Genomic DNA, 72,089 nt, shown 5'->3' on the forward strand with positions numbered 1-72,089 from the left:
ATGAGTTTACTAATGTTTACAGAACTGCGCAGCAGGAAAATGGAAGACTGGGGGGAGGTGAAAATCAAAAGCTGGCCCGAAGGGCATGGGGAGCCCCTGAAGGGAAGGTGTGCCTGTGGGCTTTCAGGACTCCATTATATGAAATGTCCAGAATAGGAAGCTGTAAAGAGACAGGAAGTGGATTAGTGGTTCTTTAGGGGTGGGGGTTGCCTAGGTTACAGAGTTTCTTTGCGTGGGAGGTGGGATGATGAAAATGCTCTAATATTGATTGTGGTGATGGTCACACAACACTGAATATACTGAAAATCATTGAATTGTACACTTTAAATTGTATGACGTGAATTATATTTAAATAAAATTGTTATATTAGGGAAAAAAACCTACAAGGGATAAAGTGTGAGGGGCAGGCATTAACCTTGGGGTAGGGAGAATGGATGCTAGTCTATCACTGTGTACTCTGATTTTAATGTCTCAGGATACTTGAAATAGCTACCCAAAATGTCATCTGCTTTGCCTAAGACAGTGCTTAAAATTCCTCTCCTGGTGGTTTTTTTAAAAGTCAAATCTTTAGTTCCTAAGAATTCCCTGTTTAAATGCCAGTACTTTAGTAAAAGATGATATTTTAATTAATCAGTTACTATTTTTATAGATACTAGTAGGCTGTTGATAGAAATTAAAGCTTTGGGTAAGAGAAACAGAATGGGGTATTAGAGTATGGGTAAGGGTTGAGAGTGGCCAGTACCAGAAAGTGAGGTACTGAATAAGGATGTGAGACTCTTCAGAAGAAAACTTCATTTACATCAGAGTATTCCTAAAGTTGGTGCTATTATTTATGACTACATTACTTAAACCCTATACTCTTTTGATAAAATTAAGATTTTTTGCTCTTTACCAAAAAAACTGAAAGAATGAGAATTGCTCAGGCTCAAGGTTGCAGGTGAGACATTTGCTTAACATTTTTTTTCAAATATATTTTAAAAATATTTATTTATTTCATTTATTTATTTGTTTTTTTGGCTGCGTTGGGTCTTAGTTGTGGCGTGTGGGCTTCTCTCTAGTTGTGGCATGTGGGCTCCAGAGCACATGGGCTCTGTAGTTGTGGCATGCGGGCTTAGCTGCCCCGTGGCAATTCCCTGACCAGGGATTGAACCAGCATCCCCTGCATTGGAAGGCGGATTCTTAACCACTGGATCACTGGGGAAGTCCCATGATTACCACCTCTAATGTGTTCTTTTAAGTAAATTACTTCCTAATTCATTGCCACAAAGTGATTTATGATAATGATTTGGAGAGGTTCTTAACTGGGAGTGGCATCTAGAACATGCTAGCCATCAGCTATAAATAGACTTGTAAAACTAAGAGAGTGCATCACTGAGAATACCCTGTACTTTTTTTTGACACCCAGCCTATATATCCAGTATAAACAGTTTTTTAAGTTCAAATCAGAAAAATTCCTTTCTTTTTAAACATTTCCTCTTTCCTTTGTTCTGTATACTCATTCTAGAAAATTCAGACAACTTAGAAAATTATGATGAAAGTAAAATTTACGTGAAATCTTGTCATTAGTAAAAATACTGTAATATTTGATAAAGATCCTTTTAGATATCTCTCTATGTATGTACATAATTTTATATAAATGGATTTATATATACTATATATTGTGGAAAAAGAAGACTTGGAATTGTATTTGGTTATGAATCTGTTAGAGGCATTTCTTGTCTTTATTTATAATTTGCAAGCTTGCCAAGAAAAAACTAGATCCAAGATCTGTGATTTTTCTAACTAGGGAATCTATACAGCATATATGGTTATTGGCTAAATTAATATAAAGCTAGTAAGATCATCTTAATAGCTTATTTGATTAACGCTGGTACAATTTATAAACTAACAAAAATCTGTTATAGACATATTTGTGACTCTCTTTAGTTCTCTAAATCATATTGTAAAATTTTGCTGTTAGCCCAAGTCTTGGAGTGAAGGGGCTACATTCCAGAATGGTAAAGATAGACTCTGTAGCATAACAGTTTGACATACACACACACACAAAATCCTTTTCTCTTTACATGATCTGTCAAGAAAATTGTTATAGCAGAGAAAGTCTGAACACAGAGAACAGAACATAGTCAAATTTAATCTTACCTAAGTCCTTCACCTTAGCCTGAATAGCCAGATAAAAAGGATCTGTATTTAGCTTTCTGAGTAGTAAATATTCTTATCCTTCAACTTTCTTACAGAGAAAGGCAATTTATAGCATAGTGTCTAAATAAACATAGTGCCTATGTAATTGATATTTACCCAAGCCTTAGAAGGATGAGGAATTCTGCTCTAGAAGAGCAGACCCCCTGAAAGCACTTTGTCTCATGATGCCACTATTCCCTGTGTTGTATAAAACGGTCCACAGGAACTTTTATTCATTCTGTATTAAAAAAAATCTGGTATGGTGCCATCTATGATATATGCTCTTTGTCAAGTGCATGCTTAGATGACATGTGCAAACGCACACACGGAACCTTTTGTGATTTTGATTGGAATTGCATTGAATCTGTAGATTGATTTGAGAAGAACTCACATTTTATTAGGTGACTCGTCCAACTCACAGAATAAGTATATAATTCCATGTATTTAAGTGTGTTTTAGTGTTTTTCAATAAAGTTTTATTAAAATATGTCTTGCATATTTTGGGTAATTTTATCCCTAGGCACTTTATATGTTTTTTGATACTGTTATGAACAATATCCTTTGTAAAGTTAAAATTTCTAATCATTTTTGGTATATAAAAATGTAGTTGATTTTTCTATTTTTTTTGTTTGTTTTTACAATATCTTTTATTGGTAATGATGGACTTGAGGTAATCAACAGTTCAGCTACAGTCTATAAAGGGTTTTTGTAAAAATGCATTCATTTTCTGATAATAAATAAATCCAGACTCTGTACAGTTTAGAAAAACTATGATGGTGGCAAATAGCAAAATAGAAAGATAATAAATCTTGGGTTCAAAATGAAATGATTAAATCAAAGAAGAGTGTTAAACATATTTTTGGAGTCCCCTCATTGGGGAGTCATGTAACGGACACCATTCCCTCTCAAGGCTCTCGAGTGGGCACTAGAATAATGTCGACTTTAAAGCCTTCTCCTCTAATGTCCCCTCTGGTTCAATTTTTGATTATGAAACAAATCCTTTTGGCATGAGATGAAAAAATAAAAGTGCAGATTCATTCAGGTGGAATTAGTTCAGTTAGATCTTTTGGTGTCCTAACAATTCAAACTGAAATTAAGGGCTTCCTACAGCATTCCTATAAGCTTCTGAAAACACAGCCAAAGGGCACTCAGAAAGATGAAACATTTTTCCTATTTCTGTAAATATTCAAGGGACTGAAAAATCAACACCTAGAAAAAAACAAGGCATAAATTCATCAGCACCAAGTAGAAAAGATCTTCAAATGTTGCAGGTCTGTTATGTGTCCTGATATCCTTGTGTTGATGAATAGGTTCACAATCTCCCCTCTAGGAAAAGTCCACTGCCTAAAGGTTAACACCTTTAGGCAAAAGGTAAAGCTCAGCAAATGACTTCATTTTACATTTTGATTCATCCATACTTTTTAGAAAAAAGGAATTTCAAGGTTTTGGCACTCCTTTAAACACATTTTCTTTGGAGGACGTATGGTTTCAGGTTAGAGTGTCTTCCTTCCCTACTTCATTATTTGTTCAGGTGGGAAGTACCAACTTTATTACGAGTAGTTTCAGCTACCATTTCAAAAGTTGCACTTAGTCACACTACAACAGCTTACATTTAAATGAGACTCTAGTAGTAGTTAAAACTGTTCAAAGGTGGCCATTACAAAATCCTGGTAGTCTTTCTTGCCTATCAGATATGATTAAATTGTTGGTGGCTAGAACTCAAGTCACATACAGTCAACCACATTATTGGATCCACGACCTACATCTTGAATTTGCCTAGTTAGGCACACACAGCTACACCTGCTCCAGCTCTGCAGTGAGACACAGATCCAACAAGCTCCCACCTGTTCAGCACTGGATCAAATGCATCTACTGTATTTAAGTATGCATTGCCATTATGACGACCAACTGCAAAGATTTTGCCCATCACTGTTGTGATCCCCACTCCACCCCCGGGAGTGGTAAGGGCTGCTACATAATCCCACTTGTTGCTTCGAGGATCATACCGCTCAACTGAACTCAGAGGAGAATTATCATCAAAACCACCAACAACATGTAAGCAACCATGGAGCTCACTAACTCCATTGCCTGCTCTTCGCTGACCCATCTCTTTAACTTCTATCCATTTATCGAGATGTGGATCACACCTCTCCACACTAGATAGAGAAGCTACTCCATCCTAGCCACCTACTGCATAAACATGGTTCACAAGAGTCACAGAGTCAACTCCTCCACGGGGAGTATTCACTGGTGCCACTGTACTCCACTGATCAGATTCTATGTCATATCTCTCAACATCGTTGAAGCAAGTGTTGTCATTTAACCTTCCAATTGCATAAATCGGGCCTCCCAAGGAGGCCAAGGCAATTCCTCACCTCTTTGTGTTCACTGATGCCTTCATCATCCATTTAATAGTGAGACAATCAAACATCTCCATACTACCTAAATGTTCACTTCCATCATGTCCACCCACTGCATACACTTTACCTTCCACTGAGATTACACCCACATGTCGCCTCCGACTGTTCGTTTCTGGTCCAAAGAACCAGCTGTTTTTGTTGATAGAATAGCATTCGATACTGCGAAAGGGGTCGCCTGATCCACCTTGACCACCTACATAAAATAGCACACCAGCAGTATGTTTCCTTGGGGTAGTCCGAAAGGAGTATTCAAAGTCAGGTACTGCCCTGCTACTCAAGTGAAGGTGGTAATTTCTTGCTTCATCCAATAAATCTCTACATTTTAGGTTTTCTTTGACAATCTGTTCTTTTGCCACAGCACCCATAAGAAAATCAACTGGCAACAGCGGCAAATGAACAAAGTCTTCACACTCCACCACTTCAGGAAAATGCTCACAGGCATACTGATCCACCATGTCCATTAAGTCTGTACGACTGTGACTTTCTGCAAAGACTCTTACTGCCAGACAACTGGAGGGATGAAAATGTAACTTCATGTATTCACAACAAGCTCTAGCCACCAGTTCAACCTTCAATGTGATATCACAGAGTTCTCCATTTTCATAAAACTGAAGAAGAGAACCATGAAAATCTTTCCAAGCTTCATTTGTTTCAAAGATAAAGGAGTCTTCTCTATCACCATCACCAGGTGAAGATCTGTTCTTTATTTGCTGGTGCTGTTGCCTTTTCCCCTTTGTGAAGCGATTCCTAGCTTGTTTTGCATTCATAGATTCTGAAGCCATTTGTAACACTCTTCTTTTAATACAGCTCTCTTCTCAAACATCCCATTTATTCTTTTGTAAAGGATGGGGAAAAGGCAGAACGTAGATGCAGTTCACTAAACTTCAGACATTTTCCAAAACCTACTTAACTGCCATTGTCCAGTTAGCTCAGTCCTCGGCTTGTCCCTCCGCTCGGTTCCTCCTGGCCTCGCCAAGGCTGCAGCCGCGCTACCAGGTTCCCGCAGCCCTGAGCGGCGCTGTACCAGCCCCACGCGAGCACCCGACGGACGCGCGCTCTTTTGCGCCTTTGTATATTTTTGTATCCAGCAATCTATAGTATTTTTAAAAGTATTGCCATCTGTTGTTCTCTTTTCTCTTCTGGAACTGCCATTATTTGCGTATTAGGTCTCCTGGATCTATCCTCTAAGTCTTGTATTTTCCATCATGATTTCTGTTTGTATTTAAGCTCTTTGCTTTGAGATAGTCCTTCTGCTTAATTTTCCAGCCACAATTCAGATCTGGACAGTAAACATTCTCTCCTTTAATTCATCTGCAAATTGTTTTCCTGGAAGATCATAGCTTTTCATTCCATAAATTCTTTATTTTTACCTGTTCTCATATATCCTTAAATGTCAGCTCAGTAATCTTTAGGATTTACCTTCTTATTTACCCTTTTTATTGCTAAATTTCTTCTTGCATATCTGTGCTTCCATTTAGGATTAGTTTCCTTTTATTCGAAGAATTCCCTTTAGTATTCCTTTAATTCAGGTCTGCCAGTGGCAAGTTCTCTCAGTTTTTGTTTGTCTGAAAATGTATTTAATTTTTCTTCTTCTTCTTTTTTTTTTTGTCTTTATTTTTGAAGGACATTTTTTTATTGAGTATAGAATTCTAGCTTGGCAGTTATTATCTTGCAACACTTTGAATGTGTCGTTCCATTATCTTTTGCTTTCATCACTTTGTTGAGAAGCCAACTGTTAGCCTTACTGTTGTTCCTTTGCACAGCTTGCAGGATCTTAGATCCCCAACCAGGGATTGAACCCAGGCGCCCTGCAGTGGAAGCAAGGAGTCCTAACCACTGGGCCACCAGGGAATTCCCATTCTTTTTCTTTTTTATCTCTGTGAGCTTCAGTCTAGATGATTTTTCTGACCTGTCTTCTAGTTCACTAATTATCTTTTTATTTGTATGCAGTGTGCTGTTAAGCCCTGTTGAGTTCTTAAATGTGATTATTTTTCAGTTCTAGAATTTCCATTTCATATTTCATACAGTTTCCTCTACGGAATTTCTCCATCTTGTCATTTAATTTCTCAAACCTATTCATTATGGTTATTTTAAAGTTCAAGTCTGATAATTCCAGTATCTGGCTCTTCTGTGGATCTGTTTCTCTTCTCTGATATCTCTTCAGTTTTTGTCGTTTGATCTTGTCTGGAATACTAGTAATTTGTTGTTCAATACTGAAAATGGTTTATGAAAAATTAAAGAGATAATTTGAAGCCCTGAATGGTGTAGCCTTCTTCTTGCAAGGGTTTGTTTTTGCTTCTGACAGTCAGTTAGGGTAAGCTTAGACTATCTTAATCAAGCCAGGGATTTTGTAATGAGAAGTTGAGCTTTAGTATTTATAGGAGCTGGTCTCTCCTTAGGTGTAGGCCTTTGAGGGTTTCAACTAAAAGTAAAGCGCGCTTGCCAGGGTTCCTCTATCTTGTTAGGTCCTGAACCTCCAGTTTTTTTCCCCCCACAAGCTCTGTAAGACTACAGGAAAACCAGTTTAGTTTTTCAGCCATTTAGCTACTGCTTTTTGCTCAGCTTCTCAAACTGTCATTACTACTTTTGAATCAGTAATGCCTTAAGGGGAAAAGAGGCACTGAATGTCAGGCTTATCTCTTAGAACTTCTTTTCTGTCTGAGATTTTAGCCCCTCAAGTCCTTGCTGCCTTGGTACCTCTCTGATATCTACAAATAGATTTTTTAATTTTAAATTTTGTTCATATTTTCCAGTTGTCTTTTTGCTGTAGGCTTGGTCTGCAAGAAACTCCACCATTACTGAGAGCAGAACTCCCTACAGAATAACTTTAAAAATAAGACAATCGAAGCAAAGCAGTGATACTCAGAGCCTACCTTAAGTTATTTGCCTTTATGTAAATATTGTGTCAGTGTCAGCAAAGATGATTTTCTATTTACCTTTGAGACGCCTTGACTTTCAAGGGCATCAAGTGAATTTTTCTTTAATAATCTCTCCTTTTGTTGGTCTTATTTCTGCTATATATGTTTTCTTTATTCTCTCCCCCACTACTTCCTTCATAATTCGAGAGTCTTCTAATTTGACTTAGACAAGATGTGTCTAAATTGTCCCATTAAATTGTCTCTGCAGGTGATAAAATGATGGCTCACTCTCTCCCTTTAGCTCTAGAGAATAAGGCAATCATCAATGAGACTGAGTGAAAACATTCCTTAGCTTGATTTCCCAATACTAAATCTCAAGTAATCTTTTTAGTTTTTATATAGTTGTAATAATAGCTTGATAGTGTATCTTTGTAACAAATTTTCATGTGACTAACAAGCCTACAACAATTTCCTATTCTCTAGAAGTGTCTAAAAATAATAAAATGTATTACATGATCTTGCCCCATCTAGCCAAGGCTAACAGACCCACAGGAGAAATTCTAACCCAAACTGGGCCAGTCAGATCATCACTGCCAGAAATTTGATATTTGTGACAATTAAATATAGGGATAGAGTTTTTAGATCTGAGTAATATGATACACAGCCTCTAAGATGGGGCCTCCATTGTACCCCTTCTTCTAGTATTCATGTCCTGTGTTCTCCCCTTGACAGTAGGCTGGGCCTAGTGAGTCACTTCTAACAGACTACAGCAAAAATAATAAGATGTTGTTTCTGAGGTTAGGTTGGAAAAAGACTGTGGGTTCTGTTTTGAGGGCTCTCTTTTTCTCTCTTGCTCACTTGCTCTGAGGGAAGCCAATTGCCAGGTTGTGCTGCCCTTTGAAGAGGCCCATGTGTCAAGGAACTGCATGCAGGAGGTCTCCAGCTAACAGGCAGCAAGGAACTGAGGCCCTCGATTGAACAACTGTCCAGATACTAAATTCTGCCAACAACCATGGGAGTGAGCTTGGAATAGAATTCTCCCTCAGTTGAGTCTTCAGATTAGACTGCAGCCCCGGCCAACAGCATGACTGAAACCTCACGAGAGATCTTTTCTAGTAGAAGCCATCTTGGCTGCACCCATATTCCTGACCCTCACTTCATCTCTTCAACTGCTTGCTGCTCTAATCTTTCCATTACGGCATTACAACTGATCAGCTTCCTTGGTTCTCACCATGTTTTCTTGTGTTTCCTTCATCAAGGGTTTCCCCATGAGTTCCAGTATGTAACTCATTTGGTATGCTTTCTTGTATATTGTCACTGGGCTGGGTCATTCCTTCTGTGATATGCTGCAGCAAGGATTTCTATGAATGCCACCCAGAATCCTGGGTTTGTCCTTCCTCTGTAGGTCAGACCTTGGATATCTTGGCCTTCAACATCCTGGACACTTAAAGGAACATTTAGCTGTTGTTTCCCTAAATAATGCCTAACATGGGAGCCAATCTGCCTAGCAGGCCTTGCCTGGGTCCCTGATATATTCTCTTTGAACTATCTGGGTACCTCACCTGATCTCTTCAAGCTCCTTTTTCCAGGGTTAGCTTCTCTTTGCCGTACTATCTTGGACCCTTCTGATTCATTATGCCTGTTACTCGATAAGAACTAGTTGTCTACAGTATTATCATTAGCCTTCCAACCCTCTTCTCTACCCCACCCCATTTATCAGATGGAAGCCATGCCCTATGTCTCAGTCATTTTTTATCCAGACTCTACCCAGGTAGATTGTAGCTCAGGTTCAAATCACACTCACTTCCCACCATGGGTGCACTATTTATGATTACAGTTGAATACATTCAGCTGGTTTATGTATGCAACTATATTTTTATGACATTTTATGGTATAGAACTTTGGGTTTGTTTTTGTTCATTCCTCTGCATATAATTTTTGTGTGTATACTTTCACATGTTCATATGTATATTTTTTTTGTGAAGGGTTTTGAAGAACCTTCAAGCACTACCTAAACTTGCTTCAGAGTAGAGGAGGGATGGTCCAGTAAGTTTTCTCATTTTTCACCTTAGGTTGTCAGTTGCATTAGATTGCTAAAGCATATGACCTTTCATTCAATTGCCAAATTCAGTAGCTATAGTCTACTTACATAGGGCAAAAGATTATAATCTTAAGCACATTACTGCTAATATCTATCAAAAACACTGAAAAAAAAGAATAATTAGGGGCTTCCCTGGTGGTGCAGTGGTTGAGAATCCGCCTGCCAATGCAGGGGACACGGGTTCGAGCCCTGGTCTGGGAAGATCCCACATGCCGCAGAGCAACTAAGCCCATGCACCACAACTACTGAGCCTGTGCTCTAGAGCCCACAAGTCACAACTACTGAGCCCACATGCCACAACTACTGAAGCCCGTGAGCCTACAGCCCGTGCTCTGCAACAAGAGAAGCCACCGCGATGAGAAGCCCGTGCACCACAACGAAGAGTAGGCCTCGCTTGCTGCAACTAAAGAAAGCCTGCATGCAGCAACAAAGACCCAACACAGCCAAAAAGAAATTTTAAAAAACAAACAAATAAAAACAAACTGTATATTTTCTCTCCAGATGTGTGGGTAAGCCCTGTATCAGATATCTATTGCTGTGTAACAAACTACCCCAAAACTTATTGACTTAAAACAACAATTATTATTTTTTATGATTATGTGGGTTATGGACAGTTCTGTTCCATGTGGTGTCATCTGGCTAACTCATGTAATTGCATTCAGCTAGGATTTCAGCTGGCGCTGGAATGCCTAGGACAGTCACATTCCCATGTTTGGGGTCTTTGTGCTCGCTGTTGGATGGGGTGTCCTGGTTTTTTTCCACATGACCTCTCTGAATGAAAATAAGCTGCCAGACTTCTTAAGGGCTTGACCTAGATCTGGTGTAGCTTCTCTTCTGTCACATCCTATTAGTCAAAGCAGTCATAAGGCCAACTGAGTTTTAAGGAGAGAGGAATAGACTCCACCTCTTTTTTTTTTTTTTTTTAATTTTCATTTATTTTTGGCTGTGTTGGGTCTTCGTTTCTGTGCGAGGGCTTTCTCTAGTTGCGGCAAGTGGGAGCCACTCTTCATCGCCGTGTGCGGGCCTCTCACTATCGCGGCCTCTCTTGTTGCAGAGCACAGGCTCCAGACGCGCAGACTCAGTAGTTGTGGCTCACGGGCCTAGTTGCTCCGCAGCATGTGGGATCTTCCCAGACTGGGGCTTGAACCCATGTACCCTGCACTGGCAGGCAGATTCTCAACCACTGCACCACCAGGGAAGCCCCTAGACTCCACCTCTTGATGGGAGACATAGCATGTACCTACAGGGATGAGAGAAATAGTTAGTGGCTATCTTTGGCAATGGTCTACCATGAGTGTATTCACACAGAATTTTGCATACAACATCAGGGAGTTCACCAACCCATGAGAATCCTTTATGAAGTACCTATGTTTTGTTTGTTTGTTTGTTTTTAAAATATTTATTTATTTATTTGGCTGTGATGGGTCTTAGTTGTGACACACGGGGTCTTCATTGCCGCGTGCAGAATCTTTAGTTGCGGCATGCGAACTCTTAGTTGAGGCATGTGGGATCTAGTTCCTTGACCAGGGATTGAACTCAGGCCCCCTGCATTGGGAGCACGGAGTCTTAGCCACAGGACCATCAGGCAAGTCCCTAAAGTATCTATGTTTTCCAGAGTCCTAGGTTAAGAATCTCAGCTTTAAAATATAAACCAAGTATAGTGTATCCCAGAAATGCAAGGTTGGTTTCATATTCAAAAGGCAATGAACCCAGTTCACCATATTACTAGGATAAAGGAAAAAAACCCATGTGATCATTTCAGAAAAAATTTTTGACAAAATCCAATATCCACTTATTAAAAAAAAATTCTCAGCAAATTAGGAATAGAAAGAAAGTTTAACCTGATAAAGAGCATATATGAAAAACTGACAGCTAACTTCATGCGTAATGGTGAAATAGTAAACACTCTCTAAGATTGGAAACAAGACGAGGATATCTGCTCTCACTACCTGTAGTCATTGAGAATGACCTCCTGCTTTAGATACTCTTAAGTTCTATCTCTGAATTAAGCTAGGTCATCAAAGGCCTACTTACCTGGACTGCAAGATATAGGCTTCTGGTGGAATCACATTTTTTTTTCTGGAATGTACTCTAGTGTGATGTACAGTCTATATTGAAAAATACATAATATGACTCATATGGGGTATTTTTTCTTCTTAGATTGTGCTTTATTTGGCAAAACTCGGAAACTAATAACCAATTCACATCCCCCTACCTCTTCTTTGAAGAAGGCAGTTCTCCAGAGACAAAAATTCTGTGGCTTGGGGATCATCCACCATCTCCAGGCTTTAGACTCAGGCAGCTGATGGCCTCGTGGTCAGGCCTCCAGACCCAAAGCTCTCAGAGACAATAGAAGAAAGTAAAAGGAAACTCTCATTTCAAAGACAGTGAAGCCTTCCTATTCCTCCTTCCCCCTGCCCACAACCTCCCACACTCCCAACCTAAATAAAAAGATAGTAGAGGACAATGTATGAGTGTGAGAGATATCCACACACAGACCTTCCTTTTAGCTAAAAAGCTGCAAAATCCCTCCCTGGAAGGAGGACAATTAGAAACACCAATCAAGGTTTGGTGGCACAAGGTGATAGTTGGAAACATGTGAGACTGGTAAAAACCTAGGGAGAAAATATTTCACCTTCAGCCCATTCTCAGGACACTACTGAACTTATATTAAAAATAATATAAGACTCCAAAACATTGCTGGTGGGAGTGAAAATTCACATCATCAGATAGAATCTGGTAGCACATTAGAAGAATGAGTAATCACCATGACCATTGTATTGGAAATGCAGTGATGACTCAGCATTAGAAAAGCTTTTAGAATAATTCATTATAATGTGCTGAAGGAGAAAAATCATGTCAGCCTCCAAACATTACTGGAAACACATTTAATAAAATTCAATATCCATTCTGATAAAAATTCTTAACATTATATAAATAAGATAGAAATTCTTACATTGAGATATATCCTTTCCATACATTTGATTAAAAAAATTACAAAACATATGTTGTCTCAAGGCCAAGAGTTACATTCCAATTAAAGATAGAGAAAAGGATAGGATGAGCACCATACTTTTTAATATGAAGAAATTGTTACATACAAGATAATTATAAAATTTATATAATGGTCTCAAAATATTCTTTTTGCTGTCAATTTTTTACATTTTGATTTTCTCAAGATTATTATAACCTCATAGATTAAATAGCAAGATAAATGTGTTTTTTTAAAAAAAATTAATTAATTAATTTATTTATTTATGGCTGTGTTGGGTCTTCGTTTCTGTGCGAGGGCTTTCTCTAGTTGTGGCAAGCGGGGGCCACTCTTCATCGCGGTGTGCGGGCCTCTCATTATCGCGGCCTCTCTTGTTGCGGAGCACAGGCTCCAGACGCGCAGGCTCAGTAATTGTGGCTCACGGGCCCAGCCGCTCCACAGCATGTGGGATCTTCCCAGACCAGGGTTCGAACCTGTGTCGCCTGCATTGGCAAGCAGATTCTCAACCACTGTGCCACCAGGGAAGCCCAAATGTGGTTTTTAAAAAATATTTATTTATCTATTTGGTGGCACTGCGTCAGGGGGGCTCCTTAGTTGTGGCATGCGAACTCTTAGTTGAGGCGTGCATGTTGGATCTAGTTCCCTGACCAGGGATCGAACCTGAGCCCCCTGCATTGGGAGCTCAGAGTCTTAACCACTGCACCATCAGGGAAGTCCCAAGATAAATGTGTTTTATTTTTTTTAAAATAAATTTATTTATTTATTTATTTATTTTTGACTGTGTTGGGTTTTTGCTGCCGCACCAAGGCTTTCTCCAGTTGCAGTGAGTGGGGGCTACTCTTTGCTGTGGTGCATGGGCTTCTCATTGCAGTGGCTTCTCTTGCTGTGTAGCACAGGGTCTAGGCGTGCGGGCTTCAGTAGCTGTGGCATGCGGGCTCAGTAGTTGTGGCTCATGGGCTCTAGAGTGCAGGCTCAGTAGTTGTGGCACACAAGCTTAGTTGCTCCGTGGCATGTGGGAATCTTCCCTGACTAGGGCTTGAACCCGTATCCCTTGCAATGGCCAGCGGATTCTTAACCACTGAGCCACCAGGGAAGTCCCAATAAATGTGTTTTAATACTAACAACCCAATTTAAAAGTGAGCAAAGGACTTGAATAGACATTTCTCCAAAGAAGATATCCAAATGGCCAATAAGAACATTAAGAGATACTAAACATCAGTAATCATTTGGGAAATGCAAATCAAAACCACAATGAGACACCACCTAACACCCACTAGAATGGCTACTGTAAAAAAAAAAAAAAAAGAAAAACAAGAGGAGTTCTCTGTTGGTCTAGTGGTTAGGATTCCGACTTTCACTGCTGTGGCCCAGGTTCAATCCCTGATTGGGGAACTGAGATTCTGCACGCTGTGCAATGCAACCAAAAAAAAAAAAAAAAGAAAGAAAGAAAGAAAAGGAAAGAAAAACAAAACAGAAAATAACAAGTGTTAGCAAGGATATATATAGAAAATGGAACTTGTATACACTGTTGGTAGGAATGTAAAATGGTTTAGTCTACATGGAAAATATTGTGGCAATTCCTCAAAAAAAATTAAACATAGAATTACCATATATTATGATCCAGCAAATCCACTTCTGGGTATAAAACTCAAAAAATTGAAAGCAGGGTCTGGAAGAGATATTTTATACCCATGTTCATGACAGCATTATTCACAATAGCCAAAATGTGGAAGCAACCCTAATGTCCATCAGTGGATGAATGGATAAACAAAATGTAGTATATACATATAATGGAATATTATTCAGCCTTAAAAAGGAAGGAAATTTTGAAAAGGAAAGAAATGTTGACTATATTATAACATGGACAAACCGTGAGGTTGTTATGCTAAGTGAAATAAGCTATTCACAAAAAGACAAATATTGTCTGATTCTATTATTTGAGGTACTTAGAATAGACAAATTAAGAGACAGAAAGTGGAATAAATGGTGTTACTGAGTCTAAGCTTGTACTGCTTGCCATACCACAGGCCAATATATCAAGAGACACTTTGGCGCAAGGAATAGCGACTTTATTCAGAAAGCCAGCAGACTGAGAAGATGGTGGACGAGTGTCCCAAAGAACCACTTTCCCCGAGTTAGAATTCAAGCTTCTTTTATAAAAAAGGGGAGGGGTGGTGGTTGGTTGCTGCAAACTTCTTGGTGCCAGAATCCTTTGTTGTTGCAACTGTCCACATAGGTCTGGTCAGAATTTTCCTATAAACCTCTGACAAGACAAATGTTATTCTCTGTTATGCAACTTTTTAAGTTTTTAATAGAAGTATAGGTGATTTACAATGTTGTGTTAGTTTCTGGTGTACAGCAAGTAATTCAGTTATATGTATATATTCTTTTTCATATTCTTTTTCATTATGGTTTATTATGGGATACTGAATATAGTTCCCTGTGCTATATAGAGTAGGACCTCGTTGTTTATCTATTTTATATGTAATAGTTTGTATCTGCTAACCCCAAACTCCTAATTTATCACTACCCCACCTCCTTTCCTCTTTGGTAACCATCAGTTTGTTTTCTATGTCTGTGAGTCTGTTTCTGTTTCATAAATAACTTCATTTGTATCATATTTTAGATTCCACATGTAAGTGACATCATATGGTTTTTGTCTTTCTCTTTATTATTTTTTTTCACTGTTTTTTAAGACTGTTTTTATTTTTTATTTTTTTTATTTTTGGCCATGCCACGTGGCTTGTGGGATCTTAGTTCCCTGACTAGGGATCAAACCTGGGCCCTTGGCCGTGGAAGCGCAGAGTCCTAACCACTGGACGGTCAGGGAATTCCCCTGTCTTTCTCTTTCTGACTTACATCACTTAGTATGATAATCTCTAGGTCCATCCATGTTGCTGCAAATGGCACTATTTCATTCTTTTTTTATGGCTGAGTAGTATTCCACTGTGTATATATACACCGTATCTTCTTTATCCATTCATCTGTCGATGGACAGTTAGCTTGCTTCCATGCCTTGGCTATTGTAAATAGTGCGGCTATGAACATTGCAGTGCGTATGTCTTTTCGAATTAGAGTTTTCTCCAAATATATGCTCAGGAGTGGGATTGCTGTATTGTATGGCACCTCTATTTTCAGTTTTTTAAGGACCCTCCATACTGTTTTCCATAGTGACTGTACCAATTTACATTCCCACCAACAGTGTAGGAGGGTTCCCTTTTCTCCACGTCCTCTCCAGCATTTGTTATTTGTAACCTTTTTAACGATGGCCATTCTGACTGGTGTGAGGTGGTACCTCATTGTAGTTTTGACTTGCATTTCTCTAATAATTAGTGATGTTGAGCATCTTTTCATGTGCCTATTGACCGTCTGTATGTCTTCTTTGGAGAAATGTCTATTTAGGTCTTCTGCCCATTTTTTGATTGGATTGTTTTTGATTTTTGTTATTGAGCTGTATGAACTATTTGTATATTTTGTTCTGAAACTTTTTATCTCTATAGGAATAGAAAAGATTTATACCTTTGGAAGTAAGAACATTGAGAATGGGCTATCCTGTATATTTCATGCTATAGGCAACATTCTTTTTTTTTTTTTTTTGCTTGTGGGATCTTTGTTCTCTGACTAGGGATCGAACCCGTGCCCTTGGCAGTGAAAGTGCAGAGTCCTAACCACTGGACAGCCAGGGAATTCCCGCAACATTTTTTTTTTTTTTTTTTGGCTGCGTTGGGTCTTTGTTGCTGCACATGGGCTTTTCTCTAGTTGCGGCGAGCGGGGGCTACTCTTCATAGTGGTGTGCAAGCTTCTCATTGGGTGGCTTCTCTTGTTGCAGAGCACGGGCTCTAGGCGTGCAGGCTTCAGTAGTTGTGGCTCGCGGGCTCTAGAGTGCAGGCTCAGTAGTTGTGGCACACAGGCTTAGTTGCTCCGCGGCATGCGGGATCTTCCCAGACCAGGGATCGAACCCGGGTCCCCTGCAATGGCAGGCGGATTCTTAACCACTGTGCCACCAGGGAAGCCCAACATTCTTTCTTTTTTTTTTTTTTTTTTTTAAATTAATTAATTAATTAATTAATTTCTGGCTGTGTTGGGTCTTCGCTGCTGTGTACAAGCTTTCTTTAGTTGTGGCGAGTGGGGGCCACTCTTCATTGCGGTGCATGGGCCTCTCATTGTCGTGGCTTCTCGTTGTGGAGCACGGGCTCTAGGTACGCAGGCTTCAGTAGTTGTGGCACGTGGGCTCCGTAGTTGTGGCTTGCGGGCTCCAGAGCTCAGGCTCAGCAGTTGTAGCGCACGGGCCCAGTTGCTCCATGGCATGCGGGATCCTCCCAGGCCAGGGCTCGAACCCATGTCCCCTGCATTAGCAGGCAGACTCCCAACCACTGTGCCACCAGGGAAGCCCCCAACATTCTTAACTTACAGAAAAAGTAATAGAATACAAAGGTTAAAGTAAAAGAAACAGATCCAATATGGAGTCAGATTTGTTCTTCTCTATTACAGTGGTTGCCAGAGGCTAGGGGAGAGTGGAGTGGGGAATTATTGTTCAATGGGTATAGAGTTTTAGTTTTTCAAGGTGAAAAGAATTTAGGAGATTGGTCGCACAGCAATGTGAATGCACTTAACACTACTGAACTGTACACTTAAATAATGGTTAAGATAGACAGTAAATTTTATTCTATGTGTATTTTACCACAATTAAAAATAAAGTAAAACAGGGAATTCCCTGGCGGTTCAATCCTGGTTGGGGAACTAAGATCCCATAAGCTGTGTGGCAAAAAATAAAATAAAATTAAATTAAAATTAAAAAAATAAAAAATAAAGTAAAGTAAATGATATATTAAAAAAGTGTTTTAAAGTTATTTAAATTCTAATCCTAAAAATATTTCCTTATAAATTTATAAAATTTATTTTAAATTTATTTGTAGCAGTGTATTTTATGTGAAAGTAGTTTGTAATTGAGAAAATATAAAAGCCAGAAGTTTAAAATCTCATTCTTGAAGGTTTATAAACTGTTTAAAAATGCTGTGTCATCATCAATGTGCTCCTGCTTACGTTCTATTTAGTATCCATATATTTGTTCATTTTTTTCCTCAGTTTTTGTTGTTCTGTGTTTCACTTTTTTCATTTTGGATACTTTTTATTGTTATGTCTTCAATTCATTAATCTTTTCTTATGTGGTCTAATCTACTGTTCATCCCTTTTTTTTTCTGGCCTCACTGTGTGGCATGCGGGATCTTAGTTCCCCAACTCCCTGCCCAGGGATCAAACCTGTGCCCCCTGCAGTGGAAACATGGAGTCTTAACCATTGGACTGCCAGGTAAGTCCCCTGTTCATCCCATTTAGTATTTTTTTTTAAACCTCAGATATATTTTTCATCTCTAGAATTTTGATTTGGATTGTTCCTCATATCTCTACTTTCTTGAACATATATCATATAATTATAATAACTTTTAAGGTTTTTGTTTACTAATAACATTAATGAATTATTTCATTTATTCTAATATGTAATAGTTTCAAAATAACATTATCAGTATTATTAATAACTATATGATTACTGAAAACAGCTTGGTTTTTTGGAGTTCCTTTTCTTCCTTAGGCTAGATACTTACTATGGATATACAACCAAATTACTTTCTTTTTTTTTGGCTGTTCCCCCCCCCCCGCAGCTTGTGGGATTTTAGGTCCCCGACCGGGGATCGAACCTGGGCCCTCGGCAGTGAGAGCACAGAGTCCCAACCACTGAACCGCCAGGGAATTCCCAAATTACTTTGTTTTTAAGTCACGTGAAATAATTTTCCAGTTTGTAATTAAGCCACCAACTTCATACTTGGTTAGATTCACTGGTTTCATTTTGCTTTTAATTATTAGATATTTTTTCCACCTTGATTTAATTCTTTTGTATAATACATAATACAGTCACATGTTTCTACAGTCAAATGATACAACAAATACATTCAAAGAAGTCTGGTTAGACCATATTCCCTTCCCCTGCAGGTAATTTTTTAAAAAATTTTTGGTTTATGCTTCCATTGTTTATTTAATTGTAGTAAGATATGCAAACATAAAATTTACCATTTTAACCTTTTTAAAAAACTGAAGTATAGTTGATTTACAATATTATACACGTTTCAGGTGTACAACATAGTGATTCAATATTTTTATAGATTATACTTCATTTAAAGTTATTACAAAATATTGTAAATTAACTATACTTAAAAAATAAAAATTAAAAAGTTATTACAAAATAATGGCTATATTTCCCTGTGCTGTACAATATGTCCCTGTTGCTTCCATTTTAACCCATTTTTTATTATTATTATCATCATTTTATTTATTTATTTAACATCTTTATTGGAGTATAATTGCTTTACATTGTTGTGTTAGTTTCTGCTGTATAACAAATTGAATCAGCTATACATATACCTATATCCCCATATCCCCTCCCTCTTGCGTTTCCCTCCCACCCTCCCTATCCCTCCCCCCTAGGTGGTCACAGAGCACCGAGCTGATCTCCCTGTGCTATGCGGCTGCTTCCCACTAGCTATCTATTTTACATTTGGTAGTGTATATATGTCCATGACACTCTCTCACTTCATCCCAGCTAATCCTTCCCCCTCCCCGTGTCCTCAAGTCCATTCTCTACCTGTGCGTCTTTATTCCTGTCCTGCCCCTAGGTTCAATTCAGTAGCATTAAGTACATTCACATCATTGTGCAACCATCACCACTATTCATCATTCCAAACAGATGAAACACTGTATCCAGTAAACAATAACTTCCCATTATATGCTTCCCCCCAGCCCCTGGGAACTCCTATTCTATTTTCTGTCTCTATGAATTTGACTATTCTAGTTACCTCATAAGTGGAATGAGACACTATTTGTCCTTTTGTGTCTGGCTTATGAATGATGTCCTCAAAGTTCATCCATGTTATAGCATGTGTCAAAATTTCCTTCTTTAAGGCTGAATAATATTCCATTGTATGTATATTACATTTTGTTTATTCATTCATTAATTGATGGACATTAGGGTTGCTTCCACCTTTTGGCTATTGTGAATAATGCTGCTATGAGCATGGGTGTACAAATATCTGAGTCCCTACTTTCAATTCTTTTGGGTATTTACCCAGAAATGGAATTTCTGGATCATATGGTCATTCTATTTAATGTTTTTAGTAATTTTTACATTCTTTTTTTAACTAAACAAAAGCCATTATGATCTCATGGATTTTAACAAATTTTGTATGGTTCAATACATTGCAGTCAGTATTGTTTTCAATACTTACGTTGTACCGTCAGTGAGAGCCCCTTCAACCTGACTCCTGTGTCCCTTTGATTTGACTTTAGTCTTTTATATCTTCCTTGCTTTCTGGAATGAGAAAATACTTGGGCTGAACTTGTATATTTCCTGCTCCAGGCTTGGAATTAGTCATTTCTCTAAAATGTCCTGCTTCCTTTCAGTGAGAAATGATATTTAGCGACCACCATCTGAGTGCTGGGGATACTACTGTTACATTGGTTCTAGGCATTTTCAGTGGGCAAAGCTATAAAATGTTTTTTTTTTCTTTCATAATAGAGAATGTATAACAAATTCATACTGATATTTACAATTGAGATTAGGATCATAGGGCTTTTATTTAACTTCTATGATTTTTATATTTGTATCTCTTTTATCCTACATTTTATTCATTCAACCAATAACCATTGTACATCTACCATATCCCTTATATTTTGCTGTGTGCTGGGAATGTACATTAAAAACTGACATTTGATCTAGTTGCCAAATTTTTGGGGGGTCCCTGCCGTGCAGCATGTGGGATCTTGGTTCCCCAACCAGGGATTGAACCCATGCCCTCTGCAGTGGAAGCGTGGAGTCTTAACCACTGGACCACCAGGGAAGTCCCTCCACATTGTTTTTTATCTGAATGAGCAAGACCTTTTACTCTTGTGCATCAGATCTGTTTGCATTAGCTTTAATTAAAACTGAGCAATTCTGAATTGGCTTTCAAATTAGTTGATCTTTTTTTTAAAAAAAAAATTTATTTATTTGGTTGCACCTGGTCTTAGTTGCGGCAGGTGGGCTCCTTAGTTGTGGTTCACCAGCTCCTTAGTTGTGGCATGTGAACTCTTAGTTGCAGCATGCATGGGGGAATCTAGTTCCCTGACCAGGGATCGAACCCAGGTTCCTGCATTGGGAGCGTGGAGTCTCATCCACTGCACCACCAGGCAAGTTCCTCAAATTAGCTGATCTTGGCTTATTTCTTCTTCTTCATTATCTCCATTAACTTACATTAAACTCAGATTCCAGTACTACAATTCTATTACACCCCTTAGTTGGCAGTGCCAAGGAAAAAACAGATTAAATAGGTGGTTAATACCAAAAAAATCTTTTCATCATCACTGGGTATTATCCCAGAACAAGATAATGTGATGGCACAAAACAACTTGCTGTCCTTGGGTTCTTAGCCTTTTGGTCATTTGGACTGGCAGCTGAACTCTATCGCTGACAAAACCCCTTGGTCCAAAACTGTTTCATTCACTGTGTTGGTTGTTGATGCCTACTATTACACTGTTAGAGTTTTGTTTTTTGAAGTTATTGGCCCGTATTAAAATAAGAATATCCTTGGAGAGTTAAAGTTCAGACATATAACTAACACATTAGAGTGAATAAGTGTATCAGGCTTTTCCAGTGTGATATTCAGCTGAAAATAAGTTTGGAGAGAAGAAAGTAAAGAACTAGGTCTAGCATAGTAGGAAATTGCTTGGAGAGAACAGACTACTTTTGAGAACCCAGGGCAGAGGAAGCATGATGGCACTAGACACTTGCCAAGGAGATGAGGGGCATGAAAATAAGCTTATAAGACCTGATGATGCATTTGGAATATTCACCATTTTATCTGTTAGTTGTATGAGACTCAGCAGTCAACCAGATTTTGGTTGTGTATTAGCAAATATCAATTCTCAAAGTACTAGCAATTTAAGTAACTATTATAATGGAGTCAAAACTTAACAGTAGCATGGATGTTATCTAATGGTAATCTTTACCGCCTTTTTTTTTTAATCGATTTTTAAAATTGAAGTACGGTTGATTTACATCTAATAGTAATCTTTAGATATGCATGTTATATTTTATACATAAGTTTTATAATATACTAAGACAATTTAAAATTAAAAAATAAATCATTGCATAGAATATGTATAAACCACAGTCAATAGTTATTCTTTCTTCTCAATCTACTGAATAGACGAAAATTTTCAGACACCCAAATAGAAAGCACAAGACTGAGCTCATTTAAGACAGGGAATACTTTATTCAAACCCACCAGAGAAATGGATAGCTTGGAACTATAACAAAGCATCGTGTTTTAAAGCATAGGTCAGTAATTGTACATGAGTATACACTGCTACATACAAATTAACTGATCAGACCACAACTTTTCAATGTTTAAAACAGAATAAGTTTCCCTGTAAAAGCAGCACCTTTGTGACATTTTAACTTTAGTATTCCTCTCCTTCTTCCTCTCCCTCTCCTTCAACAGAATCCACACCAACCTCCTCATAATCCTTCTCAAGGGCAGCCATGTCCTCACGGGCCTCAGAAAACTCTCCTTCCTCCATGCCCTCACCCACGTACCAGTGAACAAAGGCACGCTTGGCATACATCAGGTCAAACTTGTGGTCCAGGCGAGCCCAGGCCTCAGCGATGGCTGTGGTGTTGCTCAGCATGCACACAGCTCGCTGTACTTTGGCCAGGTCTCCACCAGGTACCACAGTGGGAGGCTGGTAATTAATGCCAACTTTGAAGCCAGTGGGGCACCAGTCCACAAACTGGATGGTACGCTTGGTCTTGATGGTGGCAATGGCAGCATTGACATCTTTGGGAACCACGTCACCACGGTACAACAGGCAGCAAGCCATGTATTTACCATGGCGAGGGTCGCATTTCACCATCTGGTTGGCTGGCTCAAAGCAAGCATTGGTGATCTCTGCTACAGAAAGCTGTTCATGGTAGGCTTTCTCAGCAGAGATGACAGGGGCATATGTGGCCAGAGGGAAGTGGATGCGGGGATAGGGCACCAGATTGGTCTGGAATTCTGTCAGATCAACATTCAGGGCTCCATCAAATCGCAGGGAAGCAGTGATGGAGGACACAATTTGACCTATCAACCTATTCAGGTTAGTATATGTTGGGCGCTCAATATCAAGGTTTCTACGACAGATGTCATAGATGGCCTCATTGTCTACCATGAAGGCACAATCAGAGTGCTCCAGGGTGGTGTGGGTGGTGAGGATGGAGTTGTAGGGCTCAACTACAGCTGTGGAAACCTGAGGGGCTGGGTAAATGGAGAACTCCAGCTTGGACTTCTTGCCATAATCGACAGAGAGACGTTCCATCAGCAGGGAGGTGAACCCGGAACCAGTTCCCCCGCCAAAGCTGTGGAAAACCAAGAAGCCCTGAAGACCTGTGCACTGGTCAGCCTGTTAGAAAAGAGGAATAGAAAAAACATAGTTATTGCTCTTTGTGATACCATCATAGTAATCATAGTAAATATTTTCACTTTTCATATTAATTCCAAAGATTTAGATCATATTTTGACAAGAAACAGTTTTTTTAAAAATGTAGACCTTCCTTACTCAGCATTTCTTTATCAAAAATATCTTTATTAATATTTATAAAATGACATCAAATAGTTCATATTTTAATTGAACTTTAAAAAAAACTTTAAAGGAATAATTAACCTCACTATTACATTTCAATTCTGTGTGAAAAAAAGAGCATATTCCAAATATCTCCCTTAGGTTCATTAATTTACTTTATTCTTCAGAATAAACATACCAGTTTCCGAATTCGGTCCAAGACGAGGTCAATGATCTCCTTGCCAATGGTGTAGTGACCTCGGGCATAGTTATTGGCAGCATCTTCCTTGCCTGTGATGAGCTGCTCAGGGTGGAAGAGCTGGCGGTAGGTGCCAGTGCGAACTTCATCTGGAAAAGGAAAACGAAGCAGCCACCCATCACTAACAACCTGCACAAGTCTGCTCGACCCCAGGGCATCAGTGGAGCCCCCAGGACACACCTCCTGTCCCGGACCCCCGGGATCTCATTGGGGTTACTGAGGTCAACTCACCAATGACCGTGGGTTCCAGGTCTACAAACACTGCCCTGGGCACATGCTTGCCAGCGCCTGTCTCACTGAAGAAGGTGTTGAAGGAGTCATCTCCTCCCCCAATAGTCTTGTCACTTGGCATCTGGCCATCAGGCTGGATGCCGTGTTCCAGGCAGTAGAGCTCCCAGCAGGCATTGCCGATCTGGACACCAGCCTGGCCAACGTGGATGGAGATGCACTCACGCTGTGGGAAGGAGCAGAGAAAAACTGTAAAATTAGTTATATTAGCATTTTCAGTTTTCAGTAAATTTCTAAAACTAAGTAATGTAGAAGTATTCTTCAAATTTATTTGAGGTCATATCCATAACACAATAGAAACAGTTAAGGAAAACCACCTGCTGTGAATGCTGCAGATGCGTGTGGTCCGAATAATAATGTTGCACTGTTTAGCACATGGTGCAAGCCCATTGTTCCAAAAGCCATGATTGAATAGAAGATTTCTCATATTTAAAAAATATTCAAAGCACAGAATTTGTAAAATGAAGTAAATTCAATCAGTAATTAACTGTAATCAATATTACTGCCTCCTTTCCCTTTAAATAAAGATGAGCATTTGTGCTAAATAGGACTTGGTATTCCAACATGGACATCTGTACTGCAGCTGAGGCTGGAAGCCACACCCTTTTGCAGTCTTTCTGCAGAATCCATCAGTACTAGCGGGTTATAAGCTAAACAAGGAATGCCTCCTGCATTGCTGCATTGCTGCATTTGCTGTGCCTGGTGCCAGCCTGTACTGTCTGCTACATTATTTAACAGAACAAGCTCGATTTCCAGCAACTGCCTGCATGATCTCATTGTGCTATTCTGCCAGTTTTCCTCCTCTGACCCAGCCTGGGACCATATGCCTACATTGAAATGAATTAATGAAGATGCACTAGAACAAAAGACAGCTGCACAAGAGTATGTCTTCTTTGTCTGCAGCATTTTCATTACTTAAAAAAAAAAAAAAGTTTTCCCAGAATCTTCTCCACTGCAAAAAACTGAAAAATTATTAGTTTCTTTAAAACAACGGTTCCTAAATTACAAATAAATAGCACATGAGAAGCTACCAAACAAGGAATAAAAGCCCAGTGAAGGGATAATGAAATATTATTTAAAACAAAAAATAGTATTTTCATTCTGAGATTCTGTAACCATCACAGAATACAGAATATTCGTACTCATTACCTTCAACAGAGAGTGTCTTCTCTATGGCTTCTATGGCTACAGCTTCCTTTGTCTATCCGTTGTCTATTCACTGACAAATGGGGGCGGGGGGGGGGTGGGGGGAGGGAAGGGCGTTTCCCTGGGTCCTCCGCAATACAGCACCCTGGCTCACAAAATCGACTTTCTCTCTCGCTGAACGTGCGGCGAAGACGGACACACACGAGTCAGTCAGGGCTGGGCGGCCCCAGACCAGACATTAAAGGGCTTGTCAAGTGAATTGTGATTTTGCTCCAGAAAAAAAAATTTCATATAAGTTTTAACAGTGAATGAAAAACCTTTTAACGCCTACGGTTCTGCAAAGATGAAAGGCTTATTAAACGTCTTCTCCTCACAGAGGAGGCTTAGTGAGGGCGAACCCCGCCCTGTGGTTCCAAGGCCAGAGAAGCAAAAAACAAACAACTCCGCCCCTGCGCCGCCGTGACGCCGGCCGCCACGGGTTCCAACAGAAACTAACCATCTTCCCCGTTAATACATGGGTATCTTTCTAAAACGCCAACGAACTGGCGAGGGATCTTTTTATATTAACCCGAAACTCCGCTTTGTTCCTTTCCTTCCCTCCACCTCTTCTTCCCAGCAACACCCCCCGACCCCCGACTTTTTGGTCGACTCCGCCTCTCCCTGTCCCTGGGGAACAACGCGAGGAAGGGCTCTTCGAGTCACACGAATACCGTGCGCACACACAGGGGCCGAGCAGGCGCCGCCAATATCGCCTTCCCTGCCCCAGACCCTTTCATCACCGACAGATGAGCTGCTTGCTGCCACGAAGGGCTCGGATAACAAAAACTCGCTCCGCGCCGCCTTTGTTCTCCCCTCACTGTTCCGCTGCGCCCTGGACGCGGTTCTGGCTGGGCTCTTGCACCCCGCACTGCGGCGGCGGCCGGGCTCAAGGATTTGGGGCAAATCTCCACCTCGCAAATAAAGCGTAAAGCTCCACTGATCCAAACGAGTTGTAAAGGAAGACGGGCTTAAGATTTTCCAAGTAGACCCTGGGAGGCTGACCCCACCCAACGGTCACAAAGAGCCGGAGAAAACATTCTTACCATAGTTGCTGTTTTGTGGCTGCCGAGCAGATGGCGGAGAGGAGGAGGAGAGGTTGTTGCTTCTTACAGCGCGACTCTTAGGCGGTCGATGTAAGAGAACCTGCGGCACATGGGCGGATGCGGCTCCCTATATACAACTCGGTCACCATGGGGATGGGCTGGGGCCTTTTCCTGTTGGTCCAGACCCCTCAATCTGCCCAGAGAAGCCACGACAGAAGAGTGGTGATTGGTGCAAGCGACATGGGATGAGGTAATCTCTCACCCACCCCTTTTTCCCTAGCATCCATAGACTGTTTGCATCCCTCAGACAAAGAGACCGTGCAAAAACAGTCAGCCGAACATCCATTATGGGGTGGGGTTGGGAAGGGGTGAGGGGAGGGAAGAAAGAGAACTGGAGTTGGGTGATTTTATATTGTTTAAACCTCAAACTACAGTTAAAATTACCAATGTAAGAGTTTTTTTCCCCAACATGTAATCGCAGAATTTGCGATGAGATATTTAATGGAAAATTATTCCCAGCCTCTCCCTCAAAGTATACTAAACTGCATTCGGTGAGGATTCAACATCTCTAATTGCTTTAAAAATAAAGTAGAAGAGAAGATGGGAATGTTGCTTAAAATGGCTTGGGTAAATGTAATTTTTTTTTAATTAAATAAGATTCAATAATAGGACCATCCAAAATGGTTTCTCAGGTTCAAGTAATTTATTTTCAGACCTTTTGCAACCCTCTCCCTAATAGTTAAACAAAAACAGAAGATGGAAAGAATAATCATACTAAATATGGAAGCACACAAGTAGTTCTAACATGAAGATAATTAAGATCTAATGAACATACCATACTTAGTCTGCTAGAAATATTCCTTTACCAGAAGTCTATGTAATATATTTTATGTAACGTATTGTTCCTTAAAATGAATCATCTTTCCTAATAAAGAACTGAGAAAATACAAAGAGGAAGAACTGAGTTCAGAAGCTAGTACTACCTGTGCATGCAGTTATATTCTGCATTGTTCTCTCTTCCGGAAAGAGAAAGTTAAAAAGGAGGAAAGCTGTATAGTGTAAAAAAGAAAACCGTTTTGTAATATTGTCTCCTTCCACAGATGACCGTGTAGATGTCAGCTCAATAACTGCATTTCTTTTTTATGTAGCTCTTATGTGAATTCAGTAAATTCTCCTCCTCTAAGATTGGGCTTTTAACTGTGGGAATTGTAGCCAGCCTCATACTGTTGCTATTCAACTAGAGACTCTGGTGGTTGCTCAATTGCCTCTTGGGACAAAAGGCTTTGCTTTCAGCCCTAGGAAATGGATTGCAGTAACATTCTTTTGCTATTTAGAAAGGTTCCATTACCAACAAAGATGTGGTATGCAGAATATGACTCTGACTGGGTACCATTTGACGTTGCTAATGAAATTTCATAGGTAAAGAAGTTGGTTATTGCCACCGAAGTTGAAAATTTGTACTTTGGTGGATAATTTTTCCTTTTGGTTTTTAGCAACAGATTTTCAGCATCTACAGCACCATTTATAGTGCTCTGCAGAGCCCATTCATTCCTGCTGGGCTGGCAGGCAGTGCTTGGGCGTGGGAGGGAGGGACTTGAGACAGCTGCTGCAGGTTGTGGTGTGACAGTGGCGACCATGGATTTTTCTAGCCTGCCAGCCACAGCTCTGCTTTACTTGTTCAAATTTGCTGCAGTAGTCATCCCTACAAAAAAATGAGACCCGACACACAAATAATTTTATCTATTTCTTGCATATTTTACAGGAAAAATAATCTTCATTATCCTGTGTCTATCCCTTTAGCAAATAAAAGTATATTTCAGTAAAGAGACAGAAGGGTTAAGGATGACTTGAATACTTTTTACTGAACCAGGAAATACACTTAACAAAAGTAAGAATTAAATGGCATAGGGAAATATAAGGATTAATAAGTAGCTCATTGAAAATACTTCTTTCAAAAGTTTAATAAAGGGGCTTCCCTTGTGGCGCAGTGGTTGAGAATCTGCCTGCCAATGCAGGGGACACGGGTTCGAGCCCTGGTCTGGGAAGATCCCACATGCCGCGGAGCAACTAGGCCCGTGAGCCACAATTGCTGAGCCTGCGCGTCTGGAGCCTGTGCTCCGCAACAAGAGAGGCCGCGATAGTGAGAGGCCCGCGCACCGCGATGAAGAGTGGCCCCCACTTGCCGCAACTAGAGAAAGCCCTCGCACAGAAACGAAGACCCAACACAGCCATAAAGAAATAAATTAAAAAAAAAAAAAAAGTTAAATAAAGAAATAAATTACACACAACTGGACCATGGTAAAGTGTACAAATCTCCTTTTCTGGAATGAGAGGCACAGTCTTGAATTTTATTTTCTTTACAATTCGAAAGCAGTATGTCATTTCCCCAATAGTCTCAGTTCTTTATTGCAATTTACAGAGGATTAAATAAAAGAGAGGAGGGTTCATGCAATTGATTCTTTGTAATTCTATCTCAGAAGCATTCATGAAAATTAGGATTTTTTTCCCTCCTCTTGGACATAAGTAACAATAAGATCTAGGTCAGAAATAGACTATGTGAGCACTGTTAATCTTAAATATATAAGTGGGAGAGGAGGGAAAATAATAATCTATTCTTTTTGTTCCTGATTATCTGACTTAATAGCATACAAGCTATGGGAAGCAAAAAAAAATTTTTTTTTACTAGATCATTTTTTTTAAAATTTTATTCATTTTTGGCTGCGTTGGGTCTTCGTTGCTGTGTGCGGGCTTTCTCTAGTTGCAGCGAGCAGGGGTTACTTTTCGTTGAGGTACAAAGGCTTCTCATTGCAGTGGCTTCTCTTGTTGCGGAGCACGGGCTATAGGCAGGTAGTTGTGGCTCGCGGGCTCTAGAGTGCAGGCTCAGTAGTTGTGTCGCACGGGCTTAGTTGCTCTGCAGCCTGTGGGATCTTCCTGGACCAGGGATCGAACCTGTGTCCCCTGTATTGGCAGGCGGATTCTTAACCACTGCACCACCAGGGAAGTCCTACTAGATCATTTTTTTATATTTACTGCCAAATTCTTTAACTTACATCAGTATACATGTATAAATATTCTACTAATGTATTCTTTCTTGTCCACAGTAAAATTAGGATAAAACATTTTTTCTTTCATAGTATTTGTGGAATTTAAATTATTTATTTGGGTGTCTACATCTCCTCTCCATTAAAATGTGAATCCTAGTCACAGATTGCCTAGCATATTGTAGACATCATATACATGTTTGTTGAATTAAATGAATGATTTCTGTCTGTGCATATTTTCATAACTATTATCATGGTTAATAATTTAAAGGTATTTAATAAAGTATCTTACCTTGCTTATTCAATAAGCATTTACTTGCTGTCTGCAATAAGCCCTGGACCATCCAGTGTAGCATGGAGAATTCAGAGGTAGTAACGTGGTCTCTTTTCTCTAGAATCTTCTGGTCCAATCGAAGAAATAAAAGAAGTACAAGTACATAGTTTTGAGAATGGCATGTGTTTCTGTGTGTGTATGGGGAGGAGCCTTGTAGAATCCATTGCATGACCCCATGTATCATAACTTATGTAGGAAACAAGGGAGTTGTCTAACAATTTTTCTACTTCTTCACCTCCTATTTATCCCTAAATACATTTCAGTCTGGATTCTGCTCCTACCACTTCTTGAAACCAAGTGCCCTCTCCATTTGTTGCTAAATCCATTGGACACCTTTTGGTTCTTGTTGACCTGTGATAAGCTTTGTCACAGTTGACTGTTATCTCTTTCTTGAGACGTTTTGTGCGCTTGGCTTCAAAAATTCTCTATTTTCTGTGTTTCACTCCTACTTTTTTTGTTTCTTCTCAGCTTCTGCTGGTTCTTCCTCTTCTCCTAATCTTTAAATGTTGGAGTTCCTCAAGGTTCGGTCCTAGACTTTTTCCTAATTTTATTCTATGGATCTTACCCTAGTGTCTAGTAAGTGTGTTCATTCCCAACACTGCAGATCCTTTCTGTATGCCAATGGCTCCTTGACATCTTCTTTTTTTTTTTTAATTTTTTAAAACATCTTTATTGGAGTGTAATTGCTTTACAATGTTGTGTTAGTTTCTGCTGTATAACAAAGTGAATCAGCTATATGTATACATGTATCCCCATATCCCCTCCCTCTTGCGTCTCCCTTCCACCCTCCCTATCCCACCCCTCTAGGTGGTCACAAAGCACCGAGCTGATCTCCCTGTGCTATGCAGCTGCTTCCCACTAGCTATCTATTTTACATTTGGTAGTGTATATATGTCAGTGCTACTCTCTCACTTCGTCCCAGCTTACCCTTCCCCCTCCTGTGTCCTCAAGTCCATTCTCTACATCTGTGTCTTTATTCCTGTCTTGCTTGACATCTTTTAGATCCAGATCTTATAGTAAACTTCCAATCTCTGGCTGGGTTTCTCACATGTATCCCAAATTGAACTAGTTATCGTCTCACAAGTATGCACCTCCTACAAGTTTCTCTTGCTCAGTAAATAGAGCAGCACACATCTGTTTTCTCAAATCAGAAACAAGAATTACTCTTGACATCTCCATCTCCTTTTCTGAACACCATAGAATTAATTATTAAGTACTGTCAAGTCTACCTCCTAAATATCTCTCAAATATTATTCTTTTCTCTTCATCTCTATTGCCTCCACTCTAATAAGTACATCATCCCTTGCCCAGAAAACCTCAGTGCCCTTCTAGATTTCCTCTACATTCACTCACTCTTACCCCTGTCCAGTTCAGTCTCCATACAACAGCTGGAGTGATCTTATTGTAATACATATCACTGATCATGTCGTAATACAGTTATAATATGTTAATTTTAACAGTATAAACTCATGAGTTCATAAAGTTATCCCCACAAAGCAAAAGAAAATTTAAAAAAAGATAAAAGTGAATTAAAAATAATCATCTGATACCATTGCACCATTGGAAATAACTAGGGCACCAACTGCATATTCTATACACTGGCAATCATACAGTCAAATAAAGAATTGAGCATTTGTCCTGCATTTATTGTACAAATTGTATTTCAAGGTGACCAAATGGCCCTAGTTAACCAGAGAATATCGTTCTTTACAGAGTAATGCCAGCTTGTAAATGTGGAAGTAATAATTGAGTTAGAAAAATCACCCTTTATATCCTCTAATGAAATAATTTATTAAGGCAAAGATTATCAGTGGATGAAAACTCAGATAAAATATTGATGGGGAATGTTTTAATGGAAGGATAGGCTGTTGCCGTCTGAACTCACTAGTCAATCATAGCATCACTAAAAGTGGGACAATCACACCCTGTGAACCTAAGATGTGATTCAGTAAGAAGTACACAGCATCACCTATGAAGTGATCTAGCAGAAACAGTTGTGCTGAATCTAATTAAGCCTTTAGAGCCAACTTCCGTTTAGTCTGACAACTTCAACTTCCGTGAAGTCAGATGACATCACGAGGAGGAAAACAGACAACTGCAGAGTGTAGGACATTCTACAGCACAAATTATCTTGTTTCTGCAACAAGTCAATGGTGGGATGGGTGGAAAAGGTGGGAAAGGGGGACAGCTCTAGGTTAGAAGAGATTTTGGAGACTAACTACTAAATATAACAGCAGATGTTGTTTGGATCCTGATTCAAACAAACCAATGTAAAACATTTTGAAGATAACCAGGGAAATTTGAATATGGACTAGTTATTAGATAATACCAATAAATTATTATTATTTTTATTAAGTGTGATAATGGCAGTGTGGTTATGTAAGAAATTTTCCATAATTTTTAGAGTTGCATGCAGAAGTGGTAGGTTAAATGAAATAAGGTCTAAGATTTGCTTTAAAGTACTTCAGCAAAGAAAAAGGGAAACGATGATAGATAAAAGATTGTGGCAAAAATCTTGATAGTTGTTGAGTTTTAATAATGAGTATATGGAGTTCATTATACTTTTTTCTCTATTTCTGAGTATGTTTGAAAATTTCTTAATAAAATTTTAAAAGATATAAAAAGAAGAAATTGTGAATGCTGAAGACAAATTTTATCTACTTCGCAATTTATTCTGTACTGCCTTAAGTGGAAAGTTATAGAAATTTAAGAGGGAGGAAAAAGTCTTTATATTATGATCTATGGTTTATCGTGAAAACCTTTATTGGGAATGGTGGCTTTTAACTGAATGGGTTGGGAGTAGAGTGAGTACTTTATTATTTTATTTTATTTTAAAACTTTATTTATTTTATTTATTTATTTTTGACTGCCTTGGGTCTTCGTTGCTGTGCACAGGCTTTCTCTAGTTGTGGTGAGTGGGGGCTACTCTTCGTTGCGGTGTGTGGGCTTCTCATTGCAGTGGCTTCTCTTGCTGTGGAGCACGAGCTCTAGGTGTGCGGGCTTCAGTAGTTGTGGCACGCAGGCTCAGTAGTTGTGGCTCATGGGCTCTAGAGTGCCGGCTCAGTAGTTGTGGCGCATGGGCTTAGTTGTTCCACGGCATGTGGGATCTTCCCGGCCCAGGGCTCAAACCCGTGTCCTCTGCGTTGGCAGGTGGATTCTTAACCACTGCACCACTAGGGAAGCCCAGAGTGAGTACTTTAAATAGGGAAAATAATATTAACAAAGACATAGTATGATGATGATATGGTGCCTGTATAAGGGAGGGCAAAGAAATTGACTTGATTAGGGCATGCAAGAGAATTGTGGGTGATGTGTTATATGAGGAGAGTGGAGCGTTTTGAACCCCAGTCTGAAGAAGGAGTTTGGGCTGAGTTCACACACATAGACTGTGTGAAGCCTTTATATTCTTATAGAAAAGAGTGGAGGGAAAGGAACAGCATTTTTGTAAAATTAATCTGACAGGTAAGTGGAGCAGGGAAAGAGACTGGGGATAAGTGGATCAATAAGGAGGTTATGGTAATAATCTAAGCAGAAAGTGTCAAACCATTGTAATTACAGTAGGAATGGGTAGAAGGTAATAATAGAAGAGACCATCCAAAGGAAGAATCCCACTGGTGATTGGTTAGACATGAGGTAAAAAGGAAAGAGTCAAAATTAACCCTTAAAGTTTTGAGCCTGGAGAACTAAGAGAATGAAATGGTAGTGCTGCTTTTTACAGAAATAGGGAAGTTGAGAAGGGATACATGTCTAAGCAGGAAATGCGTTTGTGTGTGTGTTTTGGGGAGGGTGTTAAGCGCAGGACCCATCAGTCAATGTGATCTTACAAGTTCAATGTTATACTGTTTGAGGTGATAGGTGGATTGAGTGGAGAAGTCGTAGAGGCCACTGGGAATCTGAGATTGGCACTGCTCAGAGAGAGGTCAGCATCAGAGGTGTGACAATGTATATTTGGAACCTAATGACAACAGCATTATGTGCCAGTGGTGTGGTATAAGAATAGAATTCTCCAAGTGTAACCCAGAATTTCAAGTTATGCTGTTGAATGGGCAACACAGGTACAGTTATGTTCACCAAGTGAAGAGCCTTTCTTTCTTTTTTATTCTTTATTTTGAAAACTTTTTATTGAAGGATAACGTACGTACATAAATTTTCACCAATCATAAATGTACAGTTTTGCAAACTTATGATTACTAGTGTAACCAGTATGCAGATCAAGTAACAGAACTATCTGAGAGGCCTCCCTCTGGTTCCCCTACCCTGTCACTCTCTACTCTCAGTAATCCCCACTGACTTTTAGCACAATGGATTTGTTTTGCCTGTTTTTGAAGTTTGTATAAGTGGAATATACTCTTTTATATGTGGGTTCTTTTATTCAATGTTATGTTTGTGAAATTTACTCATACCATTGAATGCAATTGTAAATTGTTCTCATTTCTATGTAGTACCCCATTGTATGAATATACTATAATTTATGTATCTATTTCCCAATGTTAATGGATATCTGCATTGTTTTTTGCTATTACAAATGGCATTGCTATTAGCATTCTTGTACATGTGTTTGGGTGAATATATTTACAAATTTCTGCTGTTTGCATTTCTGCTGCTAGGAATTTCAATTCCTAGGAGTGGAATTGTAGGGTAATAAGGCATGTATATATTCAGTTTAGTAGAAAAAAATGTTAATTTTTCCAGAGTGGTTGTGGTTATGTACACTCCCACTAGTAGTATGGGAGAGTTCTGGTTATTCCTCATCCTCCTTCACTGTAGCCATTAGGAGAGTTTATAGTATATCTATCACATTGTGACTTAAATTTTTTTTTAATATTTGTTTATTTATTTTTTGGCTGCATTGGGTCTTAGTTGCGGCACACGGGCTCTTCGTCACGGTGCGTGGGCTTCTCTCTAGTTGTGGCGCGTGGGCTTAGTTGCCCCACGGCACGTGGGATCTTAGTTCCCCAACCAGGGATCAAACTGGGGTCCCCTGCATTGCAAGATGTATTCTCAGCCACTGGACCACCAAGGAAGTCCCGTGACTTTAATTTTTAACTAATGAGGTTGACACCTTTTCATTTGTTTATTTATTTTTTTATCTGGATATCCTCTTTGCTGAAATGCCTGTTCAAGTCTTTCTCATGTTTTCTCATGGATTGCCTGTTTTTACCAATCTTAAGCGTTGGTAGGAATACATTATATATTATGAATAAGAGTCCTTTGTTGGATTTACAGATTGAAAAAGAAAATCTTTTCCCACTCTGTACCTTGCCTTTTCACTCTCTTAATGATGTCATTTGATGAGCAGATGTTCTTAATTTTAATGTAGTTCAATTTACCGTTTTTTCTTTATTGTTAGCATTTTTTGAGTTATAATTAAGAAATCTTTGCCTACCCACAAGGTCATTAACATACTCTCCTAAAGGATTTATCGTTCAACCTTTTATATAGTTCCACAATACACATGGAAATTGATATTTTTATGTGTGTATGGTGCAATGTAGGGATTAAGATTTATTTTTTTCTCCATATGGATAACGGTTGACCCAGCACTATTTATGTAGAAGACCATCCTTTTCCCACTAGACTGCAGTGACACCTTTGTCATAAATCAAGGTACCATATATATATGGAAAGCCTCCTTTCTTTCTAGCTCATATGTATTCCAACTTAATCATTTTCTAAATTATTAAAATCTTTTTTTAACCCAAGTGATTAACTCATATGGATGAACAACCCTGTAGGCTTCACATGTTTATTCATTTGTTTTCTTTCTGGAAACGTATTGATTGCCTTCTAAGGTGCATATATTGGGCCAAGCATAGTCTAGGGTATTAATAGGTGCTTGTTTGGCTAAGATTTAACTGGACATAATGCATTCTGATAAGTCCCAAGGAAGAGGCATGGCATGATCCTGTGCAAAGAGATATGTATTACTTATAATCTCCAGGTCTTTGGGGGGTGGTGTGGTGTAGAGGATGCAGGAAGGCTTCCTGGAAGAGGTGATACTTGGGGCTGTCTTGAAAAATGAATAGGAGTAGTAGGTACAAATGCGGAGGAGAGTCCACATGGAAATACGCAGACAACTGGGTGAGTTTCGGAAACTGGAAGTGGTTTGTTACATAAAGTATAAGGGGATTGGGGAGTACTAGTCTGGAGGATTATGCAAAGAATTGATTATGAAAGGACCTTATTCCAAACTCAATGAGAGCCATTAAAGGAAAGAGGAATAATGAACTTTGCATTTCAGCAAGATCCTGACTGCTCTGTGCAGAGAGAATAGATAGAACAAAGTTGGGGATGGAGGAACACGAGGCAGGGAGACTGGTTAGAAGATGGCTGGTTAGTTGATGATAACACTAATTTAAGGAAGTGGTAGTGGCGATGGAAAACAGTGGATATATTTGGGAAATATATGGAAGGTTGAATCTAGAGGAGCTGGTGATATGTAGGAATGAGGAGCAGCAAGGAATGAAGCATGGGGCTACTGCCTCCAGAGCCAGGCAGCCTTGGGCTTAATTCTCCTTTTTGTCATAATTTAGACCAGATTAGAAAGACCATTATGGATTTAAAGAATGAATTGGAAGCGTTTGAGATGGAAGACAAGGAGACTAATTAGGAGGCTATTGCAATCATCCAGGCTTTATGATGAAAGTCATGGGGATAGAGGGAAAGAGAGTGGTTGGAAGGAAAGTGATGGATTTGGTGGATATTTTGGAGTTTGACTTACCCGATTTGGGAATAGACTTAGTAAATTAAAAACAGAAACTTTCCTGGTGGCGCAGTGGTTAGGAATCCGCCTGCCAGTGCAGGGGACACGGGTTTGAGCCCTGGTCCGGGAAGATCCTACATGCTGTGGAGCAGCTAAGTAACTAAGTCTGTGCGCCACAACTACTGAGCCCAAGCGCCTAGAGCCCGTGCTCGGCAACATGAGAAGCCACCGCAATGAGAAGCCCGCGCACCGCAATGAAGAGTAGTCCCCACTCGCCGCAACTAGAGGAAGCCCGCGTGCAGCAACAAAGACCCAGTGCAGTCAAAAAATTAAATAAATAAATAAATAAATAAATAAATAAATAAAAAACAGTAAAGGACTTCAAGAGAAAGCAGTGTCAGAAAAGGACACACAGATGCACTGGCCAAGAAGGAGGAGAAAAAGCAGAAGACATTGATGTTATAGAAACAAAGGAAGGACAGTGTCAGGATAGAGTGCTGAGTAACAACAAATACTGTAGAGGGGTTGTTAATAAGGACAGTAGAGTGTTCGTTGGATTTAGCTACAAGGAAATAAGTATACAGCAAGGGCTTGGCCAAAAGACATAAAACATGTTTTCTGGCCCAGAGGAGTTCAAGGTCCCGAGAATGGAAACTGTGTTGAGTGCTGTGAGAGAGAGGTTAGTGCAGGAGCTTTCACACACAAAGAACTGTGTCACATTTCCCCACTTCATCCCACTATGGTGTACACTGCCTCTGCATCCTTTTGAAATGACCATACCTGTCCACCTCATGCTGCCTTCCTCATGTAGGTTTGATTGTCAATGGATAAATTCAAACAACTAAGTTTCCCTTGAATTCCACAACAAAAACACACCTCAAATTCTAAACTTAAGCAAGGAGATGAATATGATTATGCTGACATGCTGAATTTACATTTATCATCTTTTTTCTTTTTACATTTATCTTTATTTTAGGGTTCAGCACTGATCAAGGTATTGAGTGAATTGGCTCTCACTAAGTATGGCCTTTAAAAACTATCTGCTGCATTCCCCTTGGCAAAATTTCAATGGTAAGGTCTAGGTAAGAATATGACCCTACACCCGAATTCAGAGTTTTATTTAAAGCTTAACATTCACTTTTTCAACCTCTGGGCAACAAATGCACTATTACTAAATAATAGTTTTTTTCTGGATAATGGTGGTTAAGAAAATTATCTGTGGTGATTCTGGTACCTGAGTTTCATCTGTTTTGGGAAGGACGTTTATATGTAGTATAGCAGAGGTAAATATTAATGAATTTCTGTTCCAGAAGTAAGACTTATAAAATAACACATTAAACACCTGTACTCTGTAATATGAAAAATATATCTCTGGTATTGTAGTGCAATGTTTTGAGGTCACTCATTGATGTTCAGTCATTTACTGAACCACTGTTTTTAACAAAATATTTATGTACTGAGACACACATTTTAATTTGTAATTTTGTTCTGGTACATTGAGGAGGTGCTTTACCTAAGTCTACTGATGGAATCTGACATTTGGAAAAAGGGGACAAAACTTGAAGAGGCTCAAAGGCATCCTGAGAAGAGAAGAAAGAGAAAGAAGTGTAAAAGACAGTAGGTAATCTCAGTTTTCCATGAAACACAATTTATAATTTAGTTGCATTTCATTAACCCAAATTACATACACTCACAAGAATGCACATTGAACTGCCTCAGTCCTGCCCCTCTCCCTCAAAGCAGATGGAAATTAGGTGTCAGACTGGGAAGGTTGCCATGGTGTACTGTCTACAGGGATTTAATAGCAATCAAAAAAAGCTCCAGAGTCCCTTCCCCCAACCATCCAAATGTGCGTTTCTCTTTTTTTCTCTCAAGTCCTTGTCTTAATTAATTCCATGTTATAGAGAAATCAGGGTGAGATTGATTTACTAGTGAGAAAAAATTTTTACTGCCTCCAAAATTGTTTATAGATGCATTGATATTGTTAGAAGTAAAATACTGATGAATTATAACTGGTCCATTTTTATGTAGAGCTAACCACACAAAAAGTAAGAATTTATTTTTTAAAAGTCGTATACAACATGCCCCCATCTTTGAGACTTATATTTCTTACTGGTTTTTATCCCCCTGGATGACCTGCAGGCATCTCAAATTCAATATATCTAAGTGAAATTAGTTATTTTTCTCCATTACTCTCCTCAGTATTCTATACTCTCAATTATTCTATTCTCAATATCAGTTCATTGTCACCATCTTTCTAGTCTATCAAGTGAGATTAAAATAATAATAACTTCATATAATATTTACTATGTGCCAGGCGCTATTAGCACTTTATATGTATTATTAACTGATTTAAGTTAATCCCAACTAATCACTAAATTCTGTCAATTATATTTCAAAATTATCTTAATAAATATTTGCAGGATGAACAAATGACTAATCATCTAAAGCTTGACCAATTTTATTAGCCAAAGGGCTTAGCTCAAGGGGAGGATGTGGCAGAATATTTAGGAATTGGTCTTTGAAGCTTCCTCTTTAAGCATTACATGTATAAATCCATGAGCCAAAATAGTAGAAGATAACCCTTTGTAACATATTGGAATCATCCACTACACCAGTGTTTCCTAACTGTGCTGAAGTAACTAGGGTGCTAGTTAAAAATACTGATTCCATTTCCTGCATTGAAGTCTGATGCAGTAGGTCTAATTCAGTAAATAGTATTCTCTTAGAATTAATAATTTACTGCTTGGAACTAAAGAGTTTTAATGCTTTGGACTAGTGTGATTCAGTTACTTCTAAATTCTGATAACCCCTGGATAAGTTGACAGAGAATTGCTCTCCAGACAGTCGTAATCCTGAAAGGCGCAACTCCCAGTGATGTCCAGCTGCAAAAGGTTTTGAGAAACATTTCTCCATCTTCCTTTAGATTTAAAAATCAATTATGCATGTGCAGAAGAGAGGAAAGGCTGCTCAGCCTAAAAGATCATTTCTCTATTCCCCTTAAACATTGATTATGCATGTGTTGAAGAGAAAGGATTAGAAAAGGCTGCGGGTTTTTTTCTTCGTCTATTTATAAGAACAGCATCCTGTTATTTAGTATACAGATTATAAGAGATATAGAGGTTTACTCAAGGTAGCATGCCCTGAAATAAGTCCCTCCTCATGGTAAGATTGTCTCTGGATTTAGCATACTTTACTAAATAAGCCCAGTATTAATATTTTTAAATGATTTCAGTATTTTTAGGTATGTAAGAGAGACTTCACTCTCACCCTTCGTGTTACTAAGCAACATATCATACAGTTGCCAGGAGACAGACTAGCAAGCTAGGGGGTAGTTCAGTTTTCCCTCATCACTTTGCATACCACATGACTGTACCCTAGAGAGGTTTACAGCCTTAGAGAAAAGAGAGAAAAGTTAATGGCCCATAGAAAGGCTGGAAAAAGAGACCAGGATGAGGGAATAGAATAAGGAAAACAGCAAGGTATTTGAGAAGAGTGTGTGAGGTTGGCCGAGGAAGGCTATTATGCAATTTCCTTAAATGAGTCATGAAAAAACCTTAAATTGCCAGTGCTCTATTTCATATTCTGTATGCTTCTATCTTTTCTAAAAGCATATTAGACAGTAAACTTGGAGAAGAGCTTTCCGATAATATTCCTGAATATTTTCAGAAGGGTGGAAATCAGTTGTAACTCTTACAGAAGACTGCCAATTACAAACACATTAAACAAGTCATACATTATTTAAAATTCCAAAGTCAGATATACAACACTATTTCCTTCCATTTCTCCCTCAAAATAGTAAAAAAAAGATAGTACTAAGAGGGAGGTTATAATATAAATGTTCTTGGACAAATTTAGAAACAAGGTGGTTATATAGGCTCCTGGGCGGTATGTATTTCTGTACAAAATTTAACAAATCTAAATAAAGAAGGGAAAGAAGAAGCTATTGTGCTCTACCTAGAGGACTCTGGTATCTGAAATAAGAAACCAGGCTCTAGGTTTCATTGTGTGCATGTGAAAGGTTGAGTCTTTGTGTCTCTGTGGTATTTACTGTTGCTGGCAACCAGGAAGCTCCCTAGCGATTGTTGCTAGGTCCTCAGTGCCTCTGTTTGCCTGAAACCTTAATCAATGCCAGAAAGACCAGAGATAGAAATCGTTGCGCAAAATCCAGAGCCTGTTGTCCCCAGTGGTCCTGCTGCAAACAGTCCATCTTGTGTTCAGTGAAAATCAGTGTAAAATGGAGACCACGCAAAGAGTTCATCCTCAGCTTCCTCTTCATGAATGCCAGTGCTCTCAGTGCAGAGCACTAAAAGGACCCTGGGGGGATGGTTTAATAAAATAAGGTTTATATTCTGGTGTCACCAGCTTTGACTAAATACACAGCAAAGAGTCTGAGATAGGGAACACAGACAAGAAAGATTTTGTTAGATTTAGATGACTTCCTATTCTGAGGTAGGGTGGTCCCCTTAATGTTTGCTGACAGCATGACACCGTAGTGACCACAGAAGCCGTGGTGCAAATGATGGCACCATTTCAAATAGGAATCCAGAAGATTCTGTTAAAGATCCATGTCAGCTATATTCAGTATCTTGTAAATATATATATATATCTGAATCACTTCGCTGTACAACTGAAACATTGTAAATCAACTATACTTCAATTAAAAAAAAAGATCCATGTCAGCATCATCCCCAGAATAACGGACATTGTTTCTTGAAATTAAACATCAGCTCTTAGATGAACCTAACAATCAATACAGCCCACTTACTTAAGCCATCCTGTACAGATGCAGGGTTTAAATTTTGTTTCCTGTGTAACACCTGCCCAGTCATAGACAGTTTTAGCTCTGAATTTACCTGGAAACAATTATAAATCTGGGGTGAGATTTATTATAATGCTAAGACATGATATCTACTTAAAATCAGGTATCTAGCCTCCAAAAGTAGGACTGAGAGTTATTTATTATTGTCATTATTACTAATTTTTGAGCACCTAATCAAGGCTAAGGACTTTGTATGTATTATCTAACTTAATCCTTAAAATAATTCTAGGAGGTAGATACAGTTATATTCACTTTTTTCCTCAGTTGAGGAAACTGAGGTTCAGATAAGTTAAATAATATGCCCAAGGTCTCTCACAGCTAATAAGTGGCAAAATGATAGTTTAAACCTGGACCTATCCTGCTCCAGCTTTTGACTCTGAACTACTATTCTATGTATTCCATTTATTAGAGAATGCTTTTCATGTGGGAATAAATTGTGTAGTACATCACTGTGTCAAGGTGAAGAGTATAGGCTCTGGTGTTCCTCTGTCCCCTCGTAGGGTAGTTGAAACTCAGAATGTCTGCTCTCTGTGTGGTTGGCTTTGCCATAATGGCCCTACCAGGACAGTCCTCCAGAACCCTGCAATTCCCCATCCTTGCATTGCCCCAAATCTAGGTTATTCCATATGTAATAACACCTAGTGGAGTCTTTAGATGGATGGTTCAGATTGGGCTCTGCAGTCCCAGTCCAGTCAACCTGGCAGTTCTTTTTCAGTGTGAGGAAGGCCTGCCTCTAGAGCCTTCCTGTACTCACCTGATCTCTTCTTCTCATTTCCTTATCTAATAAGAACAGGAGATCATTTTTAGGGGCTGTTTGATCTGAATTCTAATTTAGAAAAGAAAGCCTTTTAAAAGAACAATCTGGAGAGCTGTAACATTTTACATTATCCAGAGTGGTTTAGTGCCTTGGAGCCACATTGTCTCAAAATCTTCATTCTAGGGACCTCCCTGACAGTCTAGTGGTTAAGACTCTGTGCTCCCAATGCAGGGGGCATGGGTTCAATCCCTGGTTGGGGAACTAAGATCCCACATGCCGCATGGTGTGGCCAAAAATTTTTTAAAGATAAAGAAAAAGAAAATATTTTTAAAAATCTTCATTCCAGAATAAATCTTTCTCTTTGCATAACCGACTCCATTGAATTGATATTTCAAAGCAAAGAAATATTTGATGATTAAAAAATATTTTATTTAAAAAAGCTTTCATTCTTCCACACGCACTGGGCAAAAAGCTTGAAATAGTTACATGCAGGTGGTGTGCGGTGGTCTGCTTGTAAGGGCTCGTGAGAATTGATTGTATGTACCTCTTCCCAGTTCTGTATTTAGTGATCAGAATCACATTGGTAGCTTGAAATTGGTCATGAGGGAAGAATTTACACCATGGAAACTGGCCAGCGCTACAAATCAGGGCTTTTTTCCCTCTCTGAGAGCTAGTTGTTAAACATTTACTAGAAAACCACTAAGAGAGGAGTTCTCAAAAAGCAATGCATCAACTGTTTAACTTCGGTGAAACATAGTCAATCCTTGTGTTACTGGCATAATGTTGCTGAACTTCTCCTGTATTGTATAAATGAAGTCCTCAGTTCAGTGATGTGTACTAGTACAAGTATTAAATGAGGGCATACAGCTTATACCCTTCAAGCATAAGACTTGGTAGAAATTATGTTCGATATTTGACACAGAACAGGCTATGGTACGATCCACATCTTGTCAGAATGTTGGGTATATCTGGGAATGTCTAAGAGTGAAAGTAAAAGCAGGTTGCAGGGACAGCATAATTTCTCATAACAACATCTGTAGGTAGCTTTTGGATTCTGAGATGATAGCCCAAAGAGTCTTTATTGAAATCTATAGATGATAGGCCTAGGCTATAGACGATGGGCCTATGTGTGAGAAGCCTATGACCCAACTTAGAATGGCAACTGTCAGAAAAATGGAATCTTCTATTGCTAAATGATGTGAGAATATTTATTTCTTAATTTATTACTATGTGCCAAATATGCACATTTTACAGATGACAAAATTGAGGCACAAAATGTTTATAAGTAAGTTGCTGAAAGACACCAAGTATATATTAGAGCGAGAGTTCAAACCCAAGAAATCTGAGTTCTAATCCTTTATAGGCCTTCTGGTATATATATATATATATTTTTTAATATTTATTTATTTATTTATTTATTTATGGCTGTGTTGGGTCTTCGTTTCTGTGCGAGGGCTTTCTCTAGTTGCGGCAAGTGGGGGCCACTCTTCATCGTGGTGTGCGGGCCTCTCATTATCGCGGCCTCTCTTGCTGCGGAGCACAGGCTCCAGACGTGCAGGCTCAGTAATTGTGGCTCACGGGCCTAGATGCTCCGCGGCATGTGGGATCCTCCCAGACTAGGGCTTGAACCCGTGTCCCCTTCATCGGCAGGCAGATTCTCAACCACTGCGCCACCAGGGAAACCCTCTGGTATTTTTTTTATGTTAAATGTAGGTCAAGATTAACATTTAGGTTTAACATAATATATAGAATACCACTAGTTCAGTGTTTTCAACCTTTGACCATCGACCCATTGTAAAAAAGACATTTTGCATTCATATTATATATCCGAAACAGAATAATACTCTTACTATGCATAATATCATCTGGTATTTTCTACCTAAAATTCTATTCTATTTCACCTTTTAAATGCTGGCCACAATTCACTAAATTGATTTCTCGACCTACTAATGAGTAGTAAACCTACTGTTTGAAATTCACTGTACCAGATTTTTGTATATGTGGCTCCATGCCATGGCTCAGTTTACTACTGGTATCTTATTTTAAAACAGAATTTACAGTACTCTTATTTCCTTTCCAGTTACCCTATGTTCTAGTAGCAAAGTCCCTTGAAGATGGACATGATTTTAAAAGATCTAAGAGGTAATGAAACCTAAATGAGGCTGATGGCAGTGAAAATGGAGAGGAAGAATCCAACGTGAGAGATTTAGAAGCAGATTTTTCAGGATTTGGTAACTGATAGGACTTGAGTGTCTAGTGTCCCTCCCCAGATGGTACAACTCATATGTCCTAAGTGTCGAGGCGGGGCAGGGAGGTGAGATATAGGGTATGGAGTCATGGGGCAATAGCCAGACGCAGTGACCCATCAAGTTTCCAGGCAAGTAGAGCTTAGGTTACCACATTCTAAAGCTGAATTGCTAAATCCAAATGGGTGAAACAAGAGGGGAGGCAAGACCTGAAACAAACAAGATGGAAACCCAGAAGAACCCCTGCCTGCAGAAATTCTAATGATCTGAGAAGACAACAGAAAAGTGAATCTTGAGGAAAAAGCAAGCAGATGATTCCTATCTATGGGTCTGAGTGTTCCCTGAGAGTTTAAGTAAAGGAGAAGGTGGTAGGCTCAAGATGTGCTGGACACTGTCTGGGACTCAAAGATTAATACATGGTTTCACTCCTTTAGGAGCTCAAAGTCTAGTGCAGCATCTTATAAAGGAGCATCATTAAGGAAAAACTTTTACTTTTTTACCATCCCACAACACTAGGAATAATGAATTTGTGTAGTGCCTTATAGTTTACAGAGAGCTTTCACAAGTTATCTTATTTAATCCATTCAACAACCTTGTGAGATAGATATTCTTATTATCTTCATTTTATACACACAAGAAGACAGAAACTTAGGTCTTGAGCTTAAGTATATCTAAATTTAGGTTTCATTCTCTTTCTACTAATTCAGAGCTGCTTATCAACAATAAACTGTAACCATTAAATGAAATTTACCTGATAAACTTTCCTACCGTAGAATATGTATTGGGAAAAGAGCATAGTTGCTAGAAGATTCTATGATTAAAAACAAATGTCTGATACCATATCACACACATTAGGATGGCTATAATAAAAAACACAGATAATAACAAGTGCTATTGAGGATGTGGAGAAACTGGAACCTCATACATTGCTGGTGGGATTGTAAAATGGTGCAGCCACTTTGGAAAACAGTTTTGCAGTTCCTCAAAATGTTAAACACAGAGTTACCATATAACCCAGCAGTTCCACTCCTAGCTATATACCCAAGAGAAAAGAAAACAAATGGCCACGCAAAAGCTAGTTCACAAATGTTCATAGCAGCATTATTTGTAATAGCCAAAAAGTGGAAACAACCCAAATGTTAATCAACTGATGAATGAATAAATAAATTGCAGTATATCCTTACTATGGAGTATTATTCAACAATAAAAAGGAATGAAGTACTCATACATGCTACAACATAGATGAACTTTGAAAACATTATGCTAAGTGAAAGAAACCAGACATAAAGAGCCACATATTGTGTGATTTCATTTGTATAAAATGTCCAGAATGGACAAATCCATCCATACATAAAGCAGATTGATGGTTGCCTGGGACTGGTAGGGAGAGGGGGTATGGGAAGTGGTTAGGGGAAATGGAGAGTGACTTCTAATGAATACAGAATTTCTTTGCAGGGTGATGAAAATAATCTAAAATCGATGTGACAGTGGTTGCACAACTCTGTGAATATATGTAAAACCATTAAATTGTGCACTTTAAGTGGGTGAATTTTATGGGTTAGATATAATTGAATGGGTTGATTATATCTAAATAAAGCTTTTTTAAAAAAGAAAGATGGGGCTTCCCTGGTGGCGCAGTGGTTAAGAATCTGCCTGCCAATGCAGGGGACACGGGTTCGAGCCCTGGTCTGGGAAGATCCCACATGCTGCGGAGCAACTAGGCCCGTGAGCCACAACTACTGAGCCTGCGTGTCTGGAGCCTGTGCTCTGCAACGGGAGAGGCCGCGACAGTGAGAGACCCGCGCACCGCGATGAAGAGTGGCCCCTGCTCGCCGCAACTGGAGAAAGCCCTCGCACAGAAACGAAGACCCAACACAGCCAAAAATAAATATAAATAAATTAATTAAAAAACAAAAACAAAAAAATAAAAAGAAAGATGATAGCCATGAAAAAAATTATTTCCTGGTTCTCACTGAATAGGTCTAGAAATAATTACATGCTAGTAGCAAACAGCTCCCTTAGCACCAAGATTGTAAGTTGGAAAAACCATTTCAGAACATTTAGGAGGTCAGAGAATCCTAGAATAGAATGTGATAAAAGGATCTAGCTGTATGACAAATGTATGAGCCAACCTCTTTGAAAAGCATGGGGAGAAAAGGTGCTGATCTAAGTAACTTTGGAAATGAGTGTAGTCTGTATGACTAAAAGTGAAAGGAGTCGTACATAAGTACTGTACTCTAGTCAATAAAGTTGTTTCCCACAAGGGTACAGGTTAACAATTCCGAAACCAGTATACATCCATGCTGGAACTGAACAATCAGGTAAATGGATGGAGAATGGTGAGAGCCAGATTTCTTCCTTAGTGCTGGAGTTGGAGGTTACAGACAGCAAGAGGAGAAAGCTAAAATGATCCATGTGATAATGGATTAGAGTTCGAGACATCAGTGTGAACCCATTTTTAGCTTGATATAGATACAATGGTTACATATAGAAATATTAATAAATATGTGTGTATATATACAGATTAGTATACATACATATATTTCCTTTCTCTGTCAGCTGAGAGTGCCTAGAAGCAATGACACACCCCAATATGAACAAGCACACCTATCTTGTATTTCTAATAACATTCTCTGGTAAAAGGAACCAGAGCTCCTTGGAGAAATGGCTGATTCTAAGACTAGGGCAAGAGGGCTTCCCTGGTGGTGCAGTGGTTAAGAATCCGCCTGCCAATGCAGGGGACACGGGTTCGAGCCCTGGTCTGGGAAGATCCCACATGCCGCAGAGCAACTAAGCCCGTGCGCCACAACTACTGAAGCCCACGCGCCTAGGGCCCATGCTCCGCCGCAACAAGAAAAGCCTCTGCAATGAGAAGCCTGCGCACCGCAAGGAAGAGTAGCCCCCGCTCACCGCAACCAGAGGAAGCCCACGCGCAGCAACAAAGACCCAACACAGCCAAAAAAAAAAAAAAAAAGACGAGGGCAAGAAATATACAAGATGATCCTGGAGCATCTTGTAGTGCCAGAAAGTAATAAAGTGCTCAAGAAACCCCACAATGATGGGGTTATGTCAAAGGGACATAGGAGTGGACTGGAAGAGCCCAATGGCCAAAGCTGGAGCAATCTGAGCACAAATAAATAAAGTAATATTGGATTAAAATCCAGGATAGGGCTTCCCTGGTGGCGCAGTTGTTAAGAATCTGCCTGCCAATGCAGGGGACACGGGTTCGAGCCCTGGTCTGGGAGGATCCCACATGCCGCGGAGCAACTGGGCCCGTGACCCACAACTACTGAGCCTGCGCGTCTGGAGCCTGTGCTCCGCAACAAGAGAGGCCGCGACAGTGAGAGGCCCGCGCGCCGTGATGAAGAGTGGCCCCCGCTCGCCGCAACTAGAGAAAGCCCTCGCACAGAAACGAAGACCCAACACAGCCAAAAATAAATAAATAAATAAATAAATTTAAAAAAAAACCAAAACACCCAGGATATAAAATCAATATCTGATAATTGAATGAATAAATAAATGGAGGAGAATAGACAAAGTTCCTATGCAGAAGAATTCCAAAGAATTTAAGTAGATACTTCCCCCTTAAGGAGATGGAACATACCTTACCACTCCTTAAGTGTGGGTTGTGCATAATAACTTCCTTCCAAAGAGTACAGTATGAAGAGGGAGGAGAGGAGTACCTTTACAGTGGAAAAACCTGACAAACATTACCTCAGCCTAGTGATCAACGTTAACATCATCGGTGATAAGTCATGTTGACAGCATGAACTTCTGTTACGATGTGATGAGAACTGCATTTTACCGCTGTGGTCTTCCTCCTCAAGCCCCACAGTCCCAGGGTAATCATGAGAAAAACATCAGACAAATCCCAATTGTTGGACAGTCTATAAATATCTGACCATAACTCCTTAAAACTGTCAAGGTCATCACAAAGAAAGTCTGAGAAACTGTCATAGCCAAGAAAAGTCTGAGGAGACATGTTGACTAAATGTAATGTGGTATCATGGATGGGATCCTGGAACAGAAAAAGACATTACATAAAAGCTAAGGAAATCTGAGTAAAGTATGGACTTCAGTTAATAATAATGCAGCAATATTGGTTCATTAATTGTAACAAATATACCATACTAATGTAAGATGCTAATAATAGGGGAAACTGTATGGTGTATATGAGATTTTTCTCTGTACTATCTCTACAATTTTTTCTGTAATCTAAAACTATTCCATAACAAAAAGTTTATTAAAAAAAAAAACAATTTCCTACTAAAAGGAAGCAGAGCTTTTTGGAGAAATGGCTAATTCCTTGTCTGGGGAATAAAATGTACAGTATGAGCCTGAGATATCTTGTTATTCCAGAAAGCAAGTAAGTTCTCAAAAAATTAGTTAGATTGTGTCAAAAGGACACAGGAGCTAACACGAAGAGACTCTTCTTGGTAAAAAATGGGACACCATAACATTCAAAAGAACAATTACTGCAATTGATGGAAACACACTGATCATATTTTTAAAATCATGATTTCATGAAGAGATTTTACAGAGAGAAAGTGAAAAACATTCATCGCTATATTCTGAAAATTGACAATATAAAGGGAAAGAATTAAGCTTTATCCTATCTTTTCCATATAAACTATGTTTCAGGCAACCAAATAGCACTTCTTTACAAAATAATTTTAGCTGATAAATGTAGGGGAAAGTCCAGGATTAGAAAATCACTCTTGCAACTCAATGTCAAATCATTGATTCAGGCAAAGATCACCAAAGGATGATACAATTACAAGAAAGATTGATGGAGAATTTTACAATGGAGGGCTCAGATAGTCACAACCTGAACGTATTGATGAGTCTTAGTATCACTAACAGTTGAATAACCAGAAATTGTGTGCTTTCTGATGTGGTGCGGTATGAAGCACACAGCACTACCTATGATCTTCGAACCTGGATCTAAGCAAGCATTAGCGCTAGCTTATGATTTACAGGAAACATGGAGGATAGAGGGACAAGTTAAAAGAACCATTAAGAAGCAAATAAACAAGAATGGCCCACATTCTTTTAATTATTCAACAAGAAAATGGCATGGAGATAAAGGGGAAAAGGAATGGCTTTAGATGAAAAGAAATGAGACATAACCAAAATAATGTGTTCCCCTTATTTAGATTCTAGTTGAAACATGCTGATTATAAAAATGAATATTTTTAGATAATTAGGGAAATCTAAAAATGGACCAAGGAATTGTTATTAATTTATTAGGTATGAAAATGGCATTGAGGTTATGTAAGAAAATGTTCATATTTGTTAGAGATGGATATTGACGTATGCAGGGGTGAAATGACATGAAGTCAACTTTAAAGTAATAAATCAAAAATGAGAAAGGGATAGATGAAGCAAGTGTTGCAAAATCTTGATAATTGAAGTATCTAGATGATGGGTATATAGCAGTTAATTATACTATTCTCTCTACTTTGGAATTGTTTGAAAATAATCATTAACATTTTTGAAAAGCAAGTTGCAGAAGACCTACACCATATTCCATTTTTGTAGCCAGTGTGGTGGGCTCTATGATACACTGACCAGATCTCCCTTTACCGAGGGCTTGTTGCCCCAGCTGCTGGGCGTGCTGTTGGCAGATGCTCTCAGCTGTCAGCCCCTTCAGAGACTGCCTCAGCTATAGAGAACTGCCTCGCCCAAAGTCATGCCACTTCCTGAGGTGGCTAGGTCCAATGACTGACTGATGTGGCAGTATAAAGCCCTGACCATCTCAGCGCAACTTAGTACAACTCGGAAGGGCCATTCTTGCTCCAGAGAGCTCTGTGGGGTCGGCTAAGGCAGCTGTGGGACCTGCATGACAACTTGACATCCCTCTGTCTAATCCTGCCTGCTTTCTTTCCCCCACTTCCCCAGATGTTGATCCCAAGGACAAGCTTCAATAAACACTGTGCATGCACTATTTACAATAGTCAAGACATGGAAGCAACCTCAATGTCCGTCGACAGATGAATGGATAAAAAAGATGTGGTATATGTATATACAACGGAATACTACTCAGCCATAAAAAAAGAATGAAATAATGCCGTTTGCAGCAACATGGATGGACCTAGAGATTATCATACTAAGTAAGACAGAGAAAGACAAATACGATATGATATCATTTATATGTGGAATCTAAAATATGACCCAAATGAACTTATCCACGAAACAGAAACAGACTCACAGACATAGAAAACAGACTTGTGATTGTCAAGGGGGAGGAAGAGTGGAGGAGGAATGGATTGGGAGTTTGGGATTAGCAGATGCAAACTATTATATATAGAATGGATAAACAAGGTCCTACTGTATATAGTACAGGGAACTATATTCAATATCCTGTAATAAAGCATAATGGAAAAGAATATGAAAAAGAATGTGTGTGTGTGTGTGTGTATAACTGAATCACTTTGCTGTACAGCAGAAACTAACACAACATTGTAAATCAACTATACTTCAATAAAATAAATTTAAAATTAAAAAACAGAAAAAACACTGTGCATGCTAAATTCCATCTCAGAGTCTGTTTCCCTGGGAATCCTACTTGTGACAGTCTAATGGGTTGAACTGTATCCTCCCCTAAAATTCATATGTTGAAGTTCTAACCTCCAGTACCTCAGAAGGTGATCTTATTTAGAGATAGAGTCTCTAAGGAGGTAATCGAGTTAAGGTGAGGTCATTAGGGTGGGCCCTAATCCCCTGGTATTTTTATAAAAAGGGAAACTTGTACATATCTGAATTGTGGGAACATGTGCAAAGTTCTCTTGCAGAGTTTGGCATTACAAGTGAGGGAAGTATGGAGGACTTCCCTGGCAGTCCAGTGATTAAGACTCTGTGCTTTCACTGCTGAGGGCGCAGGTTCAATCCCTGGTCCGGGAACTGGGGAACTAAAATCCCGCATGTCACACAGCGCGGGGGAAAAAAAAAAAAAAAAAAAAAAAGGATAATAACAAGAGAAGGAAGTATGCACAAGCACAGAAATCTATGTCCCTTCATAAGGACCAAAGTACAGATAGGAGACTTTCTTTGGTAACATTCACTTCTGGTCCTTCTGGGTTTCTTTCATGGCCAGTGGACTGTGACAGAGGGGAAAAAATTCCCTGCTTCCATTTTTAATGCTTCAGGAAACATGTTGCTCATACGAACTCAGTGATGAATCACCTGAAATGACTCATTTATGTAGTATTGAGAAGAGATTCTGATTTCTTTAATTCCAATGTTGACTGCAGTAGGAAACAATGTGCTTGACCTCATTCTACATCTTGCCGGAAAATAAGATTAATGTTTACCTCAGAACAGTAATATGAGGCTTAATGTTTCAGAGGAGGTTTGTGACGAGTAGTGTTTAAGATATCCAACCTGTTTGGGCAGCAACTGAGATTGCCTGTTTTCTTGTTTAGCTAAACAGGAACCCTATTTTGTTCTTCCTTTAGTACCAGCCTGGGTGCCTGGTACTCCCCCAGGGGCCAACAGTCCGGGACCTCTCACCTTTTGAGGATGATAATTAGGGTTCCTGAAGCCATAGCCAGGTAGGTCACTGCCTCTGCTCCTTGTGTGGTTGCCTTACCGGAGGGTATGCCTTCCCTGCTGCTCAGGTCAAGAGCCCTTCTTCCACAACTAACACTTTCCATACCCAGGAGGGTCGCTTAAGGCTGAGCAGCTTCAAAAAGGCAATTAACATAAAGTGGGAAAGCAGTCCGGTCTCAGAAACTTGGCAACCAGAGGGACTGCAACTCAAATTACACATCTAAATGTTGGGAGCAGGGAACAATGAAAAGGAACAATTGCTTAATGGACATTTAAAACCTATTTTCCTAAAGCAACAATCATGTCTCTTTTTTTTTTTAACCCAAGATAAAGGACACTGTTGAAGCTCTTCTCAGAAAACAGGTGGTATTGAGGAGATTTATTTATGACTTACTGGAAGCACAAACAGAAGCTTTTATTGTTGATAGCTAGGCTGGGTGGATGCCAGGAGACACATCCCAGAGGAGCTGTGCTGCCAAGCGCTGACACAGAGAGCTGACCTAGTCCTTTTTTATGCTGGCTGCCTACCCAGAAATTATATTAGAGAACGGTATTGAAAGACCCAGTCATTTAAAACAATTATGGAGACTTTAGAGCAATCCTAATTCTAAGGAACCATTTGAAGGGAAATACAGAAGCAATATAATCATTTGCTTTATGTGGAACTACTGTTCAGCTTGTGTAGCGAAACTGCCTTGAGACAGCTCTACATGGCCAGGCATTCAGTATCATCATCCTTCCTGCTCCTTTGAAACTACAAATTCAAATTCAAGCTTTCAGCAAATGCCTCCTAGACACATCCAGGGGAAAACATTGTTGTAACCAATAATTTTAGGTTTGGGAGTATTTTTCAGATTCTGAAGTGAAAGTCAGAGGGAGAAAGGGACAGTGTGTGCATGCTGGGAGGTTTTGGGGAGAAGGGAGAGGGAGGAGGAGGGGAGAGAGAAAGATCAACTTTTTAGGTAAATAGTAATCTACATTGCAGGATAATGCATAGATTTTCTCAGACTCAACAGAATCATAAAATGTCAGGGCTGGAAAGAGTTTTAGCGATGATTTTCCTGTCCCTCACTGGTCATCTTACTGATGAGGAAAAGTGGAGTGACCTGTCCAAAGAGGCAGAGCCAAGTGGTGGCAGAACTGGGCTGGAAGCCAGGTGTGTTCACTCTTCTCACGGCATCCTGACCTCCCATCACATCTGCATTTGATTCCCACCTTGCCTGACAGCTCTGGCCCCTCATCCATCAGAGGTTTTGGACAAAGGGAACAGTCAGCAGATGGGATTGTGATTCAGTGCAATTGCCTTCTAGCCTTGTCTTGTATCATCACATCCTAAAATAAATAAATCAATTCTGATTTTCAACCAGCTCTTATTTTTTTAATCTTTCATTTGGAAAATATGACACTTAAGTGTAAAGGAAGAGGAATAGCCCCAAAGAATTTTTTTACAAAACAATTCACATTCTATGATCTTTTTTTAATGGTATGGATCACACACACATCCCACAACTGTCTAGATAGTATCATCTGCTGCAGTCTCATATCCCCTCCCCCTCCAACAATAATTTTTTTCTCTGTAGCAACCTGAGTCCCAAGGATTTTACCAGGATGCAGTCCAGGGACCACATGGGACTTAAGGTGTTGGCTCTTCCAGATAAGCTGATTGAAGCCATTTAGCATGTAGAGTATTGGGGGGGAGGGGCATGCATGGTAATTGGTATAATATAAAATATAATAATAGTGTGTGTCTAGAGCTCAGCCTTGGGTCTTTAATTACCTTCTTCTCACCTTTATTATTGTCTTGTACTCTACTAGACATACTGTCCCCTCAACTACCAACAGGCCAATACAGTAATTTATGTTTATTTCTTTGAGGTACACACAATCAAAAACAAAAAAACTATGCAAATATGGACTCTTTAGTATGAATTCTTAGCAGATGGCTGGTACTTGGCACCCAGAATACTCCAAGCATCTGAGTTTTATCTTGTCATCTAATGCTCATTCCCTATTTCCTTATGAAGTGAGGGAGATAATCCTCTTGCTTTCCTCACCTGGTCTCCAAGACCAGGTGAGAGCATATATGGGGGCAATGGTGAGATGCTCCTCAAAAATGGGGAAGTAAAATTGTCCAGATAAATGTTTAAAAATAATTAGTGTCTATACAAATACACCCTTTTTGTCTTAATACAAGAGTTTCTGATTCTTTTAGGCATCTAAAAGAAATTTATATGTAACCTAATAAATCAGCAACAATTAATTTTTAGGCATCTACTCAGTGTTCAGTGATATGCTGAGCAATGTGGAGGGTAATAGTAATAGCTAATGTTTATTGAGTTCTTACAACGTGCCAGGTATCTGCTGAGCATTGTACATGAGCCGCCTCATTTAGCCTTATAGCCACTCCTATGAGATAGGTACTTTTACTATGTCTGTCTTAAATATTAGGAACTAAGGCACAGAGGAGTTAGTCATTTGCCCAATGTCATACAGCTGGCAAGTAGGAGAGCCAGGATTTGAGTATATTTTGATTCCAGAACTTATGATCTTAAGGAACTATAAATCATGGTTCCTACCCTAAGTAAATTTATAGTCTAGTTGGGAGAAACATGACTAATACACCAAAAATGTATACCACATGTGTATTGTGCCTTTGCCAAGACTGTTCCCTCCACTGAGGAGGCCAAATTGTGTGTTCAAGGCCTGGCTCATATGTCATCTAAGGGCCTTTTGTCTCCACCACGCTGGAGGTGGTCTGCCTTCCAGGGTATAAGAGGTGACTTTTTTTTTTAGAAACAGACTTTTTTTTCCTTTTCTTTTAATAGATTTATTTATTTTTTGTTTATTTTTGATGTATTAGTCAAAAATAAATACATTAAAAACAGAAACTTTCCTGGTGGTGCAGTGGTTAGGAATCCGCCTGCCAATGCAGGGGACACGGGTTCGAGCCCTGGTCTGGGAAGATCCCACATGCCGTGGAGCAACTAAGCCCGTGCACCACAACTACTGAGTCCACGCTCTAGAGCCCGCGAGCCGCAACTACTGAGCCCGCGTGCTGCAACTGCTGAAGCCCGCGTGCCTAGAGCATGTGCTCTGCAACAAGAGAAGCCACCACAATGAGAAGCCTGTGCACTGCAACAAAGGGTAGCCCCCACTCGCCACAACTAGAGAAAGCCTGCGTGCAGCAAAGAAGACCCAACACAGCCAAAAATAAATAAATTAATTAATTAATTAAAATTTTTAATACAGTCTGTTTCTAAAAAAAAAAAATGTCACCTCTTATACCCTGGAAGGCAGACCACCTCCAGTGTGGTGGAGACAAAAGGCCCTTGAAGAGATGACATATGAGCCAGGCCTTGAACACACAATTTGGCCTCCTCAGTGGAGGGAACAGTCTTGCCAAAGGCACAAAGTCTGGTGGCATGAAGGACAAAAATCCTAAATGCCAGACTAAGCTCTGGGAAGATTAATCTGTTTGGGGGGTATAGGGCACTGGGAAATGCACCTAAGTAGGGATAAACTACATTTAAGGATGAGACCCATTTGGAAACTATTATTTGAGAGATATGTTGAAGAATGAAGTAAGTAAAACTTTTAAATTATCCTTCAGAGTCCAGTGAGAAGTTAGTCCTAGATTCTTTTAAACAATCTTATTGGGATATAATTCATATACCATACAATTCATCTTTTGAAAGTGTACAGTTCAATGGTTTTTGTTTTTATTTTTATATATTTTTATTTTTTATAAATTTATTTATTTATTTTGGCTGCGTTGGGTCCTCATTGGTGTGCACGGGCTTTCTTTAGTTGCAGCGAGCGGGGGCTACTCTTCGTTGCGGTGCGCGGTCTTCTCATTGCAGCAGCTTTTCTAGTTGCAGAGCACCAGCTCTACGCATGCGGGCTCAGTAATTGTGGCACATGGACTTAGTTGCTCCTCGGAATGTGGGATCTTCCCAGACCAGGGCTCGAACCCATGTCCCCTGCATTGGCAGGTGGATTCTTAACAACTGCACCACCAGGGAAATCCCCTCAGTGGTTTTTAAATATTTGCAGAGTTGTGCAACCATTACCACAATTAATTTTAGAACATTTCATCACCCCCCAAAAGAAACCCGTACCCATTTCCACCCTTTGCCCCAGCTCCTGGTAATTTACTAATCTACTTCTATCACTATGGAGTTGCCTATTCTGGACATTTCATATAAATGGAATCATATGATATGTGGTCTTTTGTGACTGGCTCCTTCCGTGAATGCTAGATTTTGCAACTCTATGATTTGTCATTAAATAACCAATGGTTATATATTTTCAATTGTATTAGGAAGGAATAATAGTAAATATTTGGAAAACAGTCAGTGGGGCAGGATGGTAGTGTAAGAATAAAGACCCTGGGCCAGGAATCAGGAGGTTTGAGTTCTAGACTTGTTTCTGCTTCTAACCAGGTGTGTGATCTTGGGCAAGGCAGCACCTCTCTAGGCCCCAGGTCACCATCTGTAAAATAAGAGGAATGGGATTAGAACAGTGATTCTCAGCCTTTAATGTACAGCAGAATCGCATGTGAAGCTTTTTGAAAAATATACAACCCTGGGACCTCATCCCAAGATGTTTCAAGAGTCCTGAGGTAAGTTTGTTGCTTGACAAAAGTTAAGAATTTCAGGGCTTACATGTTCTTTAGGTTTCCTTCTAGATCTGAAAATTTGTTTACCTATGAGGTTAAATTTATTTACCAATGCATTTTGCCTAGACCCATACCTGTGGCTTTTGGTCAAGTCCCTCTCTCCGTGGTCAGTAATTACATCAAATGGAAGGTCCTTATGATGGTGCTCTGGATGCAGCAGTTGCTGGTGGCAGTGGTCCTGGGCGCCTGACTTGAGCTCATTGTGAGTCATAGTAAAACTAAGAGCAATTTGCCTTCCCGAATGCTTCCCACTTTACCAAGGACAGAAATAACTGAAAATAAGGAACAAGCTATGTGAGTAAATAGCATACGTATAGTGTATTGCTAAGCACTGAACTCTGTGAATGTGAATGTGCGTGCGCGCGCGCGTGCGCATGTGTGTGTGTGTGTGTGTGTGTGTGTGTGAGAGAGAGAGAGAGAGAGAGAGAGAGAGAGAGAGAGGCGGGGGGAGGGGAAAGAGAGAGAGAGAGAGAATGCTTGACATTTTAAAAGCCCATTTCCCGATAGACAGCTGGTCAAATTCCTAACCTGTGAGGCTACTTTAAAAAAGATGGGAAGAGATACTGAACACTCTTAAGGGGAAGTCTTGAGTTCCCTATATTCTGTTTACATGAAAAATGTAGACATTTGACCTTCTCCTTGAGTATTAGCAATTTGTTGTTCCCATTCTTTTTTATCTCTCTTCAGCTGCCAAACCCCTTCTTAAAGCAGGAGAAGGGGAAGCTAAAATTACAAGCCTGGCCTCCACTTAAGAAAAAATAGAGAAAAAAACCTCAGAAATGTAAATGAATTAACACTCACTATTACCTAATATGAAGTGTTCAAATTATCAGGGAGAGTTACTTGCTTCCGAATTTAGCTTAGTTACAAAATCAACCTTCAGTGCATGTTTTTGTGGCCATCTTACATCCCTCCTCAAAGCTTCCTTTCACTAGGTATAAAATAATTTTATTCTATAAACCTTATAACACTTTTCCTTTTGAGTTTACTGTGTCTGATGATTTTCATGTCCTATTTCCCTTCATCCCATTTATCTCTGCACAATTTTCTGCTGTATAGTTTTTCACATTTTGATATCTCTGAAATCAGGAAGCATCTCACAACCAAGGGTATCTGAAATTCAGTGAAATATCGTTAAGTTCTTTCTGAGTGAGCTTTTTTACCTCCTACCAGCCACTGAATGATGTTCTTCCTTCCAATCATTTGGTTCTAATTCATAAATCTCATAAAAGTCTTGCCTGATTTTTCTGAAATGATTTGATATTAATATAATTCCAATAGCACTCTGATGTATATATTCATAAGAAGTGGCACATAAATCTACCTTATTTTAATGATTATATGATATTCCATTATTTGAATATATCATAATTTTATTAGCCAATCCCTACGGATATTATAAATAATGTTCAGATAAACATACTTTGTATACTTACCTAATTATTTCCCTAAGATACATTTCTAAAAGTAGAGAATGATTACTAGTATTAATAGTAATACGAGTGCAGCAAGCTTTCCTGACACTATGTTTTCATGTGTTAACTGGGCTATAAACCTTTATTTCTGGTCTAATGATGATCATTTCCTTTCTCTTATTCATTTTTTTAGTGTAGTAAAACATATAACATAAAGTTTACCATTTTAACTATCTTTAAGTGTACAGTTCAGTGGCATTAATTATATTCACATTGTTGTACAAACATCACCATCATCCATCTCCAGAAGGATGATCTTTTTTAAGGCTATATATTGCCAAATTGCCCTGTAGAAGTAAATAATTGCTGTTCCTCACAACAACTTATTTATCTATTAAATACATTTGTTGAATAGTCTCATGTGTCGAGCAATGTACTAGATACCCATAAATATTATATTAGTTAAGATGGTTTTGTTGCAAATGACAGAAAATCCAACACAAACTGACAAGCAATAGTTTTCTTTCCAAGTATGGCTGAATTCAGTTCTTTTTCCGTCACCAGGACTCTGTTTCTCTCTCTCTCTCTCTCCTGGTTGTGTTCTCTCCAACTATTGCCTTCATTTTCAAACGTATTTGTCTCTTGTGGTATGAAAATAGCCCTGCGCCTAATGACCATGTGCGGAAGAAAGAGAGAGAGAGAGAGAGAGAGAGAGAAGAATCCCTCTTCCAGTAACTGAAGTCAGTCCTGAGATTTACTATGATTGGAAAGGCTTAGAGCACGTGGCTCACCTAAACCAGTGAGGCCACAGGAAACGGAACAATAACTGGCTGATTTAGGCCTGTGTCTTGTCCTCCACCCTGGGGCAAGGTGTTGGGGGAAGCCCCATCCAGATCACAAAGACCAAGAGCAGAGAATTCACAGAGAAAATCAGGCCTGTTGCCAGAAGAACAGGAAGGGACACTGTGGTGACAAAAACAATGTCCACTTCCATTCAGGAGTAGAGTGAGGGTATCATATAAGAAACCATATCACACATCTATAAAAATGCAGTTAAAGAAGAAAGGAAGTGAAGTTTTGTTCAATATATCTTTTTTTTTTTTTAAGCATATATAGTGCCATGTACTGTACTAGGTACTGATGCTATAAATATGTCAAAAAAAAAAATTCAGCCATGGCCTTCAGGAAATTTATACTCTAATGAGGAAACAGACATATAAACAGATCTAATAGGCTGAGTGTTAGGAGAGATGGGGGTGCTGCAGAAGCCCGGACAAGGGCACCCACAGTCCAGCCTGAGAACCCAGGAAAGACTTCCTGGAACAGATGACACCTGAGCTGAATCTTGCCGTATGACATGAAGAAAGGTAGAAAGAGACTTCAGGGTAAAGAGAACTTCATGAAATGGTTGGAGGGGAATTAGAAATAGTTCAGTATGCAAAAACTAACATCTGTTGAATGCTACTATATGCTAGACACTACTATATGCCCTTTTCCTATAATATTGATGTTTCATATAATTAATATGTTCAGAGAAGAGTGAATACCTGGCATCCTGGAAGGAAGGTTCATGAAAAGGAAAACAAAATAAAACAAAACATAACAAAAACAAACAAATAAACCCAGAAAGATCAGGCTGATAAAAGCTGGTTGGAATCAGATTATGGAAGGGCTTTCAATATCTATATTATACCTAACTCAGTAGGTATTAGGAGCTAATGAAAGTTTTAGGGCAAGGGTTTGACATGATCAAGGCCGTACTTTATAAACATTTTCCAGATTTGATACCTGCAAGATGGCAGAGAATGGAGAAAATTGTATTTGGAAGACTATTGAAGAGGTTGCTAAAATATTCCAGCCAGAGGACAAGCGTCCCCTTCTACCCTCCTGACTCTCAGACACTGCTGACCTTCTTGTAAATTCTCTCCACAATGCCCTCTGGAATCTTTGCTTCATTGGACCAACCTTATATTCTTAATCTCTACAGAGTATACCCTTCTCCTCCTTGCCCTAACTGAAACTTTTTTTTTTTCTCTCAGGAATTCACTTCTACAGAGCCCCCTTGAGCAGAGGTAATTGATCATCCCATTGGACCAGAGCTTGCCCATTTGCAAACCATTTCTAGCCACCTCGCTCCTCCTGAGCGAGGACCATCCAGCCCTCCCTCATCTTCCAGGCTTCACGTACTCTCCCCTCTTACGTTATACTCTACTGAAAGTTCTTTGGCAATTGTCATTTAGACGCTAAATCCAATGGGTTTCATATTTTAACTTGGGGCATTTGATTCTATTGACTACTGTTTCTTGACAGATTCTCTAGAAATTATTTTTTCCTGTTTCTCCTCATACCCCACTGGCCATTCTTCTTCATCTCTTTTGCAAGTTCTTCCTATCCCCACTTCTTAAATGTAAGTGTGCCTTGGGCTTCTTCCTCAGCCATCTTCCCTTCTCACCTGCCATGCTCCTCTAACGGTTTGAATCACCACCCAAGTGTTGGTGAGCTGACAGCTCACAAATCCACACCACCAGCCCCAGGCTCTCTCCTGAGCTTTAAAAATTTACGTGTCCAACTGCCTACTAAGCAGCACTAAGTCAATGTTTCACTGAAAGTCCAATTCCACATGCCTGAAAGAGTAAACTCTTTCCCATCTCCCCAGGCACCCAAGCAAAACCTAGAAGTCACTTCAACTCTTCAATTTCACTAACCACTTATAATCAGTCACTGAGTATTGTTAATTCTGCCTTTTTACTGTCTCTCATAGCTCTCTTCTCCTCTCCGTTTTCAGTATAACTTCTTATTTATTTATTTATTTATTGGCTGCATAAGGTCTTAGTTGCGGCACGCGGGATCTTCATTGAGGCATGCGGGTTCGTCATTGTGGCATACAGGCCTCACTCTAGTTGTGGCACACGGGCTTCTCTAGTTGAGGCGTGCAAGCTCAGCAGTTGTGTTCCGCGGGCATAGTTGCCCCACCTGCATGTGGGATATTAGTTCCCTGAACAGGGATTGAACCCGAGTCCCCTGCATTGGAACGAGGATTCTTTACCACTGGACCACCAGGAAGTCCCCATTTTCAGTATAACTTCTTTAATTTAGGATCTCATTATCCTTTGCCTAAAATGTTAGCTTTTTATTTTGAAGATTTTCAAATATACATAGAGTATAACAAACTCCTACATATCCATCATCTGGATTGAATAACTATTAACTTTTTGCCATAGCTACTTCATCTATTATTTCTACAATGTTTTAGAGCAAATCCAGACATCATGACAACTCACCCATAAACACTTCAGTATGCTGTTTTATTATGTTACCACAGTAGCATTTTCACACCTAACAATATTAGCAGGAATGCCTTAATATTATCTAATACTCTGTTTTTCTTCCAAATTTTCTCTTTACAGCTGGCCTGTTTGAATCAGGATCCAAATAAGGTCCACACATTTCATGTAGTTGAATCCTCTTGGAAAGTAAAACAGTTCCCTCTCTTTGATCCTTCCCATTGAAATTTTTAAAATTTAATTAATTAATTAATTTTTTGGCCACACTGTGCAGCTTGCAAGATCTTACTTCCTCGACCAGGGATTGAACCCAGACGCCCTGTAGTGGAAGTGCAGTCTTAACCACTGGACCACCAGGGAATTCCCTCCACTGACTTTTTTTTTTTTTAATTTTATTTATTTATTTATTTATTTATGGCTGTGTTGGGTCTTCATTTCTGTGCGAGGGCTTTCTCTAGTTGCGGTGAGTGGGGGCCACTCTTCATCACGGTGCGCGGGCCTCTCACTGTCGCAGCCTCTCCCGTTGTGGAGCACAGGCTCCAGACGCGCAGGCTCAGTAATTGTGGCTTACGGGCCTAGTCGCTCTGCGGCATGTGGGATCTTCCCAGACCAGGGCTCGAACCCGTGTCCCCTGCATTGGCAGGCAGATTCTCAACCACTGCGCCACCAGGGAAGCCCCCCTCCACTGACTTTTTGAAGAGACTGAGTCAGCTGTCTTGTCTCACCTAAATTTTTGTATTGTCTATTTGCCTTGGGTCTTGCTTCTTCCTAACTCTTCCCCATTCTATCTTCTACACTGACATTGGAGCCATCTTTCAAAAATGCAGTTTGGATCACGTTACTTCCCTGCTTGAAACTCTTCAAAGGTTCCCATGAGCTGCCACAATAAAATCTAAACTTCTTCCTTTGTCATATAATGTTTCACATCATACTAAATTTCCAGTTTAGTATGATGCTTACTCATACAATGCAGACCAAAATTTTCTTTTTTTTCCCCCCAAACGCCAGGCTGACTATCTGAATGCCATGTACTTGCCTCACTTCAACCTGGAAAATAACCTTCATTTCCCAAAGCTCAGCTCAAGTATCACCTCCTCTATGACATTTTCCTGATTCCTTAAACCCCAACCAAGGCCAATTGACCATCTCCTCCTTCCATCCTAGTCCCCACAGTGCTCTACTGCACATAAATGTTTACACTGCTGGTTCCTTCTGAGGCTCCTTGAGGCTCGGTCCTACTCGTTGTAGGAGTCTTATCAGCTCTCAGGGAGCTTAGCAAAAAATGGGCTTTTATTAAGTGCTTGTGAGTACGTGAATGAATGACAAATGAATGGGTTTACATTCCAACCTGGGAAACACTAGATTTGTTCAAAGAAGAAATTCCTAACAATCTCTACTGCTCACGGCTCTTGAAGCTGTGAGAACAGCCAGGCTTAGGTCAAAGACAGGCCCACTCATATTTGAGAGCAGGGCCCCAGACCTTCAGCCTGTTGAATTTCATCCTGTGCCCCTACGAGAGGCATGTGGCATTGGGTGACTCAGGTTCTATTACAAGACCATTGGATTCTTAGTAAAGGGAAGCATTTCTGAAAACATAGTCCTTGGGTGAGGGGAATTCCTTCCTTGGAGAAAGAAAGTTGCTTTCCTGGCCAGTAAGGCTTATTATCAGGCATAGGATAAACTAGGAAAGGGCATGTTAGTGAAAAAGCTGATTAGCAAGCTGTTGTTCAGCACCGTGTGTTTAAAGTCTATGAACTAATTTCATAACACTGCATGTCACTTCCTTCTTTTGGCCTGTGTTTTTCAGTCTTCCAAACAAAGATACTGGACTAGATGATCTCTAAGATCGTTTCCAGCTCTATAATTTTATTCTCTAATTCTTACATAATACCAGTATAACATGTTTTTGATATGATAAAGGTTCAAGAATTATTGGTGGAATTTCACAGACATGGAAACTGAGGGCAGCGGGGCGAGGGATCTGCTTCAGAAACGTGCAGGCAGGGCCAGGGCCTGAATCCTTCCTGTGCTCTGTTTTATGAAGCAATCGATATTTCCTGCTCCTGGGTGGAACTGCAGTATCTTTCCCTTTAGAAAAGGTGGTCTGTTTTTCCCCCCAGGCCTGCAGAAAAAAAAAAAAAACAAAGGTCAGAATATTAGTATGAAAAATTTTACCGTATGCTTATTCCACTCCCACAGCCTACTGGGGTTTGAATCTCACGGTATTGAAAGTAAGAAAAGTCAGTGGTGCTGAGACTGCCAGGGGTTAAGTACAAAAGAGGCTGGAGGAGAAGGGGAACAGATTTGAGCTGCTGGGGATACCTTTCTGTGTTTGTGGACTAGGATGGGGGTTGGGGCACTAATCCCAAGGGCATAAAGACAAGGTCAGCCTCATCTCTTCTCTCTGTTCTTGGCAAGGGCCAGTCTAGCTAGAAAGAGCAATCTGTCAAGTCTAATTAGTGTAGAAGAAAGTGAACAATGGGCACCCAGCTCTAAAATGACAGCCCAGTTTAATGGTGTGGAGGAGCCTGGGAGGGATGTGTGCTTTGTGTGCTTGGAATAGGTTCCTTTAAATGAATCCTTTCTGAACTCAAACTGCAAAACAACTTAAACTGGATTCTTATTTAGTTCACCAGAAATCTTCATGTCCCTGCGCCTTTTAACACAGGCACATCCAGCAAAAGCAGATGAGAACCCGGCTCTGTTTCAAAGGTGAGGCTGTAATTGAAAACAGTTACATCATGCAGTGTGGACATGGTGCTGCGTGTAGGCAACTGATATTTTTTTAATTTGTTCATATTTCTCTTTTGTGTTTAATTATATTGGTGATAGTATTTCTCTTATTATTTTGGCAACCCTTTTTATCGTAAAGTTTATAATTAGATTCTCAAATTTCAGAACAGCCTGAAATTTTAGTAGGACCACAAATAAATACATTTTAAGATGCAAAAATATTTAATGCATTTTTGGCTTATACTTTAAATGGCCCCTCCGATTTGTATATTTTAGTTCTTGCATCAAAAGTAAGTTTTACAAGAAAAGAGTATATTTTATAAATAGAATCAAATAGATATATTCCTTAAAATAAATACATGAATACAGGTTATTGAAGCCTAAAAACTATGCATGTGCATAATCTAAAGCTTCAAATAATGGAGGCCCATCTATTATCAGCAAATATTATACTGAAGACTAATGGCTTGTTAATTTAACTCTGCCTCACTGTGGGACATTCAGACATCTTAAAGGTGTGTAAATAAATAATTCTCTGAAGTGGAGGAGAGAAAATGGGAAGAGAGGAAACACAAACACAATTTATAAGTCTCAGTCTGCATGATTTTGCTGTTCTTTCCTGAGCATTATTTCGTTTAATGCTCAAAGCACCCTCTGAAGTATGTTTCTATTATCTTGATCGTTAAGGAACCCTGAGAGATTAGCCCAAGGTTACAGAGAAATGCAGAGTCATGCCTTGAACCCAGGTCATCTGGCTCGAAGCCTAATGTACTTCACAGCTCTGTATTTCTGGTAGAGTCAGACATTACATGTTAAAAATCGTCCAATTGATAATAATAATGCCAACATGAGGACTCTCTTCTAATCTATCGGTCTTTTATGGACATGAACGTGGCAGTGGATTTTAGTTTGTGTATTTGTACCACTTATTTTACCGCATATTGCTAACCTTTTATGTTCTAAAACACCATCACTTGTTTCTTTCCTGTCCTTTCTTTTTTCTTACATACACGTTATTTGAATAAATTATCTCATAGAAAGATAAAGTCTACCAATGCTATGTACCTCACCCCGGACCCAATCCTCTCCCCAGAGAAATCAGTTATCAATTTGGGGTGTAACCAGCTGTTTATATGTGTGTTTGCATAGGTGTGTGTGTTTGTATTATACTGTTTTGTATCTTTCCAAAACATAAATGGTACCATTGTTGTACTTTTTACTCTGCAACTTGCTTTTCTTTCTTTCTTTTTTTTTTTTAACTTACTATGCCTTGTGGAGATCTTTTCATGGCAGTACATTTAAATCTAATTCATTCTTTTTAATTGTTACATCACTTAGCATTCCATGCACTCTCACTTTTACTGTTTCCTCTCTACCTTGCCTCTGCTTTGGAAATGGCTTGGTGGCATGGCAAGTCAACATTTAATCATATTTGTATTTATGGGGCAGGTAGAGACAAGCATAAGCTTTATGACTCACTGCAGTGTTAATAAGTAAGAAAGGAAGGAAACATAGGAAGTGCGTACCAACACTCTGAGCTAAGAGGCCTAGGGTAGGCACAGTGTTATCAGAAGATTTGTTGCCTCTCAGCTTCTGAATTTTAGCATTTACTTTTTAAAAAAACCCACCCATTCTCCAGAAATCTATTCCTTATATATAAGAGATAATAGTAACATACTTGACAGCATGCTGTGAGGATTAAATGAGATAACATATAGGAAAGAACATCAAAACCATGCAAACGGAAATGTGTACGTTATGAACTGTGTTTGCTTACCATCTTCCCTCTTTCCCTCCCACTTCAGACATTATGTTGTGAGGCAATCCCTCAAAGAAGGGCAGTTAGTAAATGGAACTATGAATGTCATTATTAGATATTCTGGAGCAGGGATGTACCTAAAAGCATGCACCTTGGAGACTGATCTCTGGATTCAAGTCCTGATGTGGTTATTTATTAGTTGTGTGACTTGGGTAATATCTTGTCATATGTAAAATAAGAGTAGTAATCATAGTAAACTTAGCCTGTGAGATTGTGGTGAGGTCTAAATGAGATAATGTGTATAAAGTATACAGTTTCTGGCATACAGGGAAGTCAGCTGCTGTCATCATTATCAGAGAAGTTGCAATATCCCCACTTCCATTTTCTGTCTACAGAGTATCACTATCCATTTTCTTCAGATGTGACAATAAAGACAGGTCTAATCTCAGGATTAAAGCACAGCCATTGTTCCTTTTATATATATATTTATATATTTATATATATTTTATATATATATATATATATATATATTTTTTTTTTTTTTTTAAGCAAGTATTCCCTGAGCACCTACTGCATGTCTAATACCCTCCTGGGTATGGTGTGAAGCATAAAGGAAGTGCAAGACAGGGCTCTTGCCCTCACAGTGCTTGTTAGTTACTAAACTGAAGTACCTTAATGTATGAGGTTAACACTGGAAAGAACTTTGAACCTGTCAGATGAAAGGCATTCTGTAATATGCTCTCCAGGTAACAGATAATAACATAAACACAGGGTAGTATTATGACTATACCTGCCCAGTGCTATTTTATCAAAATTTTCTGTTAATGACAAAGGTATATATAACCTTTAACACCTGCTTATTCGTTTCTTGTCTAGCTTCAGAATCATTTTAGAAGCTTACCTGTAGGACTTGAGCCATCAGATCATACACTTATGCTGGGTGGTTTCCTGGCTGGGGGTTGCTCTCACTTCCTCTTTAAAGTGCTGGAAAGAATGAGGTCCCCAGGAGCTGGTAGAGAAGAGCTGCTCTCCACAGGGCCCAAGGCTTGGTTGAGTACAAATGTGCAGATATTGTGTTACTCTGGACAAAATAGCTGATATTTAGTGGGCAGATAAAATCCCCAAAGAGTCAGAATTGTCTTGAAGAGCCTGAGGTTGCCACTTGAAGGGACTGAAGGGACTTTATTTTGGGGGGTAAATTCCCAGGAAATGAACCTACAGTATTTCCAAAATGTCAGCCTAGTCCGTAGCCCAGTAAGCTTTCTCTGACCAACAGAGCCCATTTTCTGTTGTGTGTGCAAACCCATTCCAGCCAGCTCAAATTGAAATTCCAACTGGATATAAAAGGCCACCTCAGCTGTCAAGCACAGAAGCCATGTGTGGCTTTTGGTTTAAGAATCAGTCCAGGGAGCAGATGCTCTGAGTGCCTGGGGAGTGGCAGGCCTATTCCGGACACAAGGACAAATACCCTTTGTCTTGATTCCACACGTAAGTCAGGGATAGACAATTTTGAATGTTTTTACCTTTAAAGGAGCTATAGTAAATCATTCTTATGAGGAAAAAAATCACCTGTAGTGTAAAAAAGTGTGATTTCTCAGAGAGCCGTTTTACTGCTGAACGGATTTCCTAGCAGACAAAAAAGTATGCTCATTAAATCATATACCTCTGTGAGGAAGAGATTCTTAAGAGTAAGGTGCAGGACATCTATTATTAGGTTAAGAAGGATTCAAAACCCTGTCTCTACCACCCCTTTCTGAAGGTGATCTTTTTATTTTTATTTGATTAAAGAGAGGCACCTTTCTGAAATTTTTGCCTAGAAACCCAGAATAAAACTCACAGCGTGTTAGAATTCTAAAAACAGTTTGACCCTGCAATTTCACAGTCAGAGTTCAGGGCTCCAAAATATGCTGTCCAAATCTTTATTGGGAATTAACTTATTTTGCCCTCCTCTGAGAGATGTAAGCAGCTGTTGTGTTAAGACTTGAGAGAGAGCCCATTTTCCAAGGAAGAACAAAGAGAAAGCGGGCACCCCTCCCCCTCCGAAAAGCCACTTTGCTTTGTCTGAGCCGACTGCCTCTGAGGACGGCAGCAGGGGAGGTTCAGAGCTGCGTCCCTGCCGAATAGTTTAATAACACTTGGTTCAGCAGTCCTGGGGATATGGGGAGATGTGTGCTTGCCTGCACAGCATTAATGTTATCAGCTGCCCTGTTCATGCGTCCTCTCCCCGAAGGACACTTTTATAACACAGTAACACTTAGGGAGACATTCCCCTCCTTTACTTCTGTTTCTCTGCAGATAAACAAATGTCAGGCATGTCTCGGATCCTGTCCCTGACTCAGTCAAGTTACTGTGTATCCATTACTCTTCTTTGTCCTCCGAACACTGAGCTCTCAGTGTTCATCTGGTTGGGTCCAGATTGTGAAGGCTAGAGTAGTCATGAACAGGACTTGGGGGCCCAACTTTCCTTCTCCAGAACCCTCAAGAAGCTTCTCTTCCAGTTGGGTTCCTAATTTCTGGTGCTACTGCTCAAAAGAGAGGGCATGCTTTGAACTAGAGCCTATAATTAATGCCTATAGCTATGCCTTGATGGGAGACGGGAATTTTCATGTCAGAGAACAGGGACCTGATAAACAGCATGACTAGTCCAAATGAAACCGTCCACCTATGGGCCTTCACTACCTTACAAGAAGAAAAATGGAAATGTACAATTCTTCCGCCTAAGGCACTGAATCTCTGCAAGTGGAAGGAACGAGAAGGTTATTAGCGCATCATTCTGGGGAATGGGAAAGACAGGGCTCTGTAGGAGAAAGCATCAGCTTAATGAAGGGCAACATAAAGCTCTACACCGCATAAAAAGGGGGAAGCTGCGCTTTGGCATCATCTTGCAGGTTACAGTTCCCAGCAGTCACGCTGGCTCAAGAGCAGAAGCGCAACCGTCATCTTCTTTCTGCGAGATTCAGCCATAGGTGGAGAAAGGTGGTACCACAGTTCTCTCCCAGTGGATGATGATGACGTTTTCTAGGCAGATGATTGCGGAGGCTCCTGTCAAATGGGAGAAGAGAAAAAGGAAGTGGGGAGAGGAGGAGGGACTCTAGAAATGGAACTGCAACAACCCTGGAATAAAAATGAGGGGCCATAATAAGAAATGATAAGCACAATCACCTTGAAATTCAACCCTCTGCCCTTTTTTTTCCAACTTGCTTCTGATAACCTCTTTTACTATTTTGTAAATAACTTAAAGCAGGATGGGAAATATGAAAGAGAGCCCCTATCAGGTTCTATTTTTCACTCTCCTCTATGATTGCTTTAAATAACAATTATTCCATAAAAATCAAGTCCACCCTTTTTAGCTTTAGGAAGGTATTAACAACAGCCAAGCCCTTTGAAACATTGTATCCCCAAACCACGACGGGCCTCTAAGGTGTCTCTTCTCGACAGAAAGACTACTCTGGTTGTGCCCATTACTTTCAGTTTTGTTGGGTAGAGGGCGTAACGTGCAGCATCTTGAGTGCAAACGTGTTTGAAATGTCTGTCGGGACCAAGTGTCGGGGGAGCCATACCGCAGCCTCCGACGAGATCCGCGCTTTCTCCCTTTTGACCAGCAGGCGGCGCTGTTTTCCGGGCGCCGAAGGCCGCCGCCCCGCCCGCGTCTAAGGTCACTTCCGCTGCGGCCCCGCGAGGCTATGCCCTGCCACGCCTTGTTGGTCTTTTTCGAGGCAGTCTTTCTTCACCCAGAGCTGCCTACTGACGTTGCTGAACCACTGTGCTCTTGTGACAGTTTATGCTACTTGAAAACTTGCTTCTTGAGTCCTTTGAGACAGTGGAAATTCTTAAAAAAAACATGTATTTGGGATTGCGTAATCACTGATTTTTTTTTTAAAACGTCTCAAATACATTTCAACTTAGTTAAGTAAAAAGAGCCTCTGACCCGACAAAGAAAGCAATATATGTTGAAAATTGGAGCGGTTAAAAAAACAAATTTCCCTTCCTGTTTATTCCAGACTCTTCTGCAGGTTTAGAGAGAGGGTCGCGAAAATTCAGCTGCGGCGCCATCTGCTGGAAGCGCCGCGACGCTGCAAGACCGTGCCGGGGAAGGAGAAAACGGGTTGCAGGTGAAGGTGTGGCCTTTTGCCCAGGAAAGCCTCTGCCACCAAGGTAGCATTTACATGCAGTCCCCTTATCTAAAAAGAGACTAAAATGACCCTACAAGAAAATGGCCTCAGTTTTGAGGAGACTTCCGGCCTAAATGAACTGGCATGTTATATGGGTGTTCTCAGGAAAACCTGGGGCTTTAGGAGAAGAGGAGGCTTAACTCATTTCATTACTCCCGCACGATTCTCAGGTGCAAAGCTGAAAACTAAAACTGTATTTTCCACCAGTGCACACAGAGAAGTATCAGGCACAGAAGTCACAGTGTATTTGTTCTCTTGAATGGAACCGATTTTGCTGAATGGAAGGAAATTTAAAAGCTGAAGAGGGTGTCAGAAATAAAATTAATCTGGGAGTGGGGAGGTGTTAAAATGTGGCCTTGGCCGTGGTTTGATATAAGGTCACTAAACCCTGCTACCATTTTCCAGACTCTTAAGTCAGTTCTGATTTACTTGATGATTTTTCTGTTTAGGAGGCTTCAGGCTCTTTCCACACAAGGGTCTAAACCCGTTTGCAAACACATTTATATTCATACTTAAGAACAAATCTCAATTCACCATTGCTGGAAACTTTGTTAAAGGCCATAATTAGAAAACTCTTGGAGAACTGGAGGAAAGCAGGATTTAGAGCAGAATTACAGTTGGCCCACCCATCTGGAAAAATATGGTATCACTCATAGGAAACATTTGTAATGGAAAAATGTTATCAAACTGACCCTCCAGAGCTTGATAATAACATTCTAACAAAAATGAGTTTTTGTTTTCTGGGATGAGGTTATAATGGTTTTCCTGAAAAAGATGAAGTAACTTTACCAACAATATAACCTTTTGGAACCTAACTGGTTATGTAGTTCCTGGGGTCCATGTCATGTGACTTCCATATACAGTCAGTGTTTTATAAAGACATCCTTTGGTGCTTCGATAACTAAGCCTTCATGGATGAGACCTACCTGATTCTACTGCCACAGTGAATACTTTTATAGAGAAAATGTTAACCCTCCATATGGATGCTTGAAGAAAGTAAACTAGGAAAACAGGATGAGAAATAAGAATCCATTGTGATGATGCATGGATGAACTGTATCAGAGAACTAGAAGACTGAGTACATTTTCTGTTTTGAATGAGCAAAGAGTTATTGGGTACCAAATTGTTACCAGTAGAGGAAATATTTTTTAATTAATTAATTTATTTTTGGCTGCATTGGGTCTTCGTTGCTGCGCGGGCTTTCTCTAGTTGCAGTGAACGGGGGCTACTCTTCGTTGCAGTGCGCGGGCTTCTCATTGCAGTGGCTTCTTCTGTTGCAGAGCAGAGGCCCTAGGCGTGCAGGCTTCAGTAGTTGTGGCATGCGGGCACAGTAGTTGTGGCACATGGGCTTAGTTGTTCCGCGGCATGTGGGATCTTCCCGGACCAGGAATGGAACCCATGTCCCCTGCGTTGGCAGGCGGATTCTTAACCACTGCGCCACCAGGGAAGCCCAAGTAGAGGAAATATTTGATGGCTGAGGCCACATCTCATACCTCTCTTCTACCAATGTATTTGTGAGGAGTGTCTTTCATAGAAATAATAGCTTGATAACAAATCAGCAGTGTGAGTGGTGGCATGCAGTGGAATTGAGCATCCCTCGGTGAAGGTACTTTCAGGGTCTCTGGTTTAGGACAGTGCAGGAGGGGATCAGAGGTGGAGCAGTGAGAGCCAGATAACTTAAGCCCTCAAGATCTCTTCTTTCGCATGGCACAAGGCAGTCCCTGGAAACTGAATTTTTCTCTTCTATGGTTCTTCTTGTTTCATTAGCTTGTTTGTTTAGAGGGTGCCTGCACCCTCAGGACAGAGCCCCATGTACAAACTTCCTGTGGCTTTCTTCACAGATGTCTCAAGAGTATTCACTGAGCACTATTTCTGGTGAACCCAATATAAAAAGTCTACACATTCCCCCAGCAATTGAGCTTGGGGTTCAAATATTTTGCGTTTGGCAAAATGCAAGGGAAATTTTTTCTGGAGATGACCTCTCCCTTGACTTTCAGCCTGTTCTAAATCGGGCTTTAGAGAGAAATGTGACCATTCTTTCAAAAACATGAAACAGATTGAACTTGGTGGAAATTTCTATCTGGACCCTAGAATTAGGTAAGTGTGTCTCTCATGGTCAAAATCCTGACTTCACAGAAGACTTGCCTTAACAATGTCAATTAGCTCACTTCTGTTCTCTCAACGCCAATCAGTCCTCTTCTCCTCACTCCCTGCAAAATGTCAAACTAACTCCTGCTCATCAGTGGGTCTTGGCTTTCTGGCCACTTCCTCCAAGACTTCCTTGACCTTTCCAGGTGAAGGGAGGGTGTCTCTGCTGAGTTCCCAACACGCTGTGGTTCCCCCTCATAGCCCTGTCATACCATATTCCATTGCTTATCTGTCTCCCATACTAGACTCTTAAACCCTGTGAAAACAGGCTGAGGTTATCATTCTGCATCCTCAATGCCTAATTAGTGCTTCAGTCCAAGCAGATATTAAGTTTTCAACCTACAGAGATGGGAAGAAAGGGTATTTCTGATGGAGGAACTGACATGAGCACACACACAGGTATAGACTTGGAAGAGTGCCCAGGAGCATGAGTGTGGTTTGGCTGAAGCCTGAAAGGGACTGACAGGAGATAAGATGGGAAAGAGTCTGGGGTGGT

General features: G+C 39.8%; 1 protein-coding gene, 1 long non-coding RNA gene and 1 pseudogene across 2 annotated transcripts; 1 reads left to right on the forward strand and 2 right to left on the reverse strand.

The window, feature by feature from the left end:
- Positions 1–3,902: 3,902 nt before the first annotated feature.
- LOC118902381 lies at positions 3,903–5,380 on the reverse strand (annotated as a pseudogene).
- A 16,445-nt stretch (positions 5,381–21,825) lies between these two features.
- On the reverse strand, positions 21,826–26,302 carry TUBA1A (tubulin alpha 1a). Its single transcript, XM_036865719.1, has 4 exons — positions 25,951–26,302; positions 23,666–23,888; positions 23,375–23,523; positions 21,826–23,016 (listed from the first exon to the last, which is right to left on the reverse strand). Exons 1-4 carry the CDS (start codon positions 25,951–25,953, stop codon positions 22,036–22,038), a joined length of 1,356 nt encoding a protein of 451 aa, XP_036721614.1. The 5' UTR covers positions 25,954–26,302; the 3' UTR covers positions 21,826–22,035.
- On the forward strand, positions 26,112–37,648 carry LOC118901916. Its single transcript, XR_005021492.1, has 3 exons — positions 26,112–26,200; positions 37,005–37,099; positions 37,530–37,648. It is a non-coding gene; the product is annotated as an uncharacterized LOC118901916 (long non-coding RNA).
- Positions 37,649–72,089: the final 34,441 nt, after the last annotated feature.

This window comes from Balaenoptera musculus, chromosome 10 (genome assembly GCF_009873245.2).
Source record: "Balaenoptera musculus isolate JJ_BM4_2016_0621 chromosome 10, mBalMus1.pri.v3, whole genome shotgun sequence".
Lineage (NCBI taxonomy): Eukaryota > Metazoa > Chordata > Mammalia > Artiodactyla > Balaenopteridae > Balaenoptera > Balaenoptera musculus.

Excerpts from the sequence above, each read along its gene's own strand:
- TUBA1A (XM_036865719.1), bottom strand. Across the intron at positions 23,524-23,665 it reads CCTGGAACCCACGGTCATTG|ATGAAGTTCGCACTGGCACC; the intron begins GTGAGTTGACCT and ends TTCCTTTTCCAG. Across the intron at positions 23,017-23,374 it reads TGGACCGAATTCGGAAACTG|GCTGACCAGTGCACAGGTCT; the intron begins GTATGTTTATTC and ends CTTTTCTAACAG.